Below are 71,692 nucleotides of genomic sequence, written 5' to 3'. Positions count from 1 at the left end.
GCATAAGTTATTTTGGATGCTCTTAAAAGTGGAAGATTTTGCACAGCAAAGGAAACCATTGACAAAATGAAAAGACAGCCTACTGAGTGGGAGAAAATATTTGCAAAATATTGATGATGATAAGGGTTAATGTCCAAACTATATAAAGAGTTCACACAACTCAATATCGAAAAAACAAACAATCTGATTAAAAAATTGGCAGAAGACCTGAATAAACATTCTTCGAAAGAAGATACACAGACGGCCAACAGGCACATGAAAAGATGCTCGACATCACTCAGCATCAGAGAAATGCAAATCAAAACCACAGTGAGATATCACCTCACATCTGTCAGAATGGCTATCATCGAAGAGACCACAAATAACGAATGTTGGCAAGGATGTGCAGAAAAGGGAATCCTCCTACACTGTTGGTGGGAATGTAACTTGGTGTGGTCACTACGGAAAACAGTACAGATGTTCCTCAAAAAACTAAAAATAGAACTACCATATGATCCAACAATTCCACTCTTGGGTATATATCTGAAGAAAACAAAAACACTAATTTGAAAAGATACAGAACCCCAATGTTCATAGAAGCACTATTTACAATACCCAAGATATAGAAGCAATCTAAGTGTCCATCAACAGACGAATGGATAAAGGAGATGTGGTACATATATGCAGTAGAATATTACTCAGCCATAAAAAAAGAATGAAATTCTGCCATTTGCAACAACGTGGATGGACCTGGAGAGTATTATGTTTAGTGAAATAAATCAAAGACAAATATCATACGATATCACTTGTATGTGGAATCTAAAAGTTAAAATGAATGTGTATAACAAAACAGAAACACACTCACAGATATAGAGAAGAAATTAATGGTCACCAGTGGGCGGGGGAGGGGCAAGATAGGGATATTGGATTAAGAGATACAAACTGCTATGTATAAAATTAGTAAGCAACAAGGGTATGTTGTACAGCACAGGAAAATATGTTATTATTTTGTAGTAACTTTCAATGAAATGTAATCTATAAAAACATTAAATCACTATTTTGTACGCTTGAAAAATAATATAATATCATAAATCAACTATACTTCAATTTTTAAAAATGGAAGAAAACTGCAATTCTCCACCCCCTTCTAGTAAAGGTTAAAGAAACCAGTTCAAATGAGCACAAACAGGGCTGCTCCAAGCTCCACCAATAAATCTCTACTGTATGACTTTTTCCATAGCATTTATGATGATCTGAAATTGTCTTGCTCTTTTCTTTCTTTTCTTCTTTGCCATCTGTGTTCACCGCTCTCCACTAGAACATAAGCTCAATAAGAGCACAACTCTTGTGTGTTTCGTTCACCACCTGATCCCCAGAAAATAGGATAGTGCTTGAGACATACACAGTGATCAATAGATATATGTTCAAATAATTGATTGGTTAATTGTCCCTGAACTGTAAGTTTTACAGTGGTTTTAATAGGACACCTTGTACCCCAATATACTGTGATGTGAATACTCAGTTCAAATATGCTTGACCAGTTCACGTCCCTTGATCACAGATCACACCATACTCATTCCAACTTCCCTAACTTTGTTTCAGATGCGTGCCCTCCCTGATAAATATTCCCCTTTCCTCTCTCTTCTTATGCAATCTTCGCCTTTCTGTCAAATCTTAAGTTTTATCTATTCCATTTGAATATTATTTGACTTTCTTACTTACAGGGATTTTGTATGCACACGCATGATAAACGTCTCAGTGCTGTGAATGTGGTCTAACACAATTTTCCCCTTCATTTTATCTACTATTTTGTAACCAAAAGCTTCGCCACAGTTGTTGTCTGATAGTTATACATTTAGTTTATTTTAATAAAGCTCATTCCACTTTTCAGTCCACAGCTTTAAGCTTTCTGAAAATGAAAGAGAAAATATTAATTAGGCATTTTTTCCATGACAGGAAATTCTAGCCTTTCCCAAAGATAAACAGTATTTGATACGTGTGTTGAAGGCTAGAAAGTGAGAAGTGAACCAACAATTTGAATTCAGAGAACTGAGAGAGGGAACAGGATATCACTGATAAATGCACCTAAGGGTTAGCTTAAAGGTGATGTACAGTAAAAGGTCTATAAAAAAGATATCGCTAACCGCAAAATGTTGATGTCCTCTGTTTTTTCAGTTTAGAGACATTATTATAACACTCATACTAGTCAACATCATTTTCTTTTTGTCTTTCTTTTTTACACATCCTCTAGCCATCATTATATATTTGATCAGCCTAATCCATCGTGCTATGCATTTCACTAATTTCCTTTGTTTTTGTATCTATACCTTGTCATTGCGATCCTAGTGTCTTTTACTGGTTCTTCGGCTATAAATACAGAAAACGGAGTCTGGGTAATACCTAAATTTGAAAGACATCATAGTACAGCGGAAGGAACTTGGAAACTGGGTAGATGGTGAGGCTTCTCGCAAAAAGCATGATCATAGAAAATTCCCAAGATTCCCTAAATCGCTTTCTGCATGTGTAATATTCCAATAAGTGCCCATTTTACATATACTCATTCATTCATTCATTCATTCCTTCACCAAATTTCTACTGGGTGGTAACTGTATGTCAGTCACTGTTTTAGAGCCATGGAATACATTCCTGTGAGTATACATGACAAAAATGTTATATATATATATGTACACACACACACACATACCCTCACATATATGCAATGGAAAAGAGTGAAACAAGAAAGAGGGACAAAAATGTGGCCTGGGGTGGGGTGGAGTGGAAAGTTGTTCTAAATACTAAGAGGCAAAGGTTAAGTACCTAAAGTCTAAGACTCCGTGCTCCATAAGGACTAGTGCCATGACTTCTCCATGAATACTTGCTATTAATTTCAGGGCCTGACACATAATTAAATTAATGAGATATTTGCTTTAAAATAAAAGAGATAACTTATGTAACACTCAACCTCTACAATATTAAACAGAGGTTTTTATTCCAAATTCAAACTCATCAGCATATTTGGAATAAAGACTTCTTCAGCTATACTTTCCTATGCCAAGAAAAGAGGGAGCGATAAAATACGCAAGTAGAAATAAAATGTCAATGATAGGCCTTATAGGGTGATTGAGAGATAGCTGGAAAAGCCTCTGGATTTCGGAAAAGAGAAAAGAAAACTTTGTTGTATCTATCGTTTTTTCCTGCAGTTCTCTGCTTAATTTTTGCTGAGTAACTCAGCTTGTATTTATGGGGTAGGTGGAGAGAGGAAGCAGAATTAAGACTCATGTTATCAGGGCCTCCTTTGACCCTGACAGCTTCTGTACTTACCCAGCATATTTCTAAAACCACAAAGTCATGCTTGATGGATACAAATAAAGGCAAATATATTTTTATGAAGCATAGATCCAGCCATAAGACACTCAGCTTATGGTTAAAGTTATCAAAGATCCAAAAGCCATTCCTGGAAATTCACTTTAAAGTGAAAACATTACTGAAAGGCAATACATCAAGACATTAACTTTGTATTATTTCACTTTATTAGATTGTTTTCCTTTGATGCCTAAACCTAAGCCATATAAATCCTGCTTCATGTGGAGTTCTCAACTTTTTTAAACCTTTGATTTGCAGGGACTAAAGAGTATAATATAATTTGAATATCCTTGACTCATTACTTAAAATGTCAGCTTGTTCAGTTTTTCAACTTAATGCAATCAAATAAATGGATGGATGAATTACTCTAAAAAAAAAAACCCTTTGATTTGCAAAACATGCAAGAATTTGGATGAATTCTAGGTCATAATTAGACCTTCTAACACAAGACCATGAAACATCTAATATAGCTCATCTTAGATCAAATTATACCAGACTCTTACACCACGATGAGATAGACTCTATATCTGTTGATGTGTTATCCGTGAGTTTTCATCAGAAATAAGTTCATTTAAACGACATGATTTAGACTCTGCCAAGGTTACGATGAAACATGAACTTCTGTTCTTTGAAAGGATATACACGATGGAACTGTCAGAGTGGAAGTTAAGGAGACAGGAAACAAATGCCATATCTACTCGTTTACCACAAGTTATTATTTTTGTGTTTTGGTGTTCAAGGTCCATGTATATCTGAGCAGCTATTAAAGGGCTTCCTGGAAAGAAACAAAAAACAAAAAATCATGTGCCCCAACTCATACGTCTCCACCTTACCAGAGAGAGGAGGGTCACAGACGGGTAGACATTGAAATCATAAGGGTGGACACTACATTTTGCAAAGTCATTGAATGCTGAGTTCACTTTCATTCCAAGGGAAGCCATGCAGGATGAAGATGGATACGTCACCTTAAATATTAAAACTCAAAAACCAGCTCTCACTTCAGGTAAGAATGCCCAAGAGGCAGCAATTTGGAAATTAACTGTTGAAATGGATCCACCTTAGTTTCCTTTTTTCTACTAGTAATAGCATACATAGTGTTGTTTTATTTTCCTGAATGACCTTCTTTCCCTACATCATTTGAGTGGTATGTACATGGGCTACATGTGTTAGTTATATTTAGAATATAAACAACAAATGATACAAGCAGGGCACATTACATTAAGGCTTATAGATTTAAATGCTGGAGGGAATAGAAATCTAAGGGGTAAGAGGAGAAAATGTTGGAAAACTCCACTTTCTAAGATGTCAGCAAGTGGGTGTGATTCCACAGTTGTGGCTTATAAACACCATTATTTAGAGGAGTGAGCACAAAATAAAACAAAGACAAACACAAACACAGAAGACCTTAGCTGCTAGTTACATTTTGACTCAGAGAGAAGTCCGGTGGGAGTGGGGATGGAGTGGGTTGTGTTTACTGCTGGTGATTACCAAGGGAGCAAAGGCAAGATGGGCCCGAGAAACTGTTTATATCACTTGGACAATCCTGAGAGGGCAGGGGATGGGGGTGAAGCTGTCTCCCAAAACTATGCCATACTGCCTGCCGCCTAACATCTTTATTGTATGTCCACAGGCGACCCTGCTTCCTCCTCTTTGTGGCGTGTGATGGCTTTGATTCTGCTGATCTTGTGCATGGGGATAGCTGTTGGGCTGGTGGCTCTGGGGATTATGTGTAAGTATTGACTTATTGCCAATGACTTGATCTGAGGAAGGCAATACGTAAGTGTCCTGGTGTATGCCATGAAGCTTAACTGTCACTATCTATTTGTCGCTATTGCAATTATCCTATACATAGCTGCCAGGATATTCTCAATAAAGGAGAACTCTGAACTTTACCTTTTGATTAAAATTACCTTTTAGGTTTTCTAAATTAATTAAAAATGATTGTTTAAGAATTTTAAGCTGGTCTTTAAGATCTTCCTTAGTATAGATCCACACTATCTTCTGAAACTTTCCTTTTTTCCTCCCTATTCTGTGCATCTTAAGATCCAGCCAACGTGGAGTTTTCTGTTTCACAAATAAATCCTATGTCCCCCTGCCTGAGATTTTGCTGATTCTGTCCCCGCTTCCTAAAATGTCCTCCTTCCCATTTTTTAAGATGAATGTATTTACTTCCACTGAGACAATTCATATCCCACCTAATTGATAAATATTTTTTCTTCCTATACATCTAAAAGCCCTCCAACGTCACATTATCATCTGCATAATTGTTGCTTGTTCAGATACTTGTTTATTTTTTCATAAGATATTTTAGAACTTTTCATCCACTACTTTGATTTACCTGAATATCACAGTACTTCGAGCACAACAAATCAATACTTTTTTGTGTTGTTTTGTTTTTTGCCACGCCACAGGGCATGTAGGATCTTAGTTCCCCAACCAGGGATCGAACCCGTGCCCCCTGAAGTGGGATCACGGTCTTAACCAGTGGACCACCGGGGAAGTCCTCAATATGTTTTGTTTTTTTTTTTTTAAGTTTGTGGTACGCGGGGCTCTCACCGCTGTGTCCCTTCCCGCTGCGGAGCACAGGCTCCAGATGCGCAGGCTCAGCGGCCAGGGCTCACGGGCCCAGCCGCTCTGCGGCATGTGGGATCTTCCCGGACCGGGGCACGAACCCGCGTCCCCTGCATTGGCAGGCGGACTCTCAACCACTGCGCCACCAGGGAAGCCCTCAATATGTATTTTTTAAGTGAATGGATATTCTGGCATTACACAGAAAACATAATAGCAGAGGTCATTCACCTCTGTGAAATGTGTTTAGAAATCTGCATTCAAGGAAAGGTCAAAACAGCTGCTTTGGGCATGCGCTTTGATTACGGCATGTTCTTACTTGTGGTCATCTCCTTCAAATAGTTCACCCATTGTTTTGGAGAACTCTCGGTTGTCATTCTGCCTGACACAATGTTTTCTTTATAACCCCTTTACCCTGATCCCCTTTCAGCACTCTTTTACTCATAATGTATCTAGTAAACACTTCATAGATTGACAACTCTGATGAACATAAAGTTCACTGAGAGGACTTCTTTTTTTTGCATCACTCCTTATTATCCTAATTACAAATTATTATCTAATTTTTACATCTAGTTGTCACGCAGCAAAACTACCTACAAGCTGAGAATGAACATCTCTCAGGAACTCTGAAACAATTAGCGAGGAAGTTCTGCCAAGATTTACTACAACAATCAGGACAAAAGGAAAGTAAGTATGATTTGCTAGTCTCTTCATCTCCCCTAACTCTGGAGTATTTTTGTGATGCTATCTGTCAGGAATCTTGAGATCTTCAGGAAACGTTGAATATGAGGAAAAAGTAAGCCCATCCTTTCAGAATGAAAGGGATCCTATGCTTGGATTCTCCTTAAGGCCATAAATGCAGCCCATGTGACATACACTGGAGATATTATGGAGACAGTTGCTATGGATTCTTCAGGCACAACTTGACGTGGAAAGACAGTAAGAAGTATTGTGCTGATGTAAATGGTACTCTTCTGAAGATCACCAGGGAGGACACGCTGGTAAGAATATTTCTATGTCAAATATTTTGGAGTCATAAGGAGAGAAATCTCAAATGAAACACTTGCCTTTTTTTTTTCTTTTACATTTTTATGTCTTGCAGTTTGTGCTAATCTCAGAAACTTATTAAGCTCAGTAAAAATTACATTTGAGAGTAGAAAGTGCTGAAATAGAATGAATGAAACTTTGAGTTCTGGTCTTACCTCTACAACAAGAGTTAAGATCATTTCTGGGCTTCCTTAACTCTGTTTATTAATTCAAAACAGGATCTGAAAGTATAAAGAAACTCAATATGATTGGAAAATATAAATACCAGTGTTATCCCAACATTACATGCCTTCTCAGTTTTTGCTAAATTGTTGACACTTTGAACGAACCATGAGGCAAACTCTATCTTTTCATAGGCCCTCCCAGATGTAGTTTGGGGCACAATCTTATTTGCACAACACACAGGATTTCAGTTGAAAATTTTTTATTAAACATGTCTCCTCTTCTATATTTCCCTTTTTGACCGCTTCTAACAAAAGCTCTCTTTTCAAGCAATGTACATTCATATCCACTACTGCACTTTCTCTATATTATTGAATGTAGCTTTGCTTTTTCATAAATCCTGGGAGCAAGCCAGGAACAAAGCCTTGGAGTCTCCCTCCTACCCAATAACAGTTTGTCAAAACATATATTTTTTAAAAGGCAGAAATTATTTATTGTACTTATCCTACAATTTCTAATATAGTAATTATTCACATTTTTGCATATTAAAATAAATGCAAATATAAATTGGAATAGAAGATCAGGATTCGGGCTCTATGCGGACAGAAATTCAATAGAATTCAAATATTCGGGCAAGCCATTTTCTACAGAACTGCTGTAGGTAATCAGCAAAATTGACTTGTACCCTACTGAGAGCTGAAGTAACCAGTAGTGGACCGGACATGAGGAAATCAGCCCAGTGATGTTCACACTCATTTGGGTGTCCTGTTATTCTAACTTGCTGTACCATATATTTTTTTTGTGTGGCTCAGACTCATAGAGAAGATATTCAGATAAATTAACTTCTTTCAAATCAGGCAAAATAAGAGAGTACCTTTTTTGAAATCTCAATTCTATTACAAAGAGATTAATTGGAGACTAAACAAGTCTCGAATCTTATTACTCTAGGTTGATATCATGTTGGAGATGAACAACTAAAAGAGGAACTAATGTAATTTTTTGAGAAATAAAAAATAGTTAAATTTCAGGTAGACTGTATCTGTCGGGTCCTATAGTGAAATATACAATATGGATGTACTTTAAAAAAAAAACATAAATCAACAGAAAGGTGACAGGTAGATCAAGCTTTAAGAACATCTCTTATGGAATGCCAGTTTGTGTCTCACATGTCTGCCAAGATGCTCACGTCATTTTTTATTTGCCAAGAATGTGTCCTCACTTGTTTTTTCCGGGAGGTATGTGAGTACGTGAACATTTGACCTCTTTTTAATTCTGCTACCCATAGGTAGATTGATTGACTGATTTATTCATCCATTAATTCAACAGATATGTGATGGACCTATTCTAGGACCTGAACCTATGCGTTAATAAAACCTACAAAAATTCCTAAATTCATGGAACTTTATTCCAGTTGGAGCAATAGGCAAAGAACAAAATAAACCAGTATAGTATATAGTATAGTAAATAGTGATAATTTCAAAGTAGGAAAAAGTAGATGCACATCATTTGTAAATTCCTTTGAGAAAGACATTGTATAGCTCTCTTTTACCCAGTCAACTAAAATAAATGAATATTCCTGTATGCAAGATTCTGTAGGCAAGCGAAGCAATGAGACCAAAGCGAGTAGAGCTTAATTCTAGGGAATATAAAGTTTCATCAACAATGTATTTCTTTTCGTTTTCCTTCTCTAGCTGTTTACCACTTATTTCATTTAAGAGCCATATTTGATACTTCATTTGGGATTCTAACCTTCAATTGATGGAAGACAAACACATAGGGATATTAGAATATTATCTCTCTTGCTTACAGTTTTCCCTGTATCCTGCAAGTATTTTTATGCAAAAACAAGTGAACTTGGAACAATTCTAAATATCAAATATAATTAATTAGTATTAATATAGACATATAATCCACTTTTTATGTCCAGCGTCTCATCATGAAGCTTCGCCTTTATGCCGTTACAAGAACTGTAGAAACACTCTGACCGTCATATTTACTTGTGTTTGCAATAGCAATACATCAGTGGCAGGACTGGATTAATTCGTTGGGTTGGATTGTCCCGCCAGAAATCCAGTGATGTCTGGATGTGGGAAGACGGCTCAGTTCCCTCCAAAAATTTGTAAGTTATCGGATGCTCAGAATACAAGGCACAACTAGGAATTTTGAGTCCTGGGGTCTTCTACCCTCTTGAGTACAGGTTACTTAAAAGTTGGGAGGTGGCTCTGTGTCTTACTGTGTGTTACATAAGCATTGGCTGAGTCACTTACACCATAATCCTAACAAGAGAGCACTTGTAATAAGATTCTACTTTCCTACTCTCCCATTCCTCTGCTTTTTATCTAAGTCGCAATCCACCGCTATTCCTGATGCTTTGTTCCCATTCGTTTCTACCCTTAACTTCACCACTGGAACATTCTACGTATGTAGTTTTGTTTTGTTTTGTTTTCTTAGCTTGATCTGATTCTCTTCACATATTTTCAGAACAAAATTATCATCCTCATTATTTTATGGTTGAAAGTGATTACTTTGAGGCTCCTTTTGACTTTTCAGTATCATTTTACCTCGTCTTTTACCTTAGGGGTATCCAAGAATCGAGCACGTTATCAGTCACAAGGTGATTCTAATGTTCATGTCAAAAGGGAGCCTCAGACCTCAGCTAGAAAGAGCCAGACCAGAATCGGCCCCAGTTTGAGCTCGTGCCATTTGTCTGTAGCCTTCTACAGACAATCCAGGCAAAGGGACCAATTACATTGGGTTACTTAATATGGTTTTCCAATCTCTAATCACCTTTTGTTAATCTTGTGCAATGTCTCTCCAGTTAAAATTTAAACTTATAACTAAAAATTTATACAATCTGATCATTACCTCTGATTAATTGATTCAACAGATATCTATTAAGAATTTACTGTGGGTAGGAGTCAAGAATATTATGAGTACAGGCAAGCTTCTTCATAGGCCTGGGTTTTATTCTTATCATTTGTTGCTTCATTCACAATAGTACAGGCACGCTGGTGATCCCTCTGTTCTTTCAATGAATCAAACATGATTTGAGGTCTTAGGGCTTTTTGCACTTGCTCTTCCCTTCTAGAAAGCTCTGCCTCCAGAACTCTATGAAGGACTCCCCTTTGTCACTCAAGTCTGTTTAATCATCACTTCCTCAATGAGACCAGCTTTAATTACCCAAACTAACCTAGCCTCCCTCCACCACATGCACTTGAGTCTATCATATCACACTGTCTGTTTCATCATGACTCTTACCACTCTCTGAAATTTTCTACTTATTTGTTGGCTTCTTACCAACTTTCTCTCATTATAATGTAAGTTCCCCAGTAGAAAGGACCTTGTCTTTGTTTACCACTCTGTCATCAGCACATAAAACAACTTTGGCTCCTAGTAGATATCCCATAGATATTTGCAAATGAATGAATAAATATGCATTCTTTGTCCTCTTGTCATAGCACTGTAGCAGGAAATATAACAAGCAATTACAATACAGTCGTGTATCCAGCTGCCCTATAACATAAATCCTCATTTCAAAAATTTTTAATCAACTTATTTTTCCTTGAGCTCATTTCCAACCTGTGCAGCTACTTGTCCTACAGGGCTCCTCTCTGTTTATCTAAATTCTACCCTTCCTTCAAGGCAGAACTAAAGTATGATCTCCCATGGAAAGAGGAAAAAGTAAAGCCTTTCTCATTATTTCAGATACCCATCCATCCTTTCCTCTGGGCTCCTACTGTACCTACTGTTCACTTCTGCTTAATCTTATGCCATATTAAATTGCTACTGAGCTATTCAAATGTACATACTTTATACTCCCAAGCAGATTGGAAGTTTCTCAATGATCTGAATGTTGCTTTTTAATTTTTTGCCTTGTACTTCTTATCTCCACTTTATGCAACAAAATACTATACACAGAGTTTGATCGTTGATTGTTTATTTACCTTTCAAAGGAACTCACTCTACCTTTTCCATTCACAGGTTCAAGCTTTCTGGAACTGCAACAGAAAATATGAATTGTGCTTATTTTCATAATGGGAAAATTCACCCTACCTTCTGTGAGAGCAAACATTATTTAATGTGTGAAAGGAAGGCAGGCATGGCAAAGGTGGACCAACTACTTTAATGCAAAGATATGCACAGCACGTCACAGACGAGTGATCGATGGTACAATAAGAGATCTGGAGGAAGGAATCACTAGCCATAGAATTGCTTATTTTTCCCTTTATTCCCCTTACAGTGATCTTTACATTATCTTTCCTACCAACACCACTTAGTTCCTTCTTTATATAACCCTTTATACTGAGGAATAACTTAGTGCCTTCTTTATACATCCAGAAACCAGTCTATGAGCTGATGGTTTCCCAATGGCTCCATTAATTAATTTCCATTAATTTTCATTCTTCTTGTCTTCCATTCCTAATTATCTCAACATGCTATGATTCACTGCATCTTCAGACATAAACATATACATTTTACATTGAAACAAGAAAGGTTAGTGCTTAAATGACTTACGCTGTGCAAAATATCTAAGTCTGAGACTATGCAAAATATCTAAGTTTGAAAGACAGCATAAGGTAGTGGAAAGTATACTAAACTTGGAGTCAGTAGAATAATTTAGATGGCATGATCACTCAAGTACAACCGTGGCTCAATCGTGTCGCCTCTTAACTTCCATCTTCTAACATTTAAAATAGGATAACACCTGTCTTATATACCTCACAGTTCCACAACCTAAAATAAAAACTTCAAAGTATTAATTATATCAGAAACTCCATGAAAGCAAACCCCATGACTTTCTTATTTTCTATTCTATGCCAGCAAGCACAGCTCCTGGCTCATAGGAAACAGAAAGATATTTGCTTCTCTTCGTGTGAGACAGTTCACTAGAAAGCACAGCAATCAGTAAAACACTATACAGATATAATTTCTATTCCAGGTCCCCCTATGGTCAGACTGAAGAGCAGTAATTTTCTGTCCAAGAGAAGGAAAATAAAGTTTGCAAGAAAATTGACGGGGTTTGAAAATGAGTAAATGCTTTTTAACAAGTTGCACAGGCTAGTGGAACAGCAAGCAAAAATGCTTTATATAGTTCTTTTCCTGACAGCTCTATGTTTGGCTTTTGCTGAGTAACTCATGCAGTATTTATAGATATGTGGAGAGGCACCCTTTAACAGGATAATAGGCAAACTTTTCATTTCTTTTCACAGCTTCCCTGAAGGTACTCTTTCTCCTTAAATTCGTGGCAATAAAATGTATGAACATGATTCTCAAACATCTCAACTGAGGTGCTTGTTAAAACATGCAGATAGGGGCTTCCCTGGTGGCGCAGTGGTTGAGAGTCCGCCTGCTGATGCAGGCGACACGGGTTCGTGCCCCGGTCCGGGAAGATCCCACATGCCGTGGAGCGGCTGGGCCCGTGAGCCATGGCCGCTGAGCCTGCGCGTCGGGAGCCTGTGCTCCGCAATGGGAGAGGCCGCAACAGTGAGAGGCCGGCGTACCGCAAAAAAAAAAAAAAAAATGAAAAAAACCCAAACAAACAAACCAAAAAAACATGCAGATGTTCAAACACAAATACTTATGGTACTCAGTGGGAAGGCTGAGGAGACAGACTATGTTTTTAATAAGCACCCTGACTTGCTTCTGATACAAGTATCCTTTAATACATTTTGAGAAATGTTACTTTGGAACTTACTCCTTATCTGGCTTTTGGTAAATTGGTTAGACTCTTTAAAACTCAGTTTCTTCATCTATGAAATGAGTTTAATATTATTACCTTACTCATAAAGTAATTGTGAGGATTATTTAATATAATTATGTAAGGCACTGAGCAGAGTACCAAGCATATAATTAATACTCAATGAATATGTATAACTAACTTTTATAGCTTTGTGCACTGACACCCAAAGACACTTGAATCTATTTTGTTTTAGGCTATCAATAAACAAGCAGATTTGGCACGGGAGGGGCGGCAAGAGAGGGCACTGAGGAAGAATAATAAAAATACTATAGATTCTGCTTCCACTTCAAATGTGTTGAGATCTTGGCTTTTGGGGTATAATGCCATTATTTTCCTGTTTTTACTTGTTTATTTAGAGAAACCAAATTGGAACTAATAATTCAGAAAACTGTCCAAAAATCAGCCATAGCTCTGAAATTTAGTGTTTTATCTCCCCCAAATGGAAAAGCATACATTTTATATCGCTATTCATGACTGAATTTTAAAGAATAATATTGTAGTGGATGGCAAAAGTGCAATTAAAAAATGTAAACCAATCAAACTGTACCTACAAAGATTCTTTTTTTCTGATACTCATATCAAAAGCATCTTATACATAAAATCAGAATAGCATAGACTTTAGTAGCACAGGTAAGTGAACTTGGGAAAATAGTTTGACTTCTCCATGCCTCAATTTGCAATTTTGTTACAACATACTAATAATAGTAACTATGCCACAGAGCTATTTTGAGATTCAAAATAATTCATGTAAAGGGCCTTTGAAACGGTGCTTGGGATATAATGAACAATAAATAAGATAGTATGATTAAAAACATTAAACGTCATACAAGTAACATGCTAATCTTTGGCTGGGAGAGCCCAATGTTTCCCCCAAAGAAATTTATCAGAGAGCATACTATATTGGGGAAACCTAGATCTTTCTGAGCATTATATTTAGTGCTGATACAATTTGAGAGCCCCTGGAAATTAATGGCAACCACTGAATTTCGGTTCCTGCATTCTTCCTGACATTGCTCTTAATGTATATTTGTTGTGCTTGTTGTTTCTTCCTCTTCTTCACCTCGATAGAAATCATTTCAATGTAAAGGCTATAGGGAGTTAAGTCACATTATTTTCTCTGTCAGAATCTCAGGTCACTTAAAAATCATATGACATATTTGGAGAAGTTGCTGGATATTCTCTATTTGCCTCTTGAGATCCTCTTGGCCGCATCCTATGTCTTGGGAGGCAGAACTCCAAGGTACAGCAATATCTGGGCAAACTTGGCCTCTGGCTTCCAGTTAATTCCTCTGTTGGGAGGTACTAGCAGTGATCAGGGGGGTGAAAGGGGAGAACGGTCCGGGTGTTTATGCTGGCTGTCGCCTACCACACCCTGGTTTGGCAAAGCCTTCATGTTCTGTATCTTAGGCCATGGCCCTTTCAGATAGGTCACAAAGTTCCAATAATTACCTTCCCCTTAACCCTTCAGGCCTGGGTGTGATAATCGTTCCCCAATGCATATTTCACAACCCCTTTCTGGTTTCCTTAATCCTTCCCCAATCTTTATAAAACCGTCTTTGTTAAATGCCCTCAGATGCCCCCTTGGGATTTGCAGACTGTAAATTACTGAGACACTACTTTTGGCCGTAAGGACAAGTGGCCAATATATGAGTGATGATTAAAGTATCAAATTTCTCAATACCAATGCTGTAGTCACAGGGTGTGGCAGAAACAGCCCTCTATCCACTAAATAATTCATCCTTCCCTTCTAGAGTGAAATTATTGTAGAAAGTTTGCTAGCCAGGCAAAAATTAGGCTTATCAGGACCAAACTGTAGATCCAAACAGGGCACTATTAGTGGATGTGAATGTCATACATGATAATTCAAGGTTACGGCTTTTAAGAAGCAATCGTGGATATGCCATCTTCTCCTTTTCTTTCCATTGGCTAGAAGTATGACATTCCAACCACCCACAGAATAGAAGGAGCGGGGTTGCATTTGGAGGAAAACTACCCACTAACCAGTATTACTGGAGCTAAAATGTTACGTGAGCGAGAAATAAACTTTGTGTTAAATGACTGATATTTTGAGGTTTACTTGTCACAGCAACTGCATCACCCCAGATAATACAGTGTGTAAATTTATTTGAGAGATGAAATCCCTTCCCAGTTTTCTTGTTTAAGCATGTACAGTGATCTACAGCTCCTTCCACGCTGGTTGGCCCAATGTGAGCTATCCTCGTATCTTTGCCATCAAGGTCATTCCCACACTTCACATCCTAAACCAAATGTAAGCTCATTCTCTGCACTTCTGGCCTTTTCATTTTAACAGTAATCCAGTGCTATCACCTTCAACATCTGCTACACTGTAGAAACCAGAGCAATAACCTATTCTATTATTGACCATTTTGAGTTCAGTTTCTTTCTCACTTCCTTTTTTACCAAGTTACGCTTTGGCTTAAACTTCTACTTTCTGGATGAAGATGCATCTATTCTATTCCTTAAACTCAAACATATTTCCCCACTGGTGTGAAAAGGTAGCTAATTTCAGTTCTTCCATTAATCTGCTCCTGACTACAAAAGGAGTTATTTGTCTCAGCTTCTCATGTGGACCCCCTTACCTATCAAAGCACCTCAGACATGCAGGAGGAAGAAACATACACCTCTCTTCAGTGGGATAATCCAACACCAAACCCTTACCAGAAACATCTGTCTTCCACCAAAAATTCAGGTAACCAGTTCTACTTATAGACCAAGACCTTGTGGTTTATGGGTTTTCTTTTTTCCTGTTCTATGAGGAGCCCAAGGTGATTTTTCTAATCTGAGATAACCCACTTAAGAGTAGTATAATATGGATAATATGATGCATAATATTGCATAATATGCAAAATATTAAAAATGAAATGAAATGGAGGAGAAGTAAAAATGAAAAAGGAAAAGAGAAATGGACTTGACAAATATGTATTACATTGGTTCTCTCTCTCTCTCTCTCTCTCTTTCTCTCTCTCCTCTCTCTGGAAAGACAAAGAATTCCTGGATTTGGAAAATAAGTGAAAGAAATCATATATTTTGTGTAATTTTAGTTTCCACGTAAAAACACCCTGCACATTACCTGATAAATACTAAGAAGTAAAAGAGAAAACGTAGGTTGAAAAAACTGGCAAACACTCATCAGCCTGGATCAGTTCTGTCTTTATAATTTAATATTCGTATTAGTCTCCTATTGTTTAGGTAATATAGTACCACAGACTTAGGGGCCTAATACAATACAAATTTATTTTCTTATAGTTCTAGAGATCAGAAGTCCAAAACAGGTTCCGCTGGGCTGAAACCAAGGTGTCATGGGGCTACCTTCCCTAGAGAGGCTCTAGGGGGCAACCCATGCCCTGTCTTCTCCAGTTTCTAGAGCTGCATTTCTTGCTTTCCTCAGCTTGTGGCTCCTTTTCCATCTTCAAAAGACAGTAGCACATTTTCAAATGTCTCTCTGCTTCTTCCATCATATGGCAGTCTGTCCCTCTAATGTAAATCTCACTTATAAGTGCCCAGGTAAAACAGGATAATCTCCCCATCCCAAGATCCTTAACTTAATTATACCTTTAAAATCTCCTTTTCCACGTAAGGTAACACTTACTGGTTCCAGAGATTAGGACATAGGCATTTCAGGCAAAGCTGTTATTCAGCCTGCGACATTATCCGAAGATAAATTTTATACATTTTTCTGTAACTAGCATTAAGAATATAACAGATCACACATTCATTTTCCTTTCCTGAATAGTTGCAAAATTACCTTAAAAAATTGCCCTCATCCAAAATCGTACGTTTAAAGGGAAATACCTTTGAACCAATCACGCTCAAGTGACACTGACAGGAGATGAGATTGGAGACAGCCTCTTTGCTCTCAAAAACTAAATCCTGCTGCCTGGTTTGCCATCATCTCTCAAAGATTGTTGGAAGAGAATACATCTAACTAGTTACTATGTTTGTGGTGTTATATAAGGATAAGAGAAGTATACTAGTAAAACTGTTCGATTTGGCATTTCTCCAAATCCAGTGTATTCCAAGTTATGACTTGCATTTCCAAGAGTTTGAGTTCACCTTTTCTTGTTACACACAGTTACAAGGCCTCGGTGATTCTCTAGAAGGAATGTCTAATGTTAACTCCTTAGTTTACTCAGTGTAGTCCTATCCTGACCCACCTCTTTCCTCTACTTTCTCTAATTCAGTTTCATTGTCTCTATTCCTTGTTTAGGAACATGGTGTCTTGTGACAGTGGTTTTATGTATCTTCTGCATAGGCTCATTAGCAACCTCCATTTTCTTGGGTGTCAAGTGTAAGTACAAAAGGATATCTTCAAAGTAATCTATAGATAGGTTACGTACTTCATATAGTGTTATATACAATTATATGTACATATGTCGTGGAACTGGAACTTCATAATTTATAAATGGATAGACAAATCAATTAGAAACATGTAAGTGACATAAATGATATAAGATAATGGCTTCCTTATTTAAGTTACGGGACATTTACTTGATATAACTCTCTAAGCACTCAGAGGCTAATGATAACTTTCAATGTTCAACGGCATGTTGTTTAACTCAAATCTAATACCATAGGTCTGCTGGCGAAAATGATGCAAATAATTGCTTATATCATGATTCAATTTATGAATCATGTTAGTATGCCAAAGCTTGCAATTTTTCAGTATAGGCTCTTCCTTTTCTAATATACGTTTGTTCTAAATTTGACTTATACAATTATTTTAATATGAGTTTTTCACTTTATATTTGATGAGGTACCAGTTAGTATGTTTAAGGTAAATGTGAGAACTTTGTTTGAGCCAATATTTAACCACATTTCTTTATTCTTTGTAGTCCAAACTGGAGACATGTTTCTATATCTAGCAAATGAATTTTTAATAAAATGTAACAATTACAGAACTGCAGGTTCCAGAAACAGGACTAAGACCCTTCATTATCACTCATGCTAGCACTGAGAAATATGCTTAGCAAGACAGAGAGGAAGGCTATTGTCTGGATAAGTCTTATTTCTTGTATACCGTGGCAAATCATTTTTCTGTCTAGGAGGAATTAGCTGGCAAAGGAGAATTAGGAGTTCTGAAATGAAGAAGAGAAGAGTACAAGGTTTGCTTCCACAAAGTACAGGAAACTTGACCTTGTTCATGTTAGCTATGATCTTATTTTCCTGGCGGTTCAGAGAGGAATGTTTTAATAATTTCTAGGCTCTCAAGAAGTAATTGTTACCTTGTCTATCTCCTCAAACAAAATTTCACAGCCCAGCATAAATGCCAGAACTTCCCTTATCTCACCTTATCCTCCCTCTGTACTTTATTAAAATACACATAAATATAAATATATATAGTATATGTAATATACTATATATATATATATAATACTAGTCCATTTTTAAAAGAAATTCACAATTAAATATCTGTTTATCAAACATATATACTGGAAGCAGATTTGCAGAGTTGGAAGAGAACTACCATACAAGTCAATTAACATATAATAATCCAGTTTTTTCTGTAAAAACTGGGGACTCTTAATGAAATATTGCCAAGTTCCATTCTAACTGCAAGAATACATATTTAACTGACATTGCAAATATCAAAAGATATGGTTCAGGTATCCATTCTGTATAACGAATTTCAGTGTTATTTTATAAATATTAACTACTTGGGGTAAAAAGATGAAAGAAACTTGAAGTACAGAGAACAGTTTCAATTTAAAGCAAAATAACTGAAGGTGCAACATCTTGAAACAATATTGTCAAGTGAATGGAATGTAGAATTTGTTTTATACATAAAAATAAATCTGTAGTCTCCAATCATCAGTTACTATATAGCCAGAAAGCACATAGTACATACTAAGGATGCTGATAAAATCATACTGTAGACTTTTATGTCCTCAAAAATCTTGCTCTCTGATGGGCACATGATTTTGTTTTCTTCTCTGTCTCGTTTATGAAATCTGTTAAGATCAACCATGACAATTATGTTCTTAACAAACTCTGGGTTATCTTAAACTGAATGAATTAATTTTGATCTAGAAATCCCACTTCTGGAAAGTTTTCCTATTGATAAACCTGCACGTGTAGCAATAGAAAGAAAAACAAAAAAGATTGAAAAAAATGCAATTGCCTATCGGTAAGGGACTACTTAATTAAAAAATGATACCTCCACACTGTGGGATACCAAGAAGCCAGAGGAAGAAGAAGGAGGAAGTGGAGATGAAGGTGGAGGAGGGGCAGGGGAAGGCATTAAAGGAAGGATGTGGGGCTTCCCTGGTGGCGCAGTGGTTGAGAGTCCGCCTGCCGATGCAGGGGACACAGTTTCGTGCCCCAGTCCGGAAGGATCCCATATGCCGCGGAGCGGCTGGGCCCGTGAGCCATGGCCGCTGAGCCTGCGCGTCCGGAGCCTGTGTTCCGCAGCGAGAGAGGCCACAACAGTGAGAGGCCCGCATACCGCATAAAAAAAAAAAAAAAGGATGTGTATTACAAAAGTGTCTGGAAAGACCAGGTTCCAACAGGCACCTCTTCCTCTCCATGTAAGTGTCCTTTCACAACACAATTTCTCTCTTGGATCAGGAACCACTGATGTGTACACAAGACACCTTGGTACTTGGGAGCCCAAAATGAAGTCTTGTTTGGTAATTTATGTCTTGCTGACCACCTGACATATTCCTGAGAGGTAACTAGCCTCAACAGCAGAGCCTTCTCAGGGTCTCTTTGTAACCAGGGACAAATCATCAATCGTATGTCATCAGTGAACAATGTTGACAAGATAGTGTAATCTGGCCCCCCAAATCCTCATACCCATGATAACAAAGCTACACTATTAATCTGTATGTTTCATGCCTTGTCCGGAGATCAGTGTCACGTAGGAATTTTAAAAACACTGCTTATGCTGATTCCAGGCCAGCCCAAATTAATTCTCACAGCACAATAAGGACCACATCTATAAGACTAGAAACCCAACGAAAAAAATTACAAAGGATATAATTATACACTTCATTGAAAAGAAAATACAACTGACCTTTATTTATACATGTGTGAAAAGAGTTTCAACATCAAACATAAAAAGATATATGCAAATTCAAATGAAACTGAGAGAACATTTGTATGAGATAATAGAAGATATACATTAGTGTCTCTCCCCTCTACTCTGCTGTGACAAGAGCACTAGGAATATCTCTCGTTCTAATAATTGTCTTTGACCAGGTCCCTGACACAGGGCTCCTGAAACGCTTGTAAATTCCTAAGTGATAAGAACACTAGGAACATCTTTTGTTCTGATGAGGTGACTGTGGATGGGCTCCTGTATGGGGGCTGGTCACCAGCAAGACCACACCATGATTAGAAGCTTGGAATTATCAGCTCCACCTCCCATCCTCCAGAAAGGGGAGAGGAGCTGGAAATGGCATTAACAATTGATCATGCATGGGGCTTCCCTGGTGGCGCAGTGGTTAAGAATCTGCCTGCCAATGCAGGGCACACGGGTTCGAGTCCTGGTCTGGGAAGATCCCACATGCCGCGGCGCAATTAAGCCCGTGTGCCACAACTACTGAGCCTGCGCTCTAGAGCCCGCGAGCCACAACTACTGAAGCCTGCGTGCCTAGAGCCTACGCTCCGCAACAAGAGAAGCCACCGCAGCGAGAAGCCTGCGCACCGCAATGAAGAGAAGCCCCCGATCGCCGCAACTAGAGAAAGCCCATGCGCAGCAACGAAGACCCAACGCAGCCAAAAATAAATAAATAAAATAAATTTATAAAAAAGAAAAACAATTGATCATGCTTATGTGAGGAAACCTCCATAAAATCCCAATAGTGTGGAGTCAGAGAGCTTCCAGGTTCGTAAACACATCCACACTGGGAGGGTGACACACCCAACTCCAACTCCATGGGGACAGAAGCTCTTGAGCTTGGGACCCTCCCAGCCCTCTCCCAATGTATCTCTTGACCTGGGTGTTCATCTGTACCCTTTATCATACCCTTAAAAAACTGGTAACTCATTTCCCTATCAGTGAGCTGCCTTAGCAAATTAATTGAACCCAGGAGGGAGTCATGGGAACCTCCAATTTGTAGCCAAATCAAACAGAAGTTGTGGAAACCTGGGGACCTACTACTTGCATTGGCATCTGAAGGGGGGGAGCAATCTTTGGGACTGAGCCGTTGTCCTGTGGGATTGTTATGTTCTCCAAGAAGATAGTGTCAGATTGAATTAAATTATAGGACACTGTGCTGGTGTTTTGGAGAAGGGCGAGGGAGGTGGTGGTGGAGAAACCATACATTTGGTGACCGGAAGTGTCAGAAAAGTCAAGATGATTCACAGGAGAAAGGCTTATAGAAGGAAAAACTGAGTTTTTCCTATACATTGCCTCGGCACACATGGAAGGTAATTTGGAAATATCTAATACGATTTAAACGCACAAAACTTTGACCCATCAATGTATCTTACAAATATACTTACACATGTGTGAAATTATGTGTAACTAAGGTTCTTTATTACAGCACTTCAGTAATACCAAAAGATTACAAATAGTCTAAAATAAAGAATTATTAAAATAAATCGTGACATATCCATACAGTAGAATGCTATATAACAAAAGAATGAAAAAGCTCTTTATGTACTAACACAGTATTATGTCCAAAATATATTTTAAGTGCTAAAATAAAAAGTGAAAAACCATGTAAAAAGATTGTTACCATTTGTGTAAAGGGGAAGGAGGAGATTTTATATTCATTTGCATGCAAAGTTCAAAATATCTCTGGAAGAATAAAAAAGAAATTGGCAAACCTGACTACTTTGGGAGACTGGAATTGGGTGAATAAGGAAACAGGGATGGCAAAGAGACTTTTTGCTGTGCATTCTTTGTAGGTTTTAATCACAAATATAATCAGTAACATGTAGTTCTCTTTAGTCTATGTTGAAGGTTGACTTTGTTATATGTCAGTATTTTATCAGGAATGGTTGTTATTGTTTGAAGTGTTCCAGGTGTCCACTACTGCAATGAAGCAGCAAGAAAAACTCATCCAACAGGACAGAGTACTGCTCAATTTCACACAATGGAAGAGAAACCATGACCTGCAGATGAAATATTGCCAAATGTTGATGCAGCCGTCTTTCAGTTCAGGTAATTGATACAAAATCAGTTTCCACTGCGTGGATACACATGTATACACCAATTCCTCAAAACAACAACAACAGCAACAAAAAACCAGTGACATACATTTTATTCTTTGTAAAATTATAGTCAGGATTTCATAATAGGAGAGACATACTTTTGATCTACTCTTCAGTTCAATCTCATACATATACATATATATATATAATATATATATCAATAGTATGTGGAAAATACTGAGTTTCCAAGAAATACAGATAAGGAAAATATACAGTCAAATGTCAAAATGGAATGTGTGAGATTAGTAGGTAAGATTAAACAACAAAAAAAGCAACATATTATGTTTTATCCAATCATTCAAATTTACGTGTATCTTTAATTAGAGCTCCAAATGCCTCAATTTATTTAGTTTAGATCTTGCTTTAGATTCAAATTTAGATATCTCTTGAAGCAGAAAATTCATTTTGAAAATCAGGGTACTTACAAAAATTATAACAATGCAGGGTTCAGCTCATTTTTTAAAATTCTATTAAGTGACTTTGGTTTTATCTTTTTCATCCCTTACAAGCATTTTAAACCTGTCTATTTCTACTTGTTAATAGTGTGTCAAGTACTCTACGGTTACTTAACTAGTGTTTAATAATACTAATACATAAAATTTAGAGAATTAACTTCCCTGTAGTGGATATCATCTTAGTAATTGTCAATAAGAGAGATCAAAAACCTACCGTAGCTCCTTCTAATTGAAATTTTGTCAAGTAAATGTTTAAAAAACATCAATGTTTTAAAATATAACAGACTACTGAAAGCATGAGTTAGGCCCACCTCTGAGCCATCAACCTTAAATCAGTGACGATATCCATTTTGGAGACTTGCAAATCCAGCATGTTGTCAACCTTTCAACTGCCACTTCAACACTACTTATGCTATGACTTTAACAATATTCAGGATACTGACTAGAGTGTATTTCAAACAAAGGATATCTAAGAGCCTTAAAGAACTTGACATCTGTGCCATGGAAACTGATAGTGAACCATTTTTGACCTTAAGTAGAAGGCTTTTCTCTAATGACTAGTGATCTGGCAGTGTCTTTCCCTCTATAAAACAGTGCCAGAAACACTTGGTCAAATTCCTGCTCTTTGGTTCCCCTTTTATACATTTGAGCATCCTTCTTTTGTGAGTACATTCTTTCTTAACACAGGTTCTGTAAAACTGGTTAAACACTGTGGCTTACTTCTTAGTTATATCAAAGTCCTAAAATAAACATATTGGTCAGTTGTGTTTTTGTTCACTTTTCCTCACCCACAAATTTTAAAATCATTTCTCAAGGTGCATTGTTTGTTCTCTCCATTCTGTGCGGAAAATTTTTCATGTTTTAACTCTCAGAATGTAAACATCAACTTGAGGCTTATTATGCTACTCACCTAATTAATTGGGAATGTACTTATTATTATGCTTGGTACATTCCCAACTAAATTGGGTTAGTAAGATTAAAAGACATGAAACAATAAGCAAACAAATGAAGATTATAAATGATGTAAAGTTAAAAGGAGGAAATATTTCTAAAAATAGAATAATCAGATCAATTATTATAGAGGAGGAGCAATTTGGGAATAGATATTCTCAAATTAATTTTATCTTAAACTAATTCTTAGAGACCTACTGCACTTGGAAATAATTGTATAAATCTTACTGTATTCAGCCTCAAAGCAGCTGAAATTGGTAAGTACTGCATCATACGAACCATTGGGTTAAAGAGTCCTGCTTTACTGGGAGTGACACAAGGGTTCTTTTGAGAAGATATGCTACTCATATTTTTATAATAACTTTAATAAAATGTTTACATTTGAAGCCCATAACTGCAGCCCTTGTCCAGACAACTGGATACGCAACGGAGAAAGTTGTTACCGTGTCTTTGAAAGCTGGACAATTTGGCACGCCAGTAGAGAGGATTGTTTGAAGGAGGGATCTAAGCTTCTACAAATAGACAGCAAAGAAGAAATGGTAAACACTGTTTTATGGTTTCACATCATTCTGAAAATACCATATTACCCATTAAAAGAAAAGACTGGTTCTCATAAGACAGAATTCCTTGATACTCTATAACAATGGTAGATTTGTTGAAAAAAAGGTTTAACACACAAAGTAAGAATTAGCATGCCTTAGTTTCCTTTTAACTGGAGAAACAAAAAATGAGATGGTTATTCAAAAATCAAGGAGAATATGTTAGTTCTATGTCCTTTATTAATCAAAAAGGGGAAAGGGTAAGAGAAATACCGTTTTGTAACATGGTAACCCACTCAAAGATATGCATACATTATAAGTGTATGTATGTTTTAAATGTCTTATTTTCAATGCTGTAGGGAAGTATAATAAGCTATAACAATTTTGTGATTATCAAGAAAAGTAGAAGTATAAAAAGTGAGGTGATGTCATGAAATGGAGAGATTTATGAAAATAAGCATTTGCTAAATGAAAAGTTTAATTGACCTTAAATCTAGTTTACTAACATCTTAACAAGCAAACAGTAAGATGTTTCATTGAAATCATTCTACCCATAAATTATGTGCGAAGTAGAAGACATAGTTACACATTTCTGAATTTATTAAAAATGTATGCCTACTATATTCAGTAACTAGTCAAAATTCATTTTTGTAAGAGTAATAGTAGAACAATTTGTTAAGGCTATGTAATAAACCAAGGCAACTTGGACTAACTTATTACAATTATGGGTTCACACTATTTTTTCTGTGCAAATTTAGTGACAAAAGTTAGAAATATTTCTTCTCACAAAATATGCCTACAGTTAAGTTGCTTTTGGAATCTTCTAAACTATTTCTCACATTGAAATATCCTGGGAAAGTCATATACTATATGCCAAATTCTGAATCTGTTAAAACTACTTTGATACCAGATGCCTAATTTCTCCATAGTCCTTAACACCACATTGATCATTTAGCAATAGGGAAAAAGGTATCCTTTCTTTTAAAAATCCTCTCTCTCTCTCTATTTCCAGCTCTCAAATTCTAATTATTTCTGTGGAAACAAAATACCATACTTTATATTTCATGGTTATTTATTGGGGTTTTTCTGGTAGTACCCCCCACCCCATCCTCAGTTCACTGTTCAAGTCTTGTTTCTTATAGGACTTTATCACTGGCAGCGTGAGGAAGATCAAAAGAAACTATGATTACTGGGTGGGACTGTCTCAGGATGGGTCCAGCCAACCTTGGCTTTGGCGAGAGGGCTCCTCTCCTTCCCCTGATCTGTAAGTCTCTGAGGGAAACATTCCAAGAAGAATTAGACACGGGGGGGGTGGGGGGTGGGGGGGGGTGGGGGGGGAATCAAAAGTTCATTTTATTTTATACCTTACATTTCCTCTAGAAGACATAACCAGCATGATAATTTCACAGGCTTCTGATTGGAATCAAAGCCAAGATAATTTAGAATGGCTACACGACTTCTAAATTTTCTCTGTCTCAGCCCCACTGCCATTACACTGTAGCACATTCACATCAAAATTCGAGTCTGAATGAACAATACTATGTGATTATCACGTACATTTCCTTTGTATCATTTAAAGGCTAGAGGGCTAGGGCAAGAGACTATAGTAATTGTTAGGCAATTTCCATAGTAAGCTTTCAGAAAGAGCTAGGGAGGCTGGTCAACAGTGCCTTTGTATTTTGAGAATTAAGAATCAGAAAAAAGATTCCAAATTAGAGCCTATCCTTTTGTATTCAAGCTTTTTTTTTTTTTAAATGCTGCTTGTTGAAGTAATATTTACATACTTTATTGAGAGAAAATAGTTCTGTTATTGAAGAAGAAGGGCAAAACTACCGCGAGGGTGACAGATTAAAACAAAAGGAAAAGCTGTACATCTCTCATTTTATTGCCCAGAGGACATTCCCGTAAGCCCAACACCTAACCTCAGATACACTGACTTGCGTCTCCAGGTCACCAATACAGGGACCCCAATCAACTAACCAGGTCTGTGGATACCTCAGAAACAACGGCCTTTCTTCCGCTAACTGCAGCACTTGGAAATATTTCATCTGTGAGAAATACGCGTTAAGATCTTCTACCTGAAAGAAAGTTTGCTTGAAGTGATTGCTCCATTATGGTAATACCTGCAACAGATCATTGGAAACCTGTAACAATGAGTTTAAGAGTCAGCGCAGAAGTAAACCAGTGCAAGGGTTGTGAAACCAGCTACCCAAGACACAAAACCTATCTTGCATTTACACTTGGTAATATTCCTCAGCATTTTCCAGATGTTCCTTTGACATTGTTCAGATTAATTACCGAGAATAAAATTGGTTTAGAGCAAGAGGACAAAACCCTGAAGAGTGGAAAACAAGCTGAAGAAAAATCATTTCTATTTGTCATTTTTTTTCTTCCTCTCTCTCTCTCTCTAATTTAGAGTGACTGTGAACTCGACAGTCACTGGGGAGATGATGCAGTTTTAGCTGACTGATACTGTTTTTAATAAATGAATAAATGTGATCTTTTAAACTCACTGTTTGCCAGATCTTTCTGTGCATTTGCTGGGTTTCCAGGCATTATGTTATTGGACCAGTAGGATGGGAGGACAGAGATATGGATTTTCAAATTGGAAGGAAGACAGGCTGCTATCTGCTGCCTGTAAGACAGTACCATTTTTAGGACTGCAGAATTCTGCTGGAGAGACGAACAACCAGAGCTACATGTAAGCGGAAGGAATAGTCAGGCTGCCAGTATCAGCGTGTCTCCAGTAAAGAAGGGCTGCGAGCTTCCTTCCTGCCTCTCACTGACCATCCCCACCACTCGCAAATCAAAAGACTCATGATCTGGATCCTCAAGGTTAATACTCCAGCACTTTTAACTACAACTCTCTGTGCCTCAATGTCCTCCTTGAAAAACAATAATAGAACTTGCTTCAGGGCTTCCCTGGTGGCGCGGTGGTTGAGAGTCCGCCTGCCGATGCAGGGGACGCGTGTTCGTGCTCCCGGGCCGGGAAGATCCCACACGCTGCGGAGCGGCTGGGCCGATGAGCCATTGCCGCTGAGCCTGCGCGTCCGGAGCCTGTGCTCCGCAACGGGAGAGGCCACAACAGTGAGGGGAGAGGCCACAACAGTGAGAGGCCCGCGTACCGCAAAAAAAAAAAAAAAAAAAAAAGACACCACTTAAATAAATAAGGTGAAATAAAACCTAATTCACTGAGGCAGTAAGAAATCATTTAAGTGAACCTGGAAGCCTATTGTAAAAGATGACCTCTGAAGGAGACATTCCTTTAGGGATGGGAAGGGCATGTTTTTATGTTTGTTTCTTTATCTCCCCTTGACTTGGAGCTTAAATGCTGGGAATGTCAATAAAAGGAATTATTCTCTAGTTTTCTGCTGAACGTAGAAAAGGAAAATAGCAAAGAAAACACAGTATAAGTTGTCCGCTCTGGTTTTTACAGATGGCAGTTCAATCTAATCACCTGGAATAAAGGGGAAATAATAGCACGTTTTATAGTAGCAAAGACTGTTTTTCTTCAAGATTCTTCAAAGTATTGTCATGGAGCTGTGTTTAGAGAAAGGATAGGAAGCATTTAATAACTCTTTTCAGAAGAAGTACAATGAAGCCAGAGGCAAACATCCTACAGCTGACGTCATCAGCCAGCATGTGATACAGTATTTACAAGTCCCAGTTTTATCTACAGAGCAGCTGGCATAAGCCTCTACAGATTTCCTCAGTGGTAATATTGCTTTCCACACAGATGGTACGGGTGGGAGATTTTTTCTTGCTGTTTGCTTTTGGCCCAGAAAAGCAAGGCCTTTTTCAACACAGTGGTAAAAGACTGGACCTTAACACCGGGACAATCAGTTTCATATCCTAGTCCCACCAATAATGAACTGGGTATCTGATCCATCTCACTGAGTCCCGGATTCGTTTTTAAAAAGGGAAAGGATAGGAAAAATAAAACCCTGTCCTATAAATGTAAAGAGGCTTTTTTAACATGCTCTATCCAAAGGACATTAAATGTATGAAAAGAAAAACTTTGGTAATATTGGTAGAATAATAATAAGTATTAGATTCTAAAAATCTATTCATACAATGAATAAAAGAAGTTATGTACACTTGAAATCAGATTATGCAGCTTTTTGTATTCTTCGAAAACTGCAGGAATTCCATTAGAAAGTATTCGACTCCCAAATATTGAGGGCAACACTGAGGCAACCTTCTAGACCTTTCTATGTATTTCACAGTCTGCTACTATCTTTAAAGTAAAAGCTCCCAGCACACTTCTCACATTTCCTGCTGTTACAAGACCCCTGACCTGTTTCCTGTTGATAAATTTTAAGAGCTGGTTAATATCCTCAGGAAAAGAAATAGCTCATTGTGTACCCTGGGGAACTCGGATCTACCAGGAAAGGCCTCGTTCCTCATTTAACATTTCCCCCCCAGTTTCTTCAGAATTACCTAAACACACAAGAGCCTAGAAGAACAAAAGTTTTCTCATGTTGGAAAACCCATTCACGGGGTGCTACCCTGTCTGATTCTCGACGGAAAATTGTTCTCAGAAAGTCATATTATGGTTATTGCCTATTCTTAAAATTAAAAAGAACAAGTTTGCGGAGTGAATGCTGTGCCATACTCCTTTCTGTTCTTCTGAAATACTTGCTCATGTCGTGATCAGTACTGTGGATTTTATTAGGTAGATGAGGAGGTTGAGGGCAAAGATGGAGAGGAATCAGCTCAAGAAAAGCAAACGTCAGGGCTTCCCTGGTGGCGCAGTGGTTGAGAGTCCGCCTGCCGATGCAGGGGACACGGGTTCGTGCTCCCGGTCCGCGAAGATCCCACATGCCGCGCAGCGGCTGGGCCCGTGAGCCATGGCCGCTGAGCCTGCGCGTCTGGAGCCTGTGCTCCGCAACGGGAGAGGCCACAACAGTGAGAGACCCGCATACCGCAAAAAAAAAAAGAATAACAAACGTCAGATACATGCTGTTATTTTTCCTTCCTCACCATCTAAAGTGACACTTTCCCTTAGGCTGCAGATCTGGAGAGAAAACACTAATCATCACCCACTAACCAGGCAGCTAGACTTGTTAAAGCAATGACATTTAAAGAGACATCCGTCATCCAGCCCTGAACCAGTCCGCAGTCACGTAAGATGCCAGGGGTCAAAACTGAATGTGTGCCACCTCAATTGTACTTAGTTCGCAAAATCATTTGACTTTCTCAGATTAACCATATTTTCTTGCTGCAGTAACAAGGCTTAAATAACACTTAATTGCTTAACTAAAGGTCTAATCCATGTCTCTCGTTATGTGCTTATTATATCAACCACGTTCATTAAATATCTGCACCCGTCATAGAAAATATTTAGTAACATCCACAGGCCCCCAGTGTAGGGGCCTCTCTATAATTTGTTCACGAATATAGGTCTCTGAAGAAGGTGGTTTATGCTTGCTTTCGCTTCCCTACTTTTAAAAACTAAATCCCTCCTCTGCTTTTCTACATATTTTTAATGTCCCTTACGTTTTACATTGCAATGTAGATTACGAAACTAATTCCACATGTACCTCATTTCAGCCAACAAGAACACCCTGAGGAAACTGTAAATATGTCTACTTTATACTTGATGAAGTAAGTTTTGTGAAGTGAAGGGATTTGCCAGATAATAAATTACAATACGGGACCTAAAACTTCATTTTATGGCCACAAATGCAGTTCTTTTTGCAGTACACAATAAATCGATGTAAAATTTGTTGAATGTTGAAGAAATTTCCTAACTAATTAACAGAAAATTGAAGGGAAAATTCTTAAGGAAGAAATCTACAAGCAACGATTGATAAGTGACACAGTCTTACAGGAATAAATACAAACATCTCCCCTTTATCGTGTATTTGCTAATTCAATGTCATTTCACCGTGAGATAGATGTTTACTGAAAATAAAACTGAAGCATTGTAGTTTCCACTGTTGAAAAACAAAGAATGATAATAGATTAGCCTTTCTAGTGTTAAACCCCTAAAATTGATTTATCTCTAAGTCGATGAAGTCAGTGGCTGTGATGGTGTTATCTGCAATGATTTCTGTTATGTGCGTGCATATTGCCCTGAGCTAGCGGCCCCTACACAGAAGCCAGCTGTGTATGCAGATGTCACAGTGTCTCTTTCACTTGCCATGACCTGATTGGATAACTCACCCTATCACAATTCGGTTGACTCATCTTCAGCCACACATTGATGTTATAAACGTGCCTCAAAAGATTTAAAATTTAAAATGTTAAAACCATCCTCTTGAAGACAGCATGCCTCTCCAAGACTTCTTATTTTTCTCAAATAATGAAATAGTCAGCACTCTTGTAGAGTCCCCACAAACTCTCAATAAGGCACACACAACCACAACACTGATTGCTCCCACATTTTGAAGAGCATCTGTACGTTGGAATTTTTCCCCAAAGCACAAGTCCTTTCCAAACCCACCAACACTTTCCATTATTTACATTTATTATTATCAAATCTTCAGTACCTGGAAGGTATAAACAGGGATTAAATGGAAGGAAGAGGAACGGAAACCACACTAGGCCAGGCGCACATAAAGAACTTGACTTCTGTTCTGCAGAGCAGAAATCTTCCACTTCTCTGAAGGGAGCCCACAGTTGCAGTTGTAGCTGGAGAACCATTGGCCTCCACGTCCGGCTCAGAGGGCCTCGTGGAGCCTCTGCAGCTTCACCGTGGCTGCAGCTCTTTCACATGCACATCGCCTCAACTCCCTGCAGTCCTTGGAGAAAGCCTTTCCATTGAGGATGGTCACACAGTCCCTACTTCTTAGGCTGGTGAAATCTATTATAATCTCAAACCTCAAAAAAGAGAGAAAAAGTTCATCTTATCATAGTTTACTTCTCAAATACAAAAGTACACAGGGAGTGTCCTAAACTTGATAAAATTATAGAATAGACACCCATAATGAGTCTACTGGAAAGATGGGGTCACCAGACTCTTTCCTCTCAGCCCCTCAGTTTCCATACGATTCTTAGAAGCATCAGCTCACCCAAAACAACAAAAACTATTTCTAACTAAAATTAAAATACACGTTATAATCCAATTTATCATTCGATTTTACTGCCATCTGAAAAATTATCTACCTTCTCTGTGACTCAGTTTATTTAACTGTAAAAAATAATCACATTGAATATGTACTATCTCCTGGAAAAATAAATCCTATATAGGTATATAGAAAGGTGTCTGCTCAAACAAGGCTTTAAACTGTAATATATTTTGATATAGATATTACGTTTACCCATCTCAAACAATATACCATACACATGCCTATCTAAATGCTCATATAAGTAAAACTAATTTTTGATAATATTACTGTTTATATTGTGAGTAAATCTATTCTCAGAGACTATTTTGAAAGATGTGCTCCCCATTTCACTGCACAGACAGCCAAGAAATCTGAGGTCTTATACTGCCTCTGGGTATTGACACGTTGTAGAGTTGTGCCACCTTAGGCAGGCCACCCATTACAACCTGGGCTTCAGTTTATTCACCCATAACACAGCCCTCTCTCTCCCTCCCTCTCTCTCCCTCTCTCTCCGAGAATCGCGGTCTGTCTCTCTCACTGGTTTATGAGCCATTCTGAGGGTAAGTACTATGTTTTATATACCTTTGGAAGTCCTCCTACAAACACAGTGATAGTTTCATTTATATCTGTCACTCAGGCAAAAGCTCTCTGTTAAATGCCTTTCCCATGAAATGTGCTGAAGGCTTACAGTTCATGGGAGTAAGGGGCTCCGTCCATCCACAGCCAGGCCTTGCCATTGCCGTTGCGGGATAGCCCTGTCCAATAAGAGTAGAAAAACTCAGAGTAGCTCTGAGGCATGGCAAACTCCTGTGAAAGGCACACAAGAAAACATTTAGCTTTAGAATTGTTATATACATACAGAGATGTGTAGGGCTGGCCCTCACTTTTAATATGAGAACGTAGATGATAGTACATTCAAGAAAAATAGTGTCCATGCTGAGGTCAGTTAATTTGTCCAAGTTAAAGGATTATTTTTTCTTAATAAGCATAGACTATATGCTGATGTTCCGAAACCAAGAATCACATCAACCAAGATTTATAAATGACCCATTATTTTCAAGTCACAGGATTAAACAAGATTGATATAAAAAATATGGGATGTAGAGATGTGGAGTGATTCTGGAAACTGGAAGAATCTGGGAGGAAAAGTGCAGGAATGGGAAGTAATCTTCATGAATACATGTGAAAAGGACTGACCAGGAACGAGAAAAGAATAATGAATATACTTTAATGCAAAGCAGGGTAAAAGAAAAATTTATAAGGCTGATTTATGTCTCAGACTAAGAAGGGAAAACGGAGAAATGTTTCATACATATGCATATACATTTTTGTGTATTTACATAGATGTAATTCCTTTTCTACTATCCATATTGAAAAATGTTTAAAGTTATTTATTTCCTTCTATATCATCTCACTCTTTAACACAGAAATTATCTAAATCTTTTATCATTATCCATTGTTATACCTTCCTTTTCCACGATACTATGAGTTCCTTAAGGACGTATACTTTGTTTTATTCATTTTCACATCCTCAATCCCTTGGATAATTAATGGCACATATTGGTTCAATAAAAGATTACTGGAAATATAAATGAAACTATCACTAAGTGATAGTTACAGTATAGGCATATCAAAGAAACTATAGTTGAAAATAGTGTTTCCAACTGAATGGTGGCCCCTTCACATTAAAAGTTCTATAAATAAATCATATGAAAGTGACTTAAATATATGCAAATACATGAAGTACATAAGATAAAATTACTATGTAACTTTCATAATAATACTTCTAATCACTGCATCTAGTATACTTCAGTGGTATAACTGAATCCTCAGTTTGTGCTGGAGGTGGAGGAAACAGAGAATAAAAAAATTAGGAGGTTTTATGCTGGGATACATGGGCTTAGTCAAATAAATAGCCTCTTTTTCTGCCTAAATTGAGCCATCAAGAGCCACCTAGAGGGGTGGGATAGGGAGGGAGGGAGGGAGACGCAAGAGGGAGGAGATATGGGAATATATGTATATGTATAGCTGATTCACTTTGTTATACAGCAGAGACTAACACACCATTGTAGAGCAATTATACTCCAATAACGATGTTAAAAAAAAAAAAAGAAAGGATGAAAAAGATTATCTTAGAGGTTTGAGAGAGACTGCAGAGTTTCATTCATCACAGATTTCAGGAAGTGGATAGGAATTAAGATGTAACTAGAAAGATGTTAAGAGTTTGCACAGTTAGCAGGGTATTAATTTCAATTAAATAACTCTTTGTTGATAAACTACTCTGTGCCAAGACCTCTGCTAAAACAATGATAAATAAATAATGGTCATACCGCTTGAGGAATTAAATCCAAAGGCTATAGATGCAGCCACTATGGAGAACAGTATGGAGGTTCCTTAAAAAACTAAAAACAGAACTACCGTACGACCCAGCAATCCCACTACTGGGCATATACCCTGAGAAAACCATAATTCAAAAAGAGTCATGTACCACAATGTTCATTGCCACTCTATTTACAACAGCCAGGACATGGAAGCAACCTAACTGTCCATCGACAGATGAATGGATAAAGAAGATGTGGCACATATATACAATGGAATATTACTCACCCATAAAAAGAAACGAAATTGAACTATCTGTAGTGAGGTGGATGGACCTAGAGTCTGTCCTACAGAGTGAAGTAAGTCAGAAAGAGAAAAACAAATACCGTATGCTAACACATATATATGAAATCTAAAAAAAAAAAAAAAATGGTTCTGAAGAACCTAGGGGCAGGACAGGAATAAAGACTCAGATGTAGAGAATGGACTTGAGGACACAGGGAGGGGGAAAGGTAAACTGGGACGAAGTGAGAGAGTGGCATGGACTTATATATACCACCAAGTGGAAAGTGGATAGCTAGTGGGAAGCAGCCGCATAGCACAGGGAGATCAGCTCAGTGCTTTGTGACCACCTAGAGGGGTGGGAAAGGGAGGGCGGGAGGGAGACCCAAGAGGGAGGAGATATGGGGATATATGTATAGCTGATTCACTTTGTTATAAAGCAGAAACTAACACACCATTGTAAAGCAATTACACTCCAGTAAAGATGTTTTAAAAAAAAATCCAAAGACAATAATAAATGTAAAAGGGAACAATCATGCCATTTTAATAGTGAACTTTAACTGCATGTACTTAGTCAATATATGCCAATTTCATTTTCATATTTGCCTTGACCAGTCTATTTTAGGGTGTAAACTTCTGGAAGGCTAGATATTTACTTGCAGATTATGGTAATGATTTAATTAAATGTTTTTCAATCAAAAGTTTTGTCACTTTCACATGGACAGACAGGAAGTGCTATTTTCATGTCTCTGACGTGGCATCAATATTGTTCCCTTCCTAACCAAACCAAAAGAGGTTAAGAAATTAAGACCTTCTTCATTTGATTCCTGACTGTTTGGGAACTTGAAGGTCTTGTTTCTAAGGGGTGGATAGTTGTGGAGATCATTCCACAAATGATGACCTCAGGAGATCATTCAAAGCAATAGGAATAAGACTTAGGCCTTGATGGCAATAAATAGGAGAGTCTGTGGGCTTTGACTCCATAGAATCTTTTAAAGATTTCTTTCTGAGAGTACTTCAAACACTGACCAAGCCTCAGGACCTTACCAGTACTTCCTGTGTATTAATCTTCAGCATGGTTGAGTTCTCAGCAATGCAGAAATATTCACAACCCTGCCAACTCTTGCTTTCTTCATAGAACTTGTAGCATTTGTCCCCATGCCACTTCCATTTTTCTGGGCAAGGGCTGCATCTGTGTTCTTGAAAAGAAACCAAATTTAATGTTATCTTCTACCCAGGTCTGTTGTTTTTGTTCTCTTGAAACTACATAATATTTGATGACGCAAGAAAGAATTGATTCCCTAGCTCTTAGATATTTAATTGCCCAATGATAATTACAAATAGTTACTGAACACCCACTATAACCCAGTTATAATTGGGTATACAATGGGAATTAAAATAGACACTACCTGCTTTTATGGACAATGGAATCTAGTAGTGAATGATTGGAACTTCAGTGTTCCTTGACCCGTGTAATTCAGCATACAGAGAGAATATTCAACTTCATAAAGAACTTTTCATCTGTTCAGAAACTCAATATGCATTGGATTTGGGAAACCATTGAAGTTTCTATAATTTTCTTCCTCAGAATCCACTTATATGGTAGTGAAAGGATTTTTTAATGAAATATATATCAATAAGATCTGGATTCTTTTTTCTTTTTTTTTTTTTTTTCGGTACGCGGGCCTCTCACTGCTCTGGCCGCTCCCGTTGCGGAGCACAGGCTCCGGACACACAGGTTCAGCGGCCATGGCTCACGGGCCCAGCCGCTCCGTGGCATGTGGGGTCTTCCCGGACCGGGGCACGGACCCGCGTCCCCTGCATCAGCAGGCGGACTCTCAACCACTGCGCCACCAGGGAAGCCCTGGATTATTTTTTCATTCAAAGCATAAGTGAATAAAATTTTAGAAAAAAATCACATAAACACAATACTAAGCCAAGCATGAGTTAAGATGGTAAATCTCCATGTGTCAGAAATTGAAACGGTCATCAAAGTCAGAGAAATAAGTGCACAAGTCAAGGGTGAGATGGACTGAGTGGGTCGTGATTGTGAATACAGGAACTAGGCCCTGAGAACCATGGTCTTATCACCTATGTGGATGCATGGCCTTGGGCCTTTGAGAGTTGGGCACCTGTATCCACATCCCTTGTCAGTGTATGGTGAGATGGGAACTCAATGATTCCACAAAAATGTCTTTATTTTAAAAGCAATCCAGTGTCAAAATGTTAACATGTGAAAATCTGAGTGGTCAATACACAGATGGATGTTACATTATTGTTCATATTTTTCTGTTTAAAATATTTCATAAGGTAAAATGAGGTTTTAAGTAAATCAATAACTTGGGAGATTTGCTTTGAAAGTTGGCTTATATCTCTGGCCCAGACCTTTTTCCTTATATATCAAACTGCCTACTCATATCACCACACATATCTAAGGGATATTTCAAAGTCAACATGCTCAAAACAGCATCCCTGGTTCCTAACCTCCCCCTTCATGACCACAGAATTCTTCCCTATTTCTGCTTTGCCCCAGAACTCTGGAGTTATCTTTGACTCCTTTATCTCCCTCATACCCCTCACACCCCACTTTATTACATCATGCATTCATCTCCATCAATAATATCCTAGCTTGAGGAACCATTCCCTCTTTCCTGGATTATTGCAATAGTCATCTCTTATGTGATTTCTCTGTTTCTATCCTTCCTACCCTCTCCCAGTCTATTTTCAACATATTTGTAGAATGAGCCTTTAAAAACTCATGTCAGACATGTACTTCTCCTGCTCGGGGTCCTGAAATGAATCTTTCTTTTGCTCAAAATAAAAGCCAAGGGTTTCCGTGGTGGCGCAGTGGTTGGGAGTCAGCCTGCCAATGCAGGGGACGTGGGTTCGTGCCCCGGTCCGGGAAGATCCCACATGCCGCGGAGCGGCTGGGCCCGTGAGCCATGGCCGCTGAGCCTGCGTGTCCGGAGCCTGTGCTCCGCAACGGGAGAGGCCACGGCAGTGAGAGGCCCGCGTACCGCAAAAAAAAAAAAAAAAAAAAAAAGAAGCCAAACCCCTTACAATGTCCCTTAATGCCATGAGTAATCTGGTAGGTGTGTTAATTATCTTGATCTTGATAATCACTTCATAATATATGTGTATATCAACTCATCATGTAGTATACTTTAAATATATATAATTATATTTGTCAATTATTCCTCAGTAAAGTTAAAGAAGAATAAAGAAAATAAATAAAATTATGACCAGTGAGATCATTAGTCGTGTAGGAAAGAATCACTTAGAGAAGTGGAAGCGTGCGTGCTGATGTTATTTACTGGGTAACCATGAAATCAGGCTGTCTGGTTAGTGCGGAAACCAGTTTGTGTGGGGACGACTGGGAGACTTCATCTGATTGTAGAGTCCCCGCAAGACAAATCGGGGACTTGGAAATGTATCTGGCTTCCTATGCACGCATAATAGGGAGAACAGAAAAGAAGACAGACTTGAATAGAGCTGGGTGTTATGAAACCCAGAAGGATAGAAGAAAAAGAAGACAAAGAACTAAGGTGATGCTTCTAGGCTTGTCCAGTAGTATTTACCAAAGCACAGTTCATCCAACATTGGCATTGTCGGGCTTCCCTGGTGGCGCAGTGGTTGAGAGTCCGCCTGCCGATGCAGGGGATACGGGTTCGTGCCCCGGTCCGGGAAGATCCCACATGCCGCGGAGCGGCTGGGCCCGTGAGCCATGGCCGCTGAGCCTGCGCGTCTGGAGCCTGTGCTCCGCAATGGGAGAGGCCACAGCAGTGAGAGGCCCGCGTACCGCAAAAACAAACAAACAAACAAAATTGGCATTGTCATCATAGGTGGTCCTTAATAAAATGCAGATTTTTGGTACCCAGACAAGTCATACTACATTAAGATAACTAGAGCCTGATTCCATTTATCTGTCTTTTAAACTCGATTCTTATATGATTCTTAAAATCCAGGAACTATAGTTATGAGTTCATTAACTTCTTCATGAGGAAGGATTTGTGAATACATCAGGAAATGTATCCTACTCTTAGGTATTTAGGTGCCAAGGTCAGTTGAGAAAAAAACCTGTATTTTATTTACTTGTGTTATTCTGATTAATTGAAGTTAATTGTATTTATTATTCTAAATGCCTGAATTTGCTGAATCCCTTCACATTCTGTAACACAGACACAGCTGAACTACGTGATCCCAATAATCGGGGATGATCTGGATGTCCAAACCTTTATTAAGTTCGCCAGACAACTAGTTGAATAATACATGGTTCCCAGGTACGTTAATGGGAGAATCAGCGCTATACGGACTGATTCTCCGTATAGCTCTGTATAGCGCTCCCAAAGGGGAGCTCAGCGATCAGGACTCACCTCCTGTTTTGTTATAGAGCTCACGGCAGAGTCTTTCAGCCACGTGATGCAGAGTCTCTGCAAGCTTCCTTTTCTGAGTCTGGAGAGATTGCAGCTGTCGGGAGAGATTCCCCAGCCTTTCTTCCTTTTGAGAAATGTTTTCTTGCTGAGTGTTGGAGAGCTGGTAGAACTGAAAAACTAATCCAATTTACCAAGTCAGACTGGACACCTTACATTCTTCACTTCTATTTCTATTTCTATTTTCTACATCTGGGGAAGACAGCAACAGTATGTTATTTAAGATCCCAGGCTCTGAGCGCATTGCCTACACTCAGGTTTGGACTATAGCACATAATAAATTGTATTGCCTTGGGCAAATTGATTTCTGTTTCCCTATCTGAAAATATGGAGTCATAATGACAATTCCTGACTTCAGGGATAAATTCCTTAACCATATTTACTGCTCAATAAATCTTTCTGTGTACACTGTCAAACTGTTACTCAACCTAAAATCATAAATCCATTCATCTATTGATCGGTATATTGACAGTGTACCATATATTGTTATCCCATTCAGTCACTGAAAGAGTCATGTTATTGTTGCTTTATTTTTAAAGTTTTGCATTTGGGCTCAGTGAGAATAGGTAACTTTCTCAACATCACTTGGCTAGAAAATTTCAACACTTAGCTTTAAACTCCAGGTTTCTAAATCTAAGTAAAAAAAATTCTTCATGAATCATGAGAGTTGCTTTATACCACTAAAAAGAATGGTTTATGCAAACGAACAGTTATATCAAAATGAAGTAAAAATTTGGGAGCCAGGGTGGAAACACTAAGATACATTTTTTTTTTAATTTTAAAATTTAAGATTACAAACAAGTTCTAAAATTTCCTATAAAAAAATCCAATTTTGACATTTGAACCTGCTTTTCTATGTGCTCTTTTACCTTGAATCACCTTCTTCAACTGTTCAGGACATATTGCTGTAGGGTCCCATCTGATGAAACCCATTTACTCACTTCCTTTTTAAGTTTTTTACTCTGTCCTTACTAGTTTGAAATTTAAAGACTTTATACGTGAATTCTTCCTTATTTGATTTTCATGAGTCTTTGCAAAATGATTCTATAACTTCCTGGACTTTTTGAAAAATATTACAGTGATTAAGACCTGGTCTCTTCTCCGTATATTGAGGGGGTGGGATATAAATGAAATCTTTTCCTCTGATTAGCCCACTGAGCCGTGAATGCTAAAAGCAAAAACCACTGCCTCTGTCGTCTTTTGTGGAATGGAAGAGGGCTGAAGTATGCATTCATTAAAAACTGCTGATGTTAAATATTGATATATAAACAAACAACAATATCGATATATAAACAAAGAACAAAAACCTTCTTATCTCAGAATGTAAAAGTCTAGCTGGTAAGTGACTGTTGTATTTTAATGTTTCTTCCACTATGCTCGTGATTTACAGAGTTGCATTAGAATAAGGTACATCATTTACAGAGTTGCATTTCAATAAGGACTTATTCACAGGCTCCAGAATCAAAGTAAAAAAAGAAAAAAAAAAGAATATCATAACAAGTATTTCTCATCCTAGACAAACCTTGGAACCAGGATCTTCCCCCAAGTCAGAGTGCAGACTTACACACAAGCCCCAGAGCTGCCAGGCTAATCACCAGCACCGAACACAGAGTCAGCAGGATCAGGGCCACTGGACGCCAAACAGAAGAGGGACGCCGGGGCTCTGCAGGGGACAAAAGAAAAGACACTTTTTCTTCCTCTTGGCTCTATGTCAGCAGCAAGCTAGTGAGAGGAGCTGGTTCCAGGAAGGAGCAAAAGTTACAGGACAACAGTATTCAGGGGCTAGATAACATTCCCTCTGTCCTAGGAAACACTGTCACAAGGCTCCACGCCAAGCCTCACTTACCGCGGCTAGATTCTTTCACAAGCCCCACCCACTCCTACCCTCCCCATCCACCCAGTCCTACTTTGCACTGAATCAAGTTATGCATTACCATCATCTCCATACGGCTATTTGTATAACCTTTCTGTCAAAATTAGAGTTGTAAAAGACTCTCACGAAAATGCCTTAACAAAGAACAGTTTTTCACATCGTCAGAGAAGAGGAGGAATTAATTTGTTGCTACGTTTTGCAAAACGCCCCCTTCCCATATGGTTCTTCTGAAAAAGCAAATTGCCTATCAGTAATGAGAAATGATTGTTCTACTGCTTCTTTGGGGGGATTTCTTTGTCAAAAGTCTCTCTCTTGTAAGGATTTTGTTTGCTCATTCATTTGATTTTATAGCTCCAAAAATAGATTATAAAAGCAACATGACCATCAGTTTCTCAAGGATGGATCTAAGTGATCTCAACTTTGTATCTGTTAAGTAAAAGAAGAAAAAAAAAGCTGTAGCCAGCATCCTTCCTTTGCCCACGCCCCACGGGTTTGCCTTATGGTGACTGCAGAGGCTCTCCTGGGTCAAGAGTAAGCCCATCACCTAGTGAAGTCAACTATCAATCTGAATAGCCCGCAATATCTGATCAGGAAGACCCTCAATCAGCGGCAGGTATCCTCTAGCATTGTGATTAAAATAAAGGGACAGTAAAACTCTCAAACAAACCCTGGTCTCTTCCTGACCTGTGAGTTTCACTTCAGTGGGAATTCAAGTCTGGTTCGAAAATAGAAGGATTAAAGACACAGAAATTCATTTCCTCTTTAGCAAAGTCCTCTGTGTGATAAATTTCAGGTACAGAAATTTGTGCCAAACGTTATTTCCAAATGGGGAATGATAACTAGCAAAGATAGTATAGAAATAGAAAATATGATCACTATCCCCTGAGACTTACAATCTAACAGGGAAAATAAGTAAAAATCAGGACACAGACATTGATATATTTTAAAAAGAGAATCTTATTTTCACTTTATAACCACATCCTTCATAAAAACTTTCAATAGTGTGCATTATTTTTAGAATAAAATCTACATCACTTTTCCTAAGACCCGGATGGCTCTTTTTAAAAAGTGGACCTTTTATTATGGTACGTTGTGGTTTAAAAACTGCCTGCAGTTTTATTGTACTTAGAATAAAATTCTGCAAGAATCTTTTTCACCTGGGCCCTACTTAGGTTTGTCATCCATTTCTGAACTATTCTTCTCTCACTCAAATGCTGTAGTCACAGTGGGCTCCTGTTTACCCTTGATCCAAACAGGTGTGTCCATGTCTGGGTACCTTTGCATTAGCTCTTCCTATACCCTTGCATTAATCAGTCCTCAGATGGGTTATTGGTAGCCTACTTTCTGTTACCCAGCTTTCCACTTAAATGGCGCATTGTTGGAAGATGTCCTTGGAAGTCCATTTCTAGCACACCACTGCATTATGTATGCTTTTTAAAAATAAGATTATTAAGTGATATTTCCATGGTTTTGCTTTGTTTTTGTCTATCACCTCCCCTTGAATGTACATTCCATTGAAACAATGATCTTATCTATCTTGTTCACAGTGTATTTCCAGTACTGAAAATAGTGTCTGGCATATAAGGGCTGAATACATATTTGAACGAGTGAATGAATGAAGAATGAAATTATGAAAAATTAATATTACCTAACTATGTAGTTTTTACAGAGGCACAGAGCCTTGTGGTGATTGCAGAAGCTCTGCTGGGTCAAGAGTAAGCCCATCACCTAGTGAGGTCATCTAAAATAACCTAGTGAGGTTATCTAAAATTAAACTTTACAGGTTGATTTTTTTAAAAAAATCTATTGACTTTTCAGCAATATTTCTGTCAGCACAGGGCCGACTCAGCTAAATTCATCTCCTGGCCAAACTGTTTTCTATACACTGACTTACGTGAGATTCTGAATCATAAACAGATATAATAGAGATCTGCTTTCTCCCCTATCCTTCAATTAGCTGGCTTATCTGATTTGGCCTAAATTTTTCTGGAAATTGCTAGCTTCTCACGGCACTGTCCTTAAGAATATCTCAAATCAGCAGAACATAAAAGAATAAGATCACAGAGCAGAATATAGCTTAAGCTAGACATCCTCTCCAAAACCCTACGTCTCTTTAAAGTTCTATATAGCCCAAGAAAATTAACCAGGTGGATGTTTCTAGACTCCAGAGGAAAGTACATATGTAGACCCACCACCATGGTAGCTTTATTTTCTCCATCATCTGTTATTACCATCAAATATACTCTATATCTTACTTATTTGAGGGAAGGGGGGTTATGTCTGTCTTACTCCAGGAGAAAATAAGCTCCTTCTTGCAAAAGACTATTGTCTGTTTAGTCACTAGAACATCAGTTCTGGCACCTAGAACATCAGTTGAAATAAGTTCAGTTAAAATGGAATGAATGAATGTGTTTAGTATCTATAAATATCTGTTATATACTTGGCTCTTCCTGCTGAAACCTATTCATATTAATACACATCTCAAAGGCATAAAATTTTAAAAGATCCTGTCCCTTTTTTATGATTAATAATTCCCCAGCCAAAATTAGAAATAAGAAGAAAGTAAAGGAGAAGAAGAACTATGTAAATCAACCAACTCATTTATACCTCCAGAAACCCACTTTTCCTTGTATAATATTTGGGGCAAGGGAGATGTTGACTTTCTGCCCAGAGGAGCAACAAGAGTGGACTTAAATCCTTACTGTGAAACGAGGGGATGGAATTTAGGGATTAGAACATTATTTAATAATAATTATATCCATGCAAAGAATAAATACATGATCCTTCCTAAGGCTGCCTCTAGGACATAATAAGAAAGAAGTGTAGTGTATCTCTGCTAAAGGACACAAAGTTTTAAAAGTTCCCTTCTAAGGAGTTATCTTTCCCTGATCATTTGGAAATGTCTTTACCCGAACTCTCCTCTCTCTACCTCTTCCTTGCTCCCTGTCTCCTTCCCTCCCTGCTTCAATATTCACAAGCCCTCCTGTTTTAACTAAAGACCCAGAGAAACACAACCCTAGGGAGTTTCTACAGCAGGTGTGACCGTTTCCTAGGAAACCAGGCTTCCATGATGGAAAGGCTATATAGTGTTGAAAGTTTTATTTTTTCCTTTTTTTTGAAGCTGTATTTCCCTCTAGGTATTTTCTTTTCTGACTGTGGGTTTACCGTTCCTGAGTTTTATCCCTAGTGCCCTGATCATAATGAGGTCTCTCTTTAGGGACCACTCCCACCCTAAAATAAGAAAAAATAAGCTGCCTGGGAGGTGCTTCAGTTTGGCTCGGCTTTTTTGCGGTTTTAGTTTTTGGAAGAGAACCCCTATGCTGTCTCGAGGCATGTTTAGAAAAAGGTGTGGACAGGCCAAGGAATGATACAAAGATCCCTAGGAATAATAAGATATATATAGAAAAAAACACCCCTTTCCTGTATCCTCTTACTATAACTATACTATAAAACTCTACAGTGCTAAGGTCAAGTTTTGAATATAAATCCCTTTGTAGTTATGCGAAACTTTGTGGATGAAGAGAGCTGTCATACTTGACCAGCTGCCCTTCATCAGGCATCAGAGGGAACACTCTGTACACCTCCACTCCCAGGCCTTCTAAGAAATGAAACAAACATTAGCAAATGCAGGCTATTAATATGCCTCTGAAATAGAAAGGATCATAAAAGCTTGAAAAGACACAAAGAATTGAAATAATTTGCACAAAGCCACATTGCAAACTAGTGGCAGAGCCAGGATTAAATTGTCACGCTCAGTTTGTACATTTCCCTGTGAACCACAGCACATCAGTTTGTACCCTTCCTGTGAACCAGCCTCACAGAGACATGGGGCTAAACAGGTGACAAGGTATATAATATTTCAGAAGTGACTTGCCTCATCCTTTAGATTACTGACAACATTTTTCAATCATGAGACATTGCTGATTATATATCTGGCTTTTGGATATATTTTTAAACGTTAAATATTGTCCTTTTAGCAACTTTGTTTCCTTAATCCTGTCATGTGGTGCACAGTAAACCTCATGGGAAAAGGTTGGAGGTTCTGTGGTTTGAGCATAGTCTTCAGTGTTCGTGAAAATGCATGTTTCCTTTCTCTTGTGAATTGATCTCAAATATTTGCTATTTTCATTCTCAAAGTAAATGAGCGTTACTCCTCCTATAATTTCAACAGACTATACTTCTAAAAACATATAAGCTATTTCTAGAATATCGAGTTTCTAATTCACAGCAATTAGAAAGTCAATTGTAGTTTTCCTTCTCCTTTTGAGCAAAATTTACATGAGTCCATTGTTTATCCAGTCAAGGGGTTTTGTTTCTGAAACATAATTCAAAAATAACATTACTATTAATGATAATTGCTAACATTCCTTGAGTTACTGAGATACATGCTGTATATGAATTATCTCATCGATCTTTACAAATACCTTATGAGGTAGACGCTATTATAATCCCCATGTTATAGGTAGGCAACTGAGACCTAGAGAGCTTAGTTGCCTTACCCAAGGACACACAGCAACTGATAATAGTACTTACTGAGTGTGTTGTAGTATTTCATTTGAATCTCCCAATAATTATTCAAGAGGGCTCTATTTTTTTTTTTTTTTTTGAAATTTTGGAAGCCATTTTAATAAATGGAAAGTCCAGCAAAGGTACATTTACCTAGAATAAAGCTGCCCGGTATAATGAAAGTGCCGGGTAGTTTGAGGTGTTTTTGTTGCTGGTAACTGATGTTACTTTTGCTCTGCTTTTGTTTGGAATTGCAGCGGACACTGTGGTGACTGCTCCCCCCTCTTGCAGAGCCAAGGTTTAGAGCAGCTGTTGTACCAGGAAGCCCTTGAACTAGTTTAACTCGTGGGTTGAGACTCATGGGCATTCCCCAGGTGACAATTCTTCCATAATGCCCTCAAGGGCTATCCATGTTGTCACAAGTGGCAAGCTTCCATTCTGTTTTATTCCATTGGAAGTACTGGTGATGATTTTCTAGATGCAACACCAATGGCATGATCCATGAAAGAAATAGTCGATAAGCTGAACTTCATTAAAATTTAAAATTTCTGCTCTGTGAAAGACACTGTGGAACAGCAATTTCCTTGGTTCTTTTCCTCTCCAGGGAAAGAATTCAGATGAGAGGCATAGAGCAGTTTTAAGTAGTAAACTGCTACTTTAATTAAGTTTAATTAAGTTTAAATTAAGCAAAGGGAAAGTACACTCCCAAGAAAGGATGAGAGTGGGCTGCCTGGAAACCAGAAGCAGCCAAGAAGGCACTTTTTTTTTTTTTTTTTTTGCAGTACGCGGGCCTCTCACTGCTGCGGCCTCTCCCGCTGCGGAGCACAGGCTCCGGACGCGCAGGCTCAGCGGCCATAGCTCACGGGCCCAGCCGCTCTGCGGCACGTGGGATCTTCCTGGACCGGGTCACGAGCCTGCGTCCCCCGCAGCGGCAGGCGGACTCCCAACCACTGCACCACCAGGGAAGCCCAAGAAGGCACTAATTTTAACCTTTATTTGGATAAGAAAACTGCAGTGCCCAGGAGCTGCTTAATTTGCTTTGGGTTGCACAGCTAGTAAATGATGGAGCCAGACATTCTATCCGAGCACTCTCATTCCAGAGCTGATTGTTTTTTTTTTTTTAATTAATTAATTAATTAATTTTATTTTTGGCTGCATTGTGTCTTCACTGCTGCCCACGGTCTTTCTCTAGTTGCAGAGAGCGGGGACTACTCCTCCTGTGGTGCACGGTCTTCTCATTGCGGTGGCTTCTCTTTCTTGCAGAGCGCGGGCTTCACTAGTTGTGGCTTGCGGGCTCTAGAGCACAGGCTCAGTAGTTGTGGCGCACGGGCTTAGCTGCTCCATGGCATGCGGGATCTTCCCGGACCAGGGCTCGAACCTGTGTCCCCTGCTTTGGCAGGCAGATTCTTAACCACTGCGCCACCAGGGAAGTCCCCGGAGCGCTTGTTTAAAATCATTTTCCAACCCTCCCAACAAACCCCACATTACTATTTGCCTGGATATGGCAGTTCCGTATGGAATTACAGAAACACTAGCATTTTACCACTTGCAACTTTTCACTTCTGTATTGTGAATATGTTCGTAACAGTCATTTTAAATCATACATTCTCCACTCTACCACCAAGGTGAGTTTACTACATTTACTCTCTCCCTTAAGGAGAAGGGAGCATGAGCGCCCCTCAGCGTGCTGTAAAACCCTCCATGGTAGAGACTCTCGTCCTACTTTTTAGCCACAGCTGCCCCAAATCCCCTCATCCACCCCTTCTTGGAGGACTACCCATTCCTCAGACCGACAGTCTACCTTGCCATCCTGTCTGATTCTGCTGGTGTTTCCCAAAATGATCTTATCCTGATCTAAATTCCAATCCAGGGCTTCCCTGGTGGCGCAGTGGTTGGGAGTCCGCCTGCCGATGCGGGGGACGCGGGTTCGTGCCCCGGTCCGGGAAGATCCCACATGCCGCGGAGCGGCTGGGCCCGTGAGCCATGGCCGCTGGGCCTGCGCGTCCGGAGCCTGTGCTCCGCAACGGGAGAGGCCACAACAGTGAGAGGCCCGCATACCGGGAAAAAAAAAAAAAAATGTAAATTCCAATCCAGAAGCAATACCTCTCTCTTCCCTCTGTACTCTCGTCTTCCTTCTTCTACCCAGGAGTACACTGCAGCAAGCAGTACTTACCTCTGTGCTCTTATCTTTGCACGTGTGTTCCTCACTCTGGAAAGGTCACCCAGTGCCTGAGTTGCTCTACCTGGAAAACCTGGACTCAGGCTTACAGACTAGGTCAAGTGTCACCTCGTCCAAAAATACCCACATGACTAAACATGGTCAGTAACTTATTCATTCTTCTTTGCTTCTGTGGCCTCCTACATATGTTCAACAGCAGTGCATGACGTTCTTCTAATTAGTGATTCAGATTATTCCTTCCACTTCTCCAAGCACCTAAAAATAGTCTCCCCAGTGCTACCGTGATGCTTAATATTTAGTAGGCATGAATTAAAGATTTGTTGAATCAAGTAGATGAGATTTATGCCGTGACTTTTTAAAAAAATTTTTTTTGGAGTCCGGTTGATTTACAATGTTGTGTTAGTTTCAGGTATACAGCAAAGTGCATCAGTTTTATATATACATATACCCACTCTGTTTTTAGATTCTTTTTCCCATATAGGCCATTGCAGAGTATTGAGTAGAGTTCCCTGTGCTATATAATAATCTATTTTCCTTCTTGTTTCTAAAACAGTAAGCTGTTTTTTGCCTTCCTCATACTTGTACTCTCTGCCGTATTGACTGTTTACTATTATTATTATTATTATTTGCGGTACGCGGCCCTCTCACTGTTGTGGCCTTTCCCGTTGCGGAGCACAGGCTCTGGACACACAGGCCCAGCGGCCATGGCTCACGGGCCCAGCCGCTCCGTGGCATGTGGGATCCCCCCAGACCGGGGCACGAACCTGTGTCCCCTGCATCGGCAGGCGGACTCTCAACCACTGCGCCACCAGGGAAGCCCGACTGTTTATTATTTTTAAAATTCACTGTTCATTACCATTGACTTGTCCATTTCTCTTGAAGTCATTGCATCTTAGCTTCCTCTCTCCTGTTCTACATCATCACTCTTTACCACTCATCCTTAGCAGCTCCTACTGGAGTCTCTTTCTTAGCCTGCCCCTCAATTGTATTCCCTAAGATTCTCTCTGGCACTCTTCTCCGGTGTTTCGTCTTGTTTTGTTTCGTTTTCAGTTTACATTCCTCAGTGATCTCACTCAGAAAGTTTAATTCCTACCTAAATGCCTACAATTCTCACCTGTATAGGCAGTTCAGAATCCTTACCTCCGACCCACATGCTGTATATACAAGTGCCTTAGGGCAACTCCAATTGCATGTGCCCTCTCTTACAAGCATCTCAAACTTAAACTGAATCCATCGTCTTTCCTATTCCTCTTGTAGTTTCTAGCTCACTTCATGGTAGCACCATCTACATGTTGTCAGATGGAACCTACTCCACCTATGCTCTCCCTCTCCTTGCCTTCCCCCTTGTAACCGGTCACCAATTCTTTAAACTCTCCCTGCTCAGTATCTTTTATATCTGAATCTTCCTCCCCACTTCCACACCACTTCAGTTCAGGTTCTTCTCCTCTCATCCTTAGACTAGTGCAAAATCTGGGTATTAGTTCATCCAGTTTCATGCTCCTCATGCAGCCTAGATGGTCTTCTAAAAATACAAAATTGATCATGTTATTCCCTGCTTAAATCTTACTCATGTCACCTACTGAATAGAATCAAACTCCCTCGGTATGACATAATGTCTTCCGTAACTTTCCAGACTTATCTCTTGTCAACCTTCCCCCTCCAACTCTGCCCCTCACCATAACATATTTGTTAACATTCTCTGAAAAACAGTTACATAAGATTGCCATGGCTCTCCTCTCATGTGTCTGCCTGCCTGTAGTGCCTGCAGCCACTTAAACCTCCCACTTCTTCTCCCATATCGTGGGGAACATCTTAAAGTCAAGTCCACTCAATGGTCACTCCCTCTCTCAAACCTTTCCTGATCTCTACGCCTACCAGACAGAAGTGACCAAGCTCTCCCTTATACCAAGCTCATGCCCCATCACGGCACTGTATCACACTTGCTGCTCAGTTGACAGTTGTATTCGACTTTAAGTTTCCTCATATGCAGGGATCATGTCATATTTGACATTGTATCCTCAGTACTTTGCAACATGCCTGGCATAACATGACCCCAAACATAAATTTAGGGAAAGGAGGTCTGAGGGTGTTGTCTTTCGTTTTTACTTTCTATCCTCTGAATTATTTGGCATTTTTTAACACAAACATAAATTTTATGTCGAAAAATTGAAAACTAGAAAATCATTTATTTTTGTTAATTCTAAAGAAAACATTAAAATTTTCTAGTCACAGCTGTGCCCCAATATTAAGTTGAATCTGAATCTTCTGCATTGCCAAAACATTCCCAGAGTAGTTGTTGCTGTTATTTTTAACAGCAAAATGATATCAGATCTGTTTTTCTAACAGATAATTAGACTTCTAGAGTGACATTCCTCTAAATACTTGCATTATCACCAGATGGAAACAAAATATTAGACACATAGGGTAAGATAACTATTTTCAGGTGTTTGCCTCTAAGATCCTTCTTTGTAACCCCTATTCCTGCTGTTTGCATTTCCATTCTTACAAAAAGGTTGCCAGATGTTTCAGCTGGTGCTTGATCCTGCCCCACCCCCCTCTCCACCCTCAACCTCAGCAGAACTTACTTGTACACCGTGTTCCTGATCATGCGGATGGCTAAGCCTTGTGAGACCTCCCAGCTCCAGTCAAAGGTGAAAATGAAGTTGTACACAAGCCACCTGAAACCACAGCGGGCTCTTCACAGGATTTGTTGGAGGAAAACATACCATGTCCTATTACACATATCTGGTGGCTACAGAAACTGACATCCCAAAGTTATCACTTGGCTTCCCATCAAGGAGGCTGGACATCCCCAGGACCGTCTCACAACTTACTAGATAGTTTAGTAAAAATTAATAAGTAAATAAAAATGTAAAAAGCAGCCCCATTAGTGGGTCTCAGGTCGAGGGTCATTCAACGAATAGAAAGTGAACGGAAAAGTTTAGTAAGAAAAGGGAAGAAAACCTAAACGTTTTTTGATAAAGGAGGAAAGGAAGAGAACAGTGAAAAAGTGAGTGTCCAGATTTTAAAAGGTGAAGAATATCTGGATAGGGTCAAAAAGTTAGGACATATGAAAATACAGGCGACTACATGAATCTCTCTCTGAGGCAGATCCACACAAAAATTTTAAACAGATCACTTTAAGAATTCTCAAGGAATGAAATATTGAAAAGGAACTCAACACTTTTGATGTGTCTGCAACGTACCAAGGACTTTTTTTTACCTAGTTATCAACCTTAGTACTTATAGCCACCTGATAAGAGAGGTTCTGTTACTTCTATTTTACATTAGTTCAAGTTAATATGAGTTAATATGTATAAGTGCTTAGAATAATATCAGACACGTAATAGGCGCTGTACACATGGTTACCATCATTAACATTTTACAAATGAAGAAGCTGAAGCCACAGGTTACTTAAGTAACTTGTCCAATATCACACAGTTAGTAAGTGACACCCCTGGTATTAGAACCTAGTCTTGTCTCTACTACAGTTTGATGTCTTTTTACTAGAACTTAACTCACCTTTCTGCCTTAGACTGGCTGAGTTTCCTAGGAAATAAAATCCTTCTTTATGTGTGTGAATTGTCTCTTCTATGGACATAGCAATAATATATATTTTTACATAGTAATTATATATTTATAATTATATAGTAATAATATATATTATTGCTATGTCAAAGGGTGAATTATTTGAAATAGAAGCATAAGATGTAACTCAAATTAAATACTTTCATAATTTAATCCAATCATCTCAATAATATTCTAGGAGTCAACAGAACAAAAAGGAATGGGATGGGATGTAATTGCATCTGGGGCCACTATTCACACCAAGAAGTCAGGATTTCAAAGGTGAATGACCTTGGAAGGCATTTGATTTAATCCCCTGTCACTTCATAGATGATAAAGCAAACACTTAATGTTGGCATGACTCTCACAAGACCTCACAACTTCAAGATGCAGAACTATTATAACAGAATATCAGGGTTGGTGTGTCCACTTGGAAAACCCCCTCTAAAGCCATGAGTTCAAAACTTGCAAAAAGGTAGCCTTTATAAATCTAAATTTCCGGATCAGATCACAGCTGGTAAATAAAACAGCATTGGATCTGGCCTTCATGGGAACGCAGGAAGGGGAAGGCACATTGCTCTCATCGTAGATACAGTCTCACGTCTCTGTGCTGAAACTGCTTGGTAAAAAAAAGCAACACACCCTCAACTGCAAACCACTCTGCCAGAGACAGAATCTTAGAAAAACATCTACGCATATACGTTTAATTTTCCACACGTTCATATATGTGGCAGGCAAGCTGTAGAAAGTGCTCCGTTACATGTTATTGTAAATCATGAAAACATTTTCTCTTTCCTCCACTTTGTGCATTCCTAGGAGAGGTGGCTCATCTTGTGCATTTCTCAAGGGTCTGGCCAATTTGGACTACGGGAGACAGGGTACCTGTGTGGCCAGGCTCTGGCCGCTGGGTTGCAGTAGAGGCTCGAGAATGCAGGCTCATCGTGGTGTCCCCATCAGCGTCCAGCATGTCCCTCGTGCTGCTGTACTTGGCCTGCATCCGGATTCCTGCAGCGGTGACCGTGAGCTATGATGGTTGGATCTCCCCAAGTGAGACAGCTCAGAAACCGAGGTACTGAATGGCATTCCTAAGGTTGTTCTGTCTGAGCTAGTAGCAGAGGAAGCCTCCAACCCCAGTTCCTGTCTGGAGAGGCCCCGCCCCTCTCCTGTGAACTTGGACACTGATTGCCAAATTGGTCAGGGGGAGGGGAAGTAGCATGTGTTTTCTATTTGGGCGGTCTCTGAACAATTACGGAAGGGGTTGCCCTTGTCAGCTCTCTTTTGCTTACTTGTTAGTACTTCCTGTGTAACTGCAGTGTAAAAGATGGCAAGAGTTTACAATTGCCAAAGATTCCTTCAGACTCTGCCGAGCAATAATCCCAGTCAGAGGGACCTCACCCGGTTCTTACCCATCATACACTCACTGTGTCACTCAGAGTAAGTTTAACCTCTCTGGGCGTTTGTGAGAAGAGAAAAGACTATAGGACAAGGCTTTTCCTTTCCCCAAGGGCATAGCGTAAAGCATCATATACACGGAATGTCAGCCTAAGAGAGTCCTTTGGGGTATATCTAATTGATACTACTCTTTCATTTTACAAAAAGGGAGATTGAAGTCCAGCTAGATGAAGTGATTGCTCTAAAGGCACATAGCTGGTTAGGGACAGAATTCGCTTTAAAAATGCTCTCTTGTAGTCAATTCAATGATCTTTCTTCGTACAGCATGTGGACTCAATTTAACATTTTGTATACAACACATTTGGTACACAATGATCATGAACAACCACATATTTTACTGGGAGTCAGGACTTTTAGGATTATTACTACCTATGACTTTAGAAAACCAGGTAACAATTTTTTGCCTAAATTTCCTAAGCTGAGAGGGAAATCAAAAGATTGCTTTAGATAATATCCAAAAATTTTTCCCAAATAAATTCAGTAGAATTACATTATTCTACCAATGCTTTTCTGTATTTTGGGAGATAGCTTGGTTAAATCAAACATACTAAACACAAACGAATGTGGAAGATGCTTGGGCTGGAGCAACCAGACCCTAGGAGGGATGGCTCAGGAAGCATATATTGTGAATTCACTATGTGTCTCAACCTGTGCATTGTTCATCAGATCATTTTAAATTAAACAAATCTAAAGAGACCCTCCTCCTGCATAATGCCCTATAAAAAGTAGGATATCAAAAGTTATTTGGTCATTTGCATTGGATTGATGTATTAGAAAATGTTACAGGAGAGAAGGCAGTAAAAAATTGCAAGGGATGGGGCTTCCCTGGTGGTGCAGTGGTTGAGAGTCCGCCTGCCGATGCAGGGGACACGGGTTCGTGCCCCGGTCTGGGAAGATCCCACATGCCGCGGAGCGGCTTGGGCCCGTGAGCCATGGCCGCTGAGCCTGCGCGTCCGGAGCCTGTGCTCTGCAACGCGAGAGGCCACAACAGTGAGAGGCCCGCATACCACAAAAAAAAAAAAAAAAAAAAAAATTGCAAGGGAGAGAGGTAAGAGAAGCACATATGAACATGAAGTAAGAAGATAGGATATTAGAAATTGTCACAGCTGAGGTGTTATAATTTAGGAGGTGCTGGTAATTATGATTCTAATGAAATAGCACTTAGAGTTATTTCTCCAACTTTATTCAAGCAGATTCTTGATAATTTTTACCAACCCACATTAACATTTTTAATACTTGTCCTTAAATATTTTTTTCAACCATGACAAAAATATTTTTTGGATACCTACTTCATTGCAGGTACTATTCTCAGATTCTGAGATCCATCAGTGGAAAACAAAACTCTCTGTACTTTTAGTGCCTACATTGTATGGAAGAAGGCAGATGATGTACAAGAAAGATAATAAGTAAGTAAATAGTAGAATATATGATACTGTGATAAGAGTTATGGAAATATACAGAGGGTGAGGGAGGTTAAGAACGTACAGAAACGTGGGCCGGTAATTTTAAATAAGGTAGTCAGAGTCAGCCTCATTAACACGTGATACTTGGGCAAAGATTTGAAAGGTAAAAGAGTAGGTCCTGCAGGTATCTAGGGTAAGAATAGTTCAGGTAAAGGGACGGGGAAGCTCAAAGGCCCTGAGATGCAAGCACGCCAGCTGTGGCTGAGAAACAGTACAGAAACCATCATCCTAAATGGAATGAGTCATGAGGAGAAAAGCAGCTTAGCTCGAAGGAGTAAATGACCAGCAATTGTCTTGGTGAGTAGACCGTTGTAAAGGTCTTTTGGTTTTTGTTTCTAATTATTTATTTTTTTTTACTCAGATATGTGGGAAGTCAAGGAGAGTTTTAGTAGAGAGCTGGCATGGTTTGTTTTCAATTTAATGGAATCAGTCTGCTACGTTTGAAAATGGACTATAGAAAGACAAGTGTAGATGCTGGGAGACTTCTTTGAAAATTATTGCAATAACTCAGGCAAGAGGATATGGTGGCGCTTGAATAGGTGTTTCCTCTGGCATGATCATTACTCATCTTGAATTTGCCCTTTAGACAAAACGTCAGCTAGTAGCTATTTTCCCTTTTCTGTCTCTTGGAAAAGTGTGGATGTTTTCTCTTCATTCCCGTGCACGTTCCCACTTTGGCTGTGGTATACACGTGTATTGACAAGTGAGGTATGGTATGCCTTGGACAGCCTAGAGCATTCTGACTTTACACCACCACTTTTGTTAAAGTCGTGCTTTTATCTTTAAGTTATAGGTTATTGTTGCCTCACCTGTCTGGTCTAGACAAGTGCAGCTGGACATTCAGCAAACAGGATTATTTCCTTGATTATCAAGGTTTCTTCAAACCATCCACTCCATTCGGAGGATACAGGAGACCCAGTTAAACCAAAAACAAAATTAACGTGCATGGCATCGCTTCGAAATCCCGCTTTATGCCTTAATTTAACTCTCAACCTGAATTATCTTTGCCCTTCCACATTCCTTTTCAGATAGTGACAACACAAGTTAGTGTCTTAAAAGACAATAGTCAACCTCACCAAACATTTCTATCTTCTTTTTTTAGATTTTTAAATATTTAAGATCCAAAATTTATTCTTCAGCACAAAACTACCTATTATACTACCTCCTCCCCAGGGTCAGATTCATCATCATTTTTGGGGAGAGGGCAAATAGAGATAGTGTTAATTACACATGGCACATAATTTAAAGGCCAAAGGTTCGTTAATTAGCATTTTTTATTAAAATGAAATTTGCGTAACATTAACCATTTAAAAGCGAAAAATGCAGTGAACGTGATGCGATTTCTGTTCACATATTAATGAATACAAGAGGGCTGTAAATGCCTCTCCAGTAATATGGAAATCCCCGTTGGAAGTATAAGTAGCACCAATGGGAAAGTTTAAAAGAAAATAAGAAAGAGACAAATCCTCATATGAGGGAACTTAGTTATGTTCCAATAATACCTTTGAACAGTAATTAATTCCTGAGGAATTGCTGAAAACTGCAAAACAGTAATCATAAAAAGTAATAAAACATGTTTTGCATTACAACATGTTAATACCTCTGTCAAGAGGACAGGTTACTTTTTTATATTCATTATCAGATCTTTTTTTGATTGATAGTATTTAAAAAGGAGAAAGCTTTCTTGTAACAGCAGATTCCCTACAATTTCGCATTATACAAGATTCTCTTAGTCAGAGATATGGCAGACATATTCTCTCGGCTGTTTGAGAAAAAAAGAGATGGAATTGGATGATTTTTTTATGATGCTTTTGGTCATAAACATGTTGTTTTCTACCCTCCTTACTATCTTACATATTGCTCTCTGCTCCTCTACGGCGACATCCCCACCGTTATGTTGACAGCTTCTTCTCACAAATACCGTGTGAAGGCACACTACAAAGTTGGTCGTAAATGACTGACGCATGAATCCATACACAACTGTGAGATGAGTCTTGGTTGGTAACTGTTCTTCTGATTTGAAACCTGTTAAAATAAAATACAATAAGGTAATCGTATAGAACAAACATAAGGAATGTTGTCCACTGTCTCCACAATGCTGAAATAAATTGGTAAGGATACTGGTGAAAAGAGTCTCTGAAGTGTACGTATCATTGAAAAAGGAAACTTGAATTTAGATTCTATTTGTTTCCAGTGGTAACAAAATAACCTTCATTACTAAGGCATAAAAATGACTCAAAAATTTTTTTAAGAAATACTACTAGTTGCATAAAATTAAATAAAACTGACAAAAAAGAAAAACTGTTTAACATTCTATAGACAGTTCTTTACTTCTCTTTTAACCTTTTACCTAGAAGTATATTTATCAAATGAAGGAACAGTTTAGCGAAAATATTATTGGGTATGTTTAGTGAGTAGACCAAGTTGAAGCGTTCTTGCTAAAAGTTATTTAGAACTAAGTGAAGAATCACTGATACCAAAGCCATTTAAAGGCAGTTCAAACAACCCTATATTTTTAATGCATCCTGAAGTTTGCTTTGTATTGCAATATAATGAGAGACGATTATGAGAATTACCATGGGTTAACAGAAGCACGGCTCTGTTCTGTTTGCTCTTTAGTCTCCTAAAGGAGCAGTGTTAATTATTCAGTCAAGCTCAGAGGGCATCACTGAGCCTCAGTATAAAAGCTATGGTCTGGTACTTTTCATCCTGTACATCTATCTCTTCTTGGCCCTGGAGTTGGAGGATTGAGAGAATTCTTCTATTGAAATAACTAGACTAAGGACATGAAACAAGTTTGATCCAGCCTCAGGGAGAATTCTGACCAGTGATCTTCTCCAAAAAATTTTCTTGACCTCTAAGAGATTTTGGAGTATGTACAGAGCCAGATTAAATTACTGTCACCAATGAGTAGTTACATATCAAAATGTTAATTTGGACCTACTCTTATGACTTTAGAGAGTCCACTATTAGTTTTTTAAAACAGAAAACACAAGACAAAGGGCTATAGAAAAGTAGGAGATATATTTTGTCAAGATTCTTTGTTAATAAATTCACTGTGCTTTGGCTAGTGGAAGTGAAATAGTTAAGTGGTATTAAAATCAAAATGTGATAATAGTTTGTACTATTCATACCCGATGGTGCTTATCAGAAGCAAATGAAAAGCTTCTCTGTGAACTTCAAATTCATTCTACAAACATTTAAGAGATAATGTTAAGTGCATTATCAGAAAAAAATCAGATATATCGATATGAATAAAAATTAGAAGGAAAAGATAATAGAAACAGATACAAATGAGTATATGACACTGGTATTATCAAGCACAAATGTTAAAACAACTATACAGTGTATTCGAGGAGTTAAAACACAATACTGAGAATGTTAGAAGAAAGTTAGGAATTATAAATAGCAACTGGTAGATTTGAGAAATTGTAAAACTGAAAAATTCATCAAACAAAATTAAAAGCTTAACTGAGGCTTTCAGTGGCAGTTTAGCTACAGATGAGGAAAAATAAACGCTGCAAGATAGGTGAGAAATAAATACATAGGTCACAGGGAAAGAAAGGATAAAAATATAGGAAAAAGCAAATGAGACATAGAGGATATTGTGAATGGGTCTGTAATACATTTAACTGGAATTCCAGAAGAAGGGAATAAAGTCAGGAAGGAAGCAACATCTGAAGCATGTGGCTGAAAACTTTTCAAAGCTGAAAAAAGACATCAGATTTAAAACATATATTACCTTCAGATAGCTGACATTTCAAAAACAACAATAAAAATAGAATACATTATAGTAATATCTCTGAATGCCTGAAAGAAAAAAGACTATAAATTTCTAATTTTATACTCAAAATATTTTTTAGAAAAGTTGAAATAAAGACAGTTTTAGACAAGCACAGAAAATCTGACCTTAAAATTTCAACTCTAAAGGAAATACTAAAGAGTATTCTTCATATTTAAGAAAATGATTCAAAATGGAAGGTAGGAGAGGCAGAGAGGATTAAGAAGCAATGAAACCCGTAAATATGTGGGAAAATCTAATAAACTGACTGCATAAATCTATTTTCTAGGGCTATACTTTTATTGAATCCAAGATGCCATCAACCATTGGTGTACCATTCATTTAATTCTGTGAAATAAATGCATTCGAGATGGGAATTTAACAGAAAACCCTGCAGAAGCTGGAAAACAAAGGACTCTTTTGGTGCAGGAGTAAATGAAAAATAAAACTGCCAAACAAAAAAGAGTAACAATGAAAAGTGCATTTCTCAATCTTGCCACCAGGGGGAAGGTGGGAGGAAAAAATTATACCCCCTATGATGTTGAGCCACAAGCTGCTACTCGTACAATTTTTCTGTCTGAACCTATAACAGTATACACACACACACACACACACACGCACACACACACACACACACACACACAAAACCCCTAGTGGAGTGTTTAATTTAAGTAGGCTCAGGTTTGTGGTGTTCCTCTTTGACTGGCAGAAACAAATGCTACGCTTTGACAGAGCTCAATTTTAGTGCAGGATGACAATGACTATAAAAGACCAGCAGTGGTAAGACATATGCCAATTTTAGAGATACTAAAATGTGGGAAAATATGGGCCAGAGTTAAAATACACAAAAATAATAGCATGTAAATTGGGGAGGGAGTATACAGAGTAAAGAAATACTCTAATATTTTGTATTGCCCAGGAAAAACATGAAAAGGCCAATTAATATTAGACTTTGATGAGTGAAGACTGTATGTTGAAATCTCTAGAGTAACTCCTAAAAAGTAAACTCTAAATTAACATAAGAAAAGGTGGAACAATAAAAAAAAAGTTCAAAAAAGAGGAAAGAAAGAAAAGAAAAAGTACATTGAATGAGCCTGAGCCTGCAAGATATATAACAATTCTAAACTATATATGCCTAATAATTTGGCTTCAACACATCAACAAAAATGTTTACAGAGTTGTGAGTAGAATTACAGTGGAAGATTTTATTATAATTCTCTCAGTATGGGAAGATGAAGCAAATAAAAACCAGAGAACTGAGAAATCCCTGGTGGTCCAGTGGTTAGGGCTCAGGATTTTTCACTGCTGAGGGCCTGGGTTCAATCCCTGGTCAGGGAACTAAGATCCTGCAAGCTGCACTGCATGGTGTGGCCAAAGAAACAAACAAACAAAACCAAAAACTAGAGAACTGCAGTCACACTGAGTATTTTCTCTGACCACAATGGAACTAAACTAAAACCTAAAACAGAAGGATAACTATAAACACACAGATATTTCTAAATTAAGAAATACAGTTCGAAGTAACTCATTGGCCAAAGAACAACTCACAATGAAAATTAGAAAGTAGTTTGAACTGAATGAAAATGAAAATACACTAAAATTATAGCCTTAAATGTACACACTTGAGGAAAAAAAAGGATGAACTTCATGAGTCCACACAAGAAGTTAGAGAAAAAGTAGCAAATTTGGGGCTTCCCTGGTGGCGCAATGGTGGGGAGTCCGCCAGCTGATGCGGGGGACACGGGTTCGTGCCCCGGTCCGGGAGGATCCCATATGCTGTGGAGCTGCTGGGTCTGTGGGCCATGGTTTCTGAGCCTGCGCTTCCGGAGCCTGTGCTCCACAATGGGAGAGGCCGCAGGGGTGGGAGGCCCGCGTACCGCAAAAAAAAAAAAAAAAAAGTAGCAAATTCAACACAAAGAAATTGAATGGAAGGAAATGATGAAGGTGAAAACCAAAATTAATGGGAAAAAAAGAGAGAGAAAAAGACACAGAGGGAGAAAGAATCAACACAGCCACAAGTTCTTTCTTTGAAAACTACACCCAATGAGATTGATTAAAAAAAAGAAAAGAAAGAAGAAAGCACACACACACACATATGCAAATACACATACACACACCAATAATAGAAATTGAAAAGGGGAATATAATTTCATATTCTGCAGATATTAAAGAGAAAATGAACGACAACTGCAGTGAGGAAGACTTCAACACTTTGTGAGAGTTAATTTCATGTGTCAACTTTACTACCAACAGCCAGATCAAACATTATTTTCGAGTGTGTCATTTGAATCAGTGAACTAGACTCAGTAAATTAGACTTCACTCCCCAACGTGGGTGGGCATCACCCAATCCATTGAGGGCCTAAATAGAACAAAAAGGCAGAAGCAGAAATTTGCTCCTTTCTTCCTGCCTGATTGTGTGAGTGGCGACATCTCATCTCATCTCACCCTCTCCTGCTCTGGCACTGGGTTTTACACCATTGGCTCCCCTGGTTTTAAGCCCTTCATACTTGGACTGAAGCTCATACACTACATGATTTCCTGGGTATCCAACTTGCAGACAGCAGATTGTCGGATTTCTCAGTCTTTATAATCATGTGTGAGCTTATTCCTCATAATAAGTCTCCATATGTAAATTCTTCTTCATTGTGTGTATATTAGTGAGTATACATACAATGAGGAAAAATTTATAATCATGCAAATGTTCATATGTCTAAAAGAGCTTTATAAAATGTGAAATGTGGGCTTCCCTGGTGGTGCAGTGGTTGAGAGTCCACCTGCCGATGCAGGGGACACGGGTTCGTGCCCCGGTCAGGGAGGATCCCACATGCCGCGGAGCGGCTGGGCCCGTGAGCCATGGCCACTGAGCCTGCGCGTCCGGAGCCTGTGCTCCGCAACGGGAGAGGCCACAACAGTGAGAGGCCCGCGTACCGCAAAAAAAAAAAAAAAAAAAGTGAAATGTGGTCGCTTTTAAAATTAATAATAATAGCATGTATCACACATTTACTATGTGCAAGATGCTGTGCTAAGTGATTTTACTTTTATCTCAAAATCCTAAGAGGTACGTACTATTTTTATTCTCATTTACAGGTGCAGAAAGAGGGGTGCCGTTAGATTAAGGAACTCATCCAGTTTCACACAATGAGTGGGCCAATCATTGACTCAAGCTGAGAACTGACTTCAAAGCATTGCTCTTAAGCACAGTTTTACACTGAGTCACAGTGATTGCACCTTCCTGGGCAGCTTCACACACATGCCCTCCTAGTAAGAAAGCTGAGGGAGCACTTGTGTTGACAGCTCGAGATGGCCATTCAGCTCTTCGTGACTCTTCAGTCCTCCTCTACCCTCTTGTTTTCTTTTTTTCTCCTGGCTCACTCTTTCTCTCTCCCCATCACTATGTATCTTTTTCTCTCTCTTTCTTATTATGGCCAACAGATCAGATTCTTAACTGCCTGACATGCTCTCACCTCTCTGAGGAAGAGTATGAAGCTTTGTCTCTCCAGATACTTACAAGTTAGACAACAACATTGAACCATCGTCCCAGAGCCATGGTTCTTCAGTCTGACGGCGAGAAAGCCCTATCCAAAATGAATGGTCAGGTTGGGAAGACACTTGCCTAGATATAAATTCCTGTAAGGAAACATAAATACAAATACAAGTCAAGGAGAGAGAGAGAGTGTGATAGACAGAGATGATAGAGATAAAGAGAAGATACAGAAACAGACTCTTGGAGATTTTGAGAAACAGAGATTGAGTCACCTTGGTGGAAGATGTACACATATACTGGCATCAACTTAGACAGAAGTGCCAATTCTGTCTTGACCAATTCTCTGTCTTGGCCAATTCAGAGAATGCCATTGAGTGTCTCAAAAGTCGTATCTCATTTCTTCAGAGTCGTATCGTTTAATTTTCCAATAAAGAATGCATCCTTAATGTCAACATTGCACTGCTTGCATTCAACCTACCTGACAAAATCCAAGGGTGACAACATATCCTAGGCAATGTTCATGGATGACAGGCCACCATCTTCTCCACAATTTTAACAGAAAATATAAATTTACATGACCTTTGTCAAGAAATGCTTCTCAGGGGCTCCCCTGGTGGCGCAGTGGTTGAGAGTCCGCCTGCCGATGCAGGGGACACGGGTTCGTGCCCCGGTCCGGGAGGATCCCACATGCCGCGGAGCGGCTGGGCCCGTGAGCCATGGCCACTGAGCCTGCGCGTCCGGAGCCTGTGCTCCGCAGCGGGAGAGGCCACAGCAGTGAGAGGCCCGCGTACCGCAAAAAAAAAAAAGAAATGCTTCTCAGAGTGAGATGAGAATTTTAAAGTAGTTTAGTCCCACTGCATGAGTTATGCATAAGTAATCTGGGGGTTAAAGATCATATGTGAATTGCTGACAAATATAGCACAACATAGCGGCAATTACGGGAAGGTCTAAAAGTCAGACAGACTTCCAGTCCTATGCTCTTTTTTTAATCATACATCTACTTCCATTAATTTTTATGTGAACTATAACTGTTGGGTAAGACAAAATAGAAACAAAAATATTGAGAATAGTAAAAGTAAGTATAGAAGTTATAGATCGTTTAGATTTGTAGTATAGAATGTTTCCTGACTATTAACCCCTTCTCATGGCTCATCTGAGTTCTATCCTTCATTCAAGATGCGTTGTAAGTTGCACATTTTCTGTAAAGCTTTTATGTCCGTGGGGATCTCTCCCTGAATTTCTATGACACTTGTGGCCGGTACGAGATATTTTACTTTTAATACCTGAGTTGTTTCTATTTTCTCACAAATTATTTGAGCACTGCTAAAACAAGCCTACTTTTTAAACCTCTTTGCCTTTCCTAGTATATTGCAAGGAGTAAATGATTTATAAATGTATATTATCATAGCTGCTGTTTCTCTCGGTAATTATGATAACAAGGGGAAGATTTTTCTATTTCACTCCACCACACTCACAACCTGAAATCCAAGGCCACAGAAATGAGTAGTGGCCTATTATAGTCAACGTGCAGTTGTGCTTAAAGGATTTATTTCAAAGTAAAATGTGTTCATATTTTAATTAATTAATTACAGAGAGAAGCATATATTATGCACTTTCCTCACTTAATGTATGCTATTATTATAATCATGGAGGATATGTGAAATGACTTTCTTTTAGGGAAAAATCATCGTTACCTGGAACCTACCTCTATTTTTCTGTTCAATAGAGACCACAGATAATTATAACTGAAATCTACACTTACCAACTCTTTTAAGCTGTCTATCTTCAGGAGATTAGAGCCCAGTTGCAAGCACCGTCTTTTACTTGTATCCCAGGAATCTAATGGTGTGCTAAATAGATAACAGCTATTCTGATGTGCGATCCAGTTAGGGGGACAAGAGCTAGAAAGAACTCCTGGAAATAAAAGATAAATACGATGAGATTCATACTATACCAGTTCCCTCTTTCAGTGCAAGTACCATTCATCCTAAGGACACTTGATAAATAATCAATGAATTACCATTAATAGATTTCATTTTCAATTCAAACTATATGGATACAACCTTACAGAAGAGGCTACATTAAAACCCCTTATTCATGTAAAATTAAAAAATGAATTGAGTGGCTATAAACAGTGTTTTAGACAGTGAACCCTCCTTTCCTTCTTGACTTGTCTTCCATTCCTTCAAAGTCAGACCAGAACTCCTTTCTCCATGGTAACTAATAAATCAATTCAAAATCAATCACTGCGATATACAGTAATTTCATGTTAACTTATTTTACAAATGTGAGATCCATTTCAGAATGCAATTTTCCAAATAAGAAAAGTAAAGAGCAATCATTCACATTATAGAGTAATGTGATACAAATAGTGAGGAGGTATGTGTCCAGAGATGGAAAATTGAAGTCAAAATATTGTCATAGTCAATAATGATGCAATTAGAAATTGAAGTTTCGTGTATATAAAATTGTAATTAAATAAATGAACTTGCAGGATTAAAGAAAAACAAATTTAACCAGAGTTTACAGAAACATATCTATTAGGTTTATTTCTTTTGTAAATGTTTAATTCTTAGCAACACTTTCCCTTCTTTCCTTTTTCTATCCGTTTTTCTTTTCCTATGTCCTACTTTAACTATATCATTTTAAAATGCCAATTCCCTAAGGAATGAGAACACTTTTCGTTCCTTCACATCAAATTATACAATCTCCTATAAGCCTAAATACATAGCCTATGATAAATTAGTTACTGATTTTTAAATAAATCCAACTAAGTTGGAGATTCAACTAAGTTCATAAGGTATTTATGATATCACTTTATATATGACAGGGGACGTATTTTACGGAGACAATACTGCTGTGGGCTTTCCTTGGATGCACAATCACCGCACGTAAAAGTACTTTCTTCACCCCTTGCTCCAAACCTTAGCACCAATAATTGACCCTTCTGAATCAAGGACTTTATTAATCTTTCAATTCTTCCTTGCCTGTGGTCGTGAGAGCCTTGGTAGGAGCCACTTTCTCTTCTAAAGATGGTTGACTGTGGTTCTCTTTATTTCTTGATTGAAAGCTGTTATCCTTCAACAGGTTGTTCCCTGAACTGGGTCTCCAGATAGCTTCATATACCAACAACAATAGTAATTACAGAAGAAAAAGTCATTTTGCTATGTTTGAGAATTAAAATCCCCAAAACCATATTTTTGTTGAAATGTAAAGGGATACATACTTGATTAGTGATAGATAATACATTGCTGATGGAGAGGTAAAGTTAGATCATAGATAGATAGATAGATAGAATAGATGATAGATGAAATATATAGAAAAAAAAATAACTTCCATGAAGAAGGTTTAATACAAAAGAGAAAAATGAAGCAAATGGAATACAGTCAATTGGTATCACGGATGATTTGAAAGAGTAATAAATCTTCTATCTCCCTTCTATTATTTAAAAATGAGAGTTCCTTGAGAACCTGCCTGGTGCCTATAACATAGAATGTACTCAATAAACACTTGCCTATTTAAGAAATCTTTCATATACCCTCTTTGAAGGTACAATAATACTTTATTCAATTTTGAATGCATGAGGCAATAAAATCTATGGAAATTTATTCATCTGTCACAAAATAACAAGTTAGTATTTGATAAGTGCCTCAGGTATTTCCTGATATTATCCAAAGGAGTTTAGAGTAAAGATCAGGTATAAAACAATTTCCTTAAATCATGAGACATAAAAAATAGCTTATAGTCTCTTTAGAGAATTTATTTCGTTAGGAAGATAAGCACCAATTGTACTTCCTTTTTACCTCCGCTGGTTTGCTTTCATTAATTTATCCTAGGAATTCCATAGCTTTGAAACCAGCTATTCAAGGAGAGCATGCAGTTAAGAGTATGAGTTTTTAAGACAGATCACCCAAATTTCTAATCATGGTCCTACCAATAACTAGTTTATGACCCTAGAAATAAAATGAGAACTAATAGTGCCAATTCAATAGGGTCAATATACAGATTCAATTAGATTATGTTACGCTCTTAAAAGAGTGCCTGGAACAGTATGAATGCTTATTAAATGTCTGTTGTTAACCTCTCCCACCAATACTCACCCATGGTACACAGGACCACAGTTACCACCAGCATTACCAAGCATAAAATTCCCAAAGTCACAGCAATGGGACGCCAACAAGGGGATGCAGCACAAAATCCTGAGGCGCCATAGGGAGCAGAAATTGAATAAAGAAATTGGATGATGGATCACAGAACACTTCAATTCTACAGTTCATCAAAATCTGATATCCAGATAAGCTAGTCATGTAGGATTAGTCTGAGTTTTTCTCCACCTTTAGCATACCTCTTCAGGTTCTGAAACTTGATATCTATGCACTCCTAATTTCAGCTCCACATTGATGTCTATAGTTCTTGACACTACCAGGATTCAAGAAATCCTACCTATTCTTAGAAGAGATAGCTTAATGTAGCAGAAATAATTCTGGTTACTAAGGGTAATCTTCCCCTTTCACTTACTTCTTGCACGTCCTTGGGCAAATTACTTCCTCTGTTTTTCCATTTCTCTTTGTGAAAAATTAGGTTAGTAATACCTCAAAGGATTATTGTGGGCATTAAGTTAGCATATGTAAAAGTACCTAGTTTAGGGACTAACACAATTTGTCCACACACATCTATAAACACACACATGCCTCCCTACCTCTTGCATCATCTAGTTTTTCCACTCTTCCCCAATCGAGTTGCCCAAGAAAAGAATTGCATAAGTGACAAGAGGAAAATGATTGCGCAATGGGAGTGAACAGAAAGCAGAAGAGAGTAAATTCTGCCGTCAAAACCTGTGAATAATCTCTTGATAACAGGAAACTCGCTTTATATTAATATCACCACTTAAAAACTGAGAATAAGCAATAAAAGCATTTCAGAGAATTGTCAAATAGGGGAACCATAGAGATTAAAGTGCTCATTCAGTGAAGAGAGAAATCTTTTAATGCCCTTCTCCAGATGTCACCTCTTTTACGTTATGTCTAAGACTCACGTCCTGGTAATGGGATCTTTTTGGCTAATACATATATATTTCTTCACTGGCATACAAAGAACTCCCTTTTGTTTAAAAAAAAAAATTCCAAATCAATCTCATTACCACACACACACACACACACAAACAGACTCAGGATTCTAAACCCTATGAATTCTGACTTCCCTTTGGCCTTTTCCATAAAATCACAAGTTGTTTTATTCATCTTTGCATTCTTCTCATTCTTATCTCCAATATCCTGATGTTGTTCATTTACACTTCTGTGTCTCTTTGACCTCCATTCTGCAATTTACTCTTTTCTGTCAAATAAACAAGTCACTACTATTGAAATTCTTTCAGCTTTGCATTTCATCACACTTATTACCAACTTCTTATTTTTGAAGCGTCTGTCCCTATAGAACAGAGAAATTGTGAGTATTTTCTATCAGCATAATAATTAACTTAAACATAGTTGACCCTTGAACGACACAGGGATTAGGGGCACCGCCCCTCCCCAAGGTCAAAAATCTCCATATAACTTAGAGTTGGCCCTCTGTATCTCAGTTCTTCCATATCCACAGTTTGGAATCCCCGGATTCAACCAACAGCAGATCGTGTAGTACTGCAGTATTTACTTTTGAAAAACAGCCATGTATAAGTGGACCTGTGCCGTTCAAACCCATGTTGTTCAAGGGTCAGCTGTAGTAATGATTAGTCACTGAATGGTTACCAAAAGTCTTAGTGCACGTTCAAATTATCTTCAGTGACTTCTGAAAACCTTTTACAATATATTAATAAAAGCCCAACAAATCGCAAGTCTCTCCAATTTTTTCCACTTCCAGTTTTAGTTGATGAGAATGTAAATGTTGAAGTCAGAAAGAAAAAAATATACCTTTCTCTGAGACCACAGGTTTCCTGATGATATTGCAAGAGCTGAAGTCTAATTGAGTATATCCATCTTCATCCAAATTTTCTATGGAAGAATGGTGTTCCATTGTTCTATTGAGTTCCTGAGTTGCCTCAGTATACGAGAGCTCTTTCTTCTCTACTCCGAAGACAACTGCCTGTGGGCAAAAGAGGACCTATGAGTCAAGTCAAGTGGTGGAGGCATTTACTAGGCTTTAACAAGTTGAGCTTAAGCAGTCCAACCAGATACCCAAAAGCAGGAAATGAAAAATATGCAGTGGTAATTTCCCATTGGTACCTTTAGACCCTGTTTCTGAGACTGATAATTCTTAAGAAAGTTATAAGGTAGCACAATAGATAGATCTTTGTTTCAGATCAAACATAAGAAAAATGAAACCATTAATGTCTTATGCCGCTTTCATTATTCTCACAACCGAACTGGACATCATTAATTGACTTGGCCTATGTAAACTTAAAACAATTTTGGTCCCTTGAGTTCACCAGTACATTGTTACAGCTGTTCATTCATTCATGTACTGCTTTTTCAGTAAACATGTATCAAATGCCCATCTTTTCAATTGACAGGAGGTGGGGATAAAAGGATAAATGATGCCTGTGAAGAAGCTTATGGAGTAAGGGAGGAAACCCACAGATAGGTTCATGAAGGATACCATAAGGAGGTACATTGTTGTAACAACAGAGAGAGGAAACAGATCTCTTTGGGGCTTGTCAGAGATTTATAATACAAAGTAGAAAATTATTTATTCATCAATGACTATGAGCTAAGTACTACCTATGGCAAGTGTTTTCTTATACAATCTCAGTTTTCCAACAAGTCTATGAGATAGGCACTATTAGTCCTATTTTCTGTCTTAAGTATAGTTGATTTACAATGTTGTGTTAGTTTCTGGTGTACAGCGAAGTGATTCAGATATATATTTTTCATATTCTTTTCCTTATGGTTTATTACAAGATATTGAATACAGTTCCCTGTGTTAGATTGTAGGACCTTGTTGTTTAGTCCTATTTTCAAATGACAAAACTGAGACAAAGAAATTTTACTCCCTTGCTCAGTTTTAAGAAACCAATAAAAATAATGAAGCAAGGAATCAAACCGAAGTCCACTCTTACTGCAAAACTCATGATCTTTTCTGTTATGCTACCCTGCCCCCTTCACCATTCTGTACACTTATATCGCAAGTAACAGCTTATGGAGAATTCTGGAACTGAAATACTATGTTAAATGCTTAATGTTTCCTCTTTGCCAATTTCCACAGTAATACCCAAGCTAATGAGATGTGGAAAAACATTTATCATTGCTAGAAACTAGAGAGGTACCCATCTGTTCACAAGACTTCAAAGCAGCAGAATGGAAGAGACTACTGGCTGTTGTCAAAGATAAAACCAGACACTCATTAAATGTAAATTGATACAGTCTCTATGGAGAACAGTATGGAGGTTCCTTAAAAAACTGAAAAGAGAACTACCATATCACCCAGCAATGCCACTACTGGGCATATACCCTGAGAAAACCATGATTCAAAAAGAGTCATGTACGACAATGTTCACTGCAGCTCTATTTACAATAGCCAGGACATGGAAGCAACCTAAATGTCCATTGACAGATGAATGGATAAAGAAGATGTGGCACGTATATACAATGGAATATTACTCAGCCATAAAAAGAAACGAAATTGAGTTATTTGTAGTGAGGTGGATGGACCTAGAGTCTGTCCTACAGAGTGAAATAAGTCAGAAGGAGAAAAACAAATATCGTATGCTAACACATATATATGGAATCTAACAAAAAAATATGGTCATGAAGAACCTAGGGGCAGGACAGGAATAAAGACGCAGACGTAGAGAATGGACTTGAGGACATGGGGAGGGGGAAGGGTAAGCTGGGACGAAGTGAGAGAGTGGCATGGACATATATACAGTACCAAATGTAAAATAGCTAGCTAGTGGGAAGCAGCCGCATAGCACAGGGAGATCAGCTAGGTGCTTTGTGACCACCTAAAGGGGTGGGATAGGGAGGGTGGGAGGGAGATGCAAGAGGGAGGGGATATGGGGATATATGTATATGTATAGCTGATTCACTCTGTTATACAGCAGCAACTAACACAGCATTGTAAAGCAAGTATACTCCAATAAAGATGTTTAAAAAAAAAAAGTTGGTGAGGACAGATTTCCTTCAGAAATACGATTATAACAGAGAGGAGGGCCCAGCATAAACTGAACTCAACTTCCCCAAAACAAAAGACTATCGACTTTTTAAAGGCTGTGCTGTGCTAAGGGAAAGGCACTGAGTGGTATTAAGAGGGTTAATCCATGTGACTAGACCATGCGGATTTGTTCATTGGTGCTTCTCTGGAAGAAAAACAAGCTTCTTCATCCTTTGGACAGGATACACTGTTGCGTATTGCAGCAAGGTTGTGCCCCACTGAAGCTAGGGCCCTACCCTCCCATGGGGACTGGGAGAGGGCAGGTTATCTCCCTAACTAATTCCCTGTTTGCTTTCAGAGGTGGCTCTCAGGACCCTGAGGAAAGTTTTAGGTGGTAGCTTTACACCTCAAAGGGCAGAGAGAGGATTTTATATTTTTTAATTTAATTTTATTTTTTTGTGTATGTGTGTGTGTTTTTTAACATCTTTATTGGAGTATAATTGCTTTACAATGTTGTGTTACTTTCTGCTTTATAACAAAGTGAATGAGCTATACATATATCCCCCTATCTCTTCCCTCTTGCATCTCCCTCCTTCCCACCCTCCCTATCCCACCCCTCTGGGTGATCCCAAAACACCGAGCTGATCTCCCAGTACGAAGCAGCTGCTTCCCACTAGCTATCGGTTTTACATTTGGTAGTGTATATATGTCCGTGCCACTCTCTCACGAACAAACAGTAAATTCTCCTGGCAGCAATGAACTTTCTCAGGCAGGCATTTTAAAGGGATCTGGGATCATTCCAGGACACAGCCTTAAACTGCTAGAAGCCATGTTAGAGTTTGTCAAATGTCTTAGTGCAAAGGTTTGGATGGAGTTGTTCTGTTCCAAGAGTTCTACAGTTCTCATTAATACATATCGACATGGAAGAGAGGTCAATGAAAAAAAGTAAAATTCACCGTCTTACCTAGCCTGCCACAAAAGTTTTACTAACTTTTCACAGGCACAAAATAGTGGTGTGGATCTAATCTCGACCTCCATCAGACATCCAGTTAGATAATGCAGCCCTTGGGAAAGCAGAGGAGAGCTGGAAAGAAAGGGATTTTTTTCTCAGAGTGAATAAATTGGCTTACGGAAGAAAGGTCAGTCAACTAAGTAGAACTAGAGAACAGGAATGAAGGGAACACCTTCTAGGCAGTAATAAAAAACTTTTTACTATTGATTCAGACCCCCCACGCACAATGGGAGAATCTTTATGTAATAACTTTTATTTTCTTTGACTGCCGTCCTCTGTTTAATCACAATCCTACAAAAACAACTGACTCTCTAAGTTGTCAAAGAAAATTTTCAGTGAATGTAAACTTTAGCCTTCTCTTTTGTCCAGGACTAAAACAATTAAACAGTGATCACACAAATCAATGACAAACTAGGAAAAATAATCCCTCAGCATTTTAAAAGGCAGGAGGGGGAATTCCCTGGTGGTCCAGTGGTTAGGACTCAACACTTTCACTGCAGGAGCTGGGTTCGATCCCTGGTCGGAGAACTAAGATCCCGCAAGCAAGCCTCGAGGTGCAGCAAATTAATTAAAAAAAAAAAAAGACGGCAGGAGGGAGTGGGGAAAGACAGTTTGCATATTCTGAGAAAAATACCCCTGGTTAAACAGTAATGTAAGAAACAGGTGAAAAACAAACCAATCTAACCAACCAAACAACAAACAAAACCCAGCAAATAACAATTAACTAATTCACATTCTCAGCGAGATTTAATGAAAATTGCATTTATACAGCAAGTTTTTTCTTCAAAGAAAAATGAGAAATCTGAGAAGAGTTCTTAGAAGTGAAAACACGTTTTATAAACTAAAAATACAATAAATTGAATCAAGAGTTAGATTGAATATTGCACCAATAAAACAACTTAAAAACTGCATTCAGTACCGCTGAATTAGCCTGGTCATGCTCTCATTTCTACATATGTTAAACTGTTGTTAACGGTAGTACTAGTTAATCTATCCCTCCCCACTACCCTTCCCTGCTAGTAACCATAAGTTCATTCTCTGTTTCTGTTTTGTAAATAAGTTCATTTACACCATTTTTTTTTAGATTCCACATATAAGCGATGTCATATGATATTTGTCTTTTTCTGTCTGACTTATTTCACTTAGTATGATAATTTCCAGGTCCATCCATGTTGCTGCAAAGGGCATTATTTCATTTTTTTAATGGCTGAATAATATTCCTATATATATATATATATATATATATATATATATATATATATATACACCACATCTTCTTTATCCATTCATCTGTTGATGGACATTTAAGTTGTTTCCATGTCTTGGCTATTGTAAAGAGTGCTGCAGTGAACATTGGGGTACATGTATCCTTTTGAAACATGTTTTTCTCTGAATAAATGCCCAGGAGTGGGATTTCTGGATCATATAATAGCTCTATTTTTAGTTTTTTTAAGGAACCTCCACCCAGTTCTCTATAGTGTCTGTACCAATTTACATTCCCACCAACAGTGCAAGAGGGTTCCCTTTTCTCCACACCCTCTGCAGCATTTATTGTTTGTAGATTTTCTGATGATGGCCATTCTGACTGGTGTGAGGTGATATCTCATTGTAGTTTTGATTTGCATTTCTCTAATAATTAGTGATGTTGAGCATTTTTCATGTGCCTCTTGGCCATCTGTATGTCTTCTCTGGAGAAATATTTAGGTCTTCTGCCCCTTTTTTTGACTGGGTTGTTTGTTTTTTGGGTATTGAGCTGCATGAGCTGTTTGTAATAATTTTGGAAATTAATCCCTTATTGGTCGCATCATTTGCAAATATTTTCTGTGGGTTGTCTTTTCATTTTGTTTATGGTTTCCTTTGCAGTGCAGAAGCTTTTAAGTTTAATCAGGTCCCATTTGTTTATTTTCGTTTTTATTTCCATTACTCTGGGAGATGGATAGAAAAAGATATTGCTGTGATTTAGGTCAAAGTGTGTTCTGCCTATGTTTTCCTCTAAGTTTTATATAGCAAAATGATTTGGATACATATATATATGTATATACATGTGTGTGTGTCTATATTCGTTTTCTTTTTAATCTTTTCCATTATAGTTTATTACAAGATATTGAATATAGTTCCTGTGCTATATAGTAAATCCTTGCTGTTTATCTATTGTTTATCTATTTTATATATGCTAGTGTTAATCTCATACTACCAATTCGTCCCTCCCAACCCCTTCCCC

At 38.4% G+C, this 71,692-nt stretch overlaps 4 protein-coding genes across 11 annotated transcripts; 2 read left to right on the top strand and 2 right to left on the bottom strand.

Moving 5' to 3' along the window:
• The first annotated feature begins 4,176 nt into the window (after nt 1-4,176).
• Nucleotides 4,177-12,394, top strand: CLEC1B (C-type lectin domain family 1 member B). The gene is made up of 6 exons (XM_032645567.1): nt 4,177-4,345; nt 4,973-5,071; nt 6,484-6,597; nt 6,760-6,911; nt 9,132-9,238; nt 11,101-12,394. The coding sequence occupies exons 1-6, from the start codon at nt 4,282-4,284 to the stop codon at nt 11,243-11,245; spliced, it is 681 nt and encodes a 226-aa protein (XP_032501458.1). The 5' UTR covers nt 4,177-4,281; the 3' UTR covers nt 11,246-12,394.
• Nucleotides 12,395-15,333: 2,939 nt separating this feature from the next.
• On the top strand, nt 15,334-27,000 carry LOC116761274 (C-type lectin domain family 9 member A-like). Of its 2 annotated transcripts, XM_032647045.1 has the most exons (6): nt 15,334-15,569; nt 17,088-17,168; nt 21,843-21,989; nt 23,833-23,984; nt 25,127-25,248; nt 25,934-27,000. In XM_032647045.1, exons 1-6 carry the CDS (start codon nt 15,479-15,481, stop codon nt 26,064-26,066), a joined length of 726 nt encoding a protein of 241 aa, XP_032502936.1. In that variant the 5' UTR covers nt 15,334-15,478; the 3' UTR covers nt 26,067-27,000. The 2 variants fall into 2 exon arrangements, with proteins under 2 accessions (XP_032502936.1, XP_032502937.1); XM_032647046.1 differs by lacking the exon at nt 17,088-17,168.
• Nucleotides 27,001-30,435: 3,435 nt separating this feature from the next.
• CLEC1A (C-type lectin domain family 1 member A) lies at nt 30,436-51,374 on the bottom strand. Of its 3 annotated transcripts, none has more exons than XM_032646879.1 (7): nt 51,075-51,374; nt 39,632-39,730; nt 38,011-38,187; nt 37,216-37,389; nt 34,685-34,836; nt 31,725-31,843; nt 30,436-30,809 (listed from the first exon to the last, which is right to left on the bottom strand). In XM_032646879.1, exons 1-7 carry the CDS (start codon nt 51,187-51,189, stop codon nt 30,650-30,652), a joined length of 996 nt encoding a protein of 331 aa, XP_032502770.1. In that variant the 5' UTR covers nt 51,190-51,374; the 3' UTR covers nt 30,436-30,649. The 3 variants fall into 3 exon arrangements, with proteins under 3 accessions (XP_032502770.1, XP_032502771.1, XP_032502772.1); XM_032646881.1 differs by having other exon boundaries at nt 30,751-30,809; nt 31,725-31,791; XM_032646880.1 differs by lacking the exon at nt 37,216-37,389.
• Nucleotides 51,375-54,362: 2,988 nt separating this feature from the next.
• LOC116761002 (C-type lectin domain family 7 member A-like) lies at nt 54,363-66,491 on the bottom strand. 5 transcript variants are annotated; one of them, XM_032646650.1, is made up of 6 exons: nt 66,281-66,491; nt 64,475-64,573; nt 63,362-63,490; nt 62,137-62,288; nt 60,399-60,517; nt 54,363-55,132 (listed from the first exon to the last, which is right to left on the bottom strand). In XM_032646650.1, the coding sequence occupies exons 1-6, from the start codon at nt 66,381-66,383 to the stop codon at nt 55,000-55,002; spliced, it is 735 nt and encodes a 244-aa protein (XP_032502541.1). In that variant the 5' UTR covers nt 66,384-66,491; the 3' UTR covers nt 54,363-54,999. The 5 variants fall into 5 exon arrangements, with proteins under 5 accessions (XP_032502541.1, XP_032502544.1, XP_032502542.1 ...); XM_032646653.1 differs by lacking the exon at nt 60,399-60,517; XM_032646651.1 differs by lacking the exon at nt 63,362-63,490.
• Between the last annotated feature and the right edge of the window lie 5,201 nt (nt 66,492-71,692).

Source organism: Phocoena sinus, chromosome 10 (assembly GCF_008692025.1).
Source record: "Phocoena sinus isolate mPhoSin1 chromosome 10, mPhoSin1.pri, whole genome shotgun sequence".
Lineage (NCBI taxonomy): Eukaryota > Metazoa > Chordata > Mammalia > Artiodactyla > Phocoenidae > Phocoena > Phocoena sinus.
The sequence above is the reverse complement of the archived record's forward strand: the minus strand, read 5'-3'. Positions and strand labels throughout refer to the sequence as shown.

Bases quoted from the DNA above. Each gene is read 5' to 3' on its own strand.
- CLEC1B (XM_032645567.1), top strand. From the start codon at position 4,282: ATGCAGGATGAAGATGGATACGTCACCTTAAATATTAAAACTCAAAAA. The intron at 4,346-4,972 runs GTAAGAATGCCC...GTATGTCCACAG, and splicing joins AAAACCAGCTCTCACTTCAG to GCGACCCTGCTTCCTCCTCT. The intron at 5,072-6,483 runs GTAAGTATTGAC...TTTTACATCTAG, and splicing joins GGTGGCTCTGGGGATTATGT to TTGTCACGCAGCAAAACTAC.
- LOC116761274 (XM_032647045.1), top strand. From the start codon at position 15,479: ATGCAGGAGGAAGAAACATACACCTCTCTTCAGTGGGATAATCCAACA. The intron at 21,990-23,832 runs GTAATTGATACA...TTACATTTGAAG, and splicing joins GCAGCCGTCTTTCAGTTCAG to CCCATAACTGCAGCCCTTGT. The intron at 23,985-25,126 runs GTAAACACTGTT...TGTTTCTTATAG, and splicing joins TAGACAGCAAAGAAGAAATG to GACTTTATCACTGGCAGCGT.
- CLEC1A (XM_032646879.1), bottom strand. From the start codon at position 51,189: ATGCAGGCCAAGTACAGCAGCACGAGGGACATGCTGGACGCTGATGGG. The intron at 38,188-39,631 runs GTAAGTCTGCAC...AAATTGGATTAG, and splicing joins GGCAGCTCTGGGGCTTGTGT to TTTTTCAGTTCTACCAGCTC. The intron at 31,844-34,684 runs GTAAGGTCCTGA...TGCCTTTCACAG, and splicing joins TTAATACACAGGAAGTACTG to GAGTTTGCCATGCCTCAGAG.
- LOC116761002 (XM_032646650.1), bottom strand. From the start codon at position 66,383: ATGGAACACCATTCTTCCATAGAAAATTTGGATGAAGATGGATATACT. The intron at 62,289-63,361 runs GCAAGGAAGAAT...TTTTATTTCCAG, and splicing joins CAAGGCTCTCACGACCACAG to GAGTTCTTTCTAGCTCTTGT. The intron at 55,133-60,398 runs GTAAGTATCTGG...TTATTTTAACAG, and splicing joins TCAATGTTGTTGTCTAACTT to GTTTCAAATCAGAAGAACAG.